This window comes from Cyprinodon variegatus, unplaced genomic scaffold (assembly GCF_000732505.1).
Source record: "Cyprinodon variegatus isolate N-32 unplaced genomic scaffold, C_variegatus-1.0 Scaffold52, whole genome shotgun sequence".
In the NCBI taxonomy this organism is placed as follows: domain Eukaryota; kingdom Metazoa; phylum Chordata; class Actinopteri; order Cyprinodontiformes; family Cyprinodontidae; genus Cyprinodon; species Cyprinodon variegatus.
The window spans coordinates 1,011,946-1,072,970 of record NW_015150505.1 but is presented as its reverse complement, the minus strand read 5'-3'; the positions used below and the strand labels follow the sequence as shown (position 1 = coordinate 1,072,970).

General features: G+C 38.6%; 3 protein-coding genes across 4 annotated transcripts in view; 2 read left to right on the top strand and 1 right to left on the bottom strand.

Annotated features, from left to right (window-relative positions):
• Nucleotides 1-5,233, top strand: part of vamp7 (vesicle associated membrane protein 7) — a 7,883-nt gene extending 2,650 nt beyond the window's left edge. The window contains exons 6-8 of the mRNA XM_015371026.1: nucleotides 848-915; nucleotides 3,599-3,691; nucleotides 3,861-5,233. Of these exons, the coding sequence (XP_015226512.1) occupies nucleotides 848-915; nucleotides 3,599-3,691; nucleotides 3,861-3,929 (230 nt within the window). The 3' untranslated portion in view covers nucleotides 3,930-5,233. The remainder of the gene's footprint in view (nucleotides 1-847; nucleotides 916-3,598; nucleotides 3,692-3,860) is intronic.
• Nucleotides 5,234-15,831: 10,598 nt separating this feature from the next.
• On the top strand, nucleotides 15,832-44,315 carry LOC107082394 (microtubule-associated tumor suppressor 1 homolog). Of its 2 annotated transcripts, XM_015371064.1 has the most exons (14): nucleotides 15,832-17,804; nucleotides 17,889-18,111; nucleotides 19,969-20,139; nucleotides 21,033-21,125; nucleotides 24,310-24,429; nucleotides 29,055-29,245; nucleotides 37,190-37,256; nucleotides 39,397-39,611; nucleotides 39,738-39,843; nucleotides 39,972-40,045; nucleotides 40,134-40,229; nucleotides 40,738-40,854; nucleotides 40,956-41,053; nucleotides 42,698-44,315. In XM_015371064.1, exons 1-14 carry the CDS (start codon nucleotides 15,855-15,857, stop codon nucleotides 42,924-42,926), a joined length of 3,750 nt encoding a protein of 1,249 aa, XP_015226550.1. In that variant the 5' UTR covers nucleotides 15,832-15,854; the 3' UTR covers nucleotides 42,927-44,315. The 2 variants fall into 2 exon arrangements, with proteins under 2 accessions (XP_015226550.1, XP_015226551.1); XM_015371065.1 differs by lacking the exon at nucleotides 40,134-40,229 and having other exon boundaries at nucleotides 42,698-44,314.
• A 206-nt stretch (nucleotides 44,316-44,521) lies between these two features.
• Nucleotides 44,522-51,710, bottom strand: pdgfrl (platelet-derived growth factor receptor-like). The gene is made up of 6 exons (XM_015371066.1): nucleotides 51,473-51,710; nucleotides 50,640-50,913; nucleotides 50,408-50,559; nucleotides 48,582-48,875; nucleotides 48,059-48,195; nucleotides 44,522-44,857 (listed from the first exon to the last, which is right to left on the bottom strand). Exons 1-6 carry the CDS (start codon nucleotides 51,525-51,527, stop codon nucleotides 44,669-44,671), a joined length of 1,101 nt encoding a protein of 366 aa, XP_015226552.1. The 5' UTR covers nucleotides 51,528-51,710; the 3' UTR covers nucleotides 44,522-44,668.
• Between the last annotated feature and the right edge of the window lie 9,315 nt (nucleotides 51,711-61,025).

Genomic DNA, 61,025 nt, shown 5'->3' with positions numbered 1-61,025 from the left:
ATGCCAGCATTTTTGCCAGATTTTTCGTACGTCAGGCATACGCTGGTCTAAATTGTCAAGGTGTGACAGGGGCTGTAGAAATTTAAATTGTCAGTCAGTGCAAGCTGATTGGATATTTGGCCACCAGTGTTTTTTGTTTTTTGAAAGACAAAAGGAAAAACATTGACGTGCATTCACACCAAACCAAGTGTCCGTGGAGATTCTATGCTGGCATTGAGTTTAACAGTGGGCATGCTTACCTTGTTTAATTGGTGGAATCATTGTTCCACATCTTTAGTAGTTCAGATCCTTCAATTTGGATCTGCCCCAGCATTCCCATAGCATTTCTTGTCAAAATCCTGCTGTCGGCGCTTCATAATAAAAGCACAGGTGAATTGAAACATTACACACTGCTGCAAAATTTTTCTTTATGCACAACTTTTGAATCTGCTTGGGAAGACTGAATTGTTGGAAAAGCCCCAGAAGCACCCAAGTAGTAGTCTGCCTTGGGTCATCCAGAGCTACATCTGGATGGCAGTCAGATTCAGAGGTATTTCCTCATGTCTGGCCGGGCAGAGAGCAGCAGTGCTGGGGAGAAGCAGCTGCTAGCTGGGGTCTGTGCTGCAGGTAAGGGAGGACGATCACAGTCATTCTAGGGCAGTTCTGTCAATCAGCACATGCTAAGGGCTCAGTAGTGAGCGCTCTCACCGCTTCACCTCTTTTTCGCGTGTGGTTTGCATAGTGATACTATGCAAATCCACCGCTCATGTTGCGGACACCGCGTTCAGTGTGAATGCACCTCTACATCTTTGTTTTGGTTCTGGTTGCCTGTTTTCCTTCACTCTTGGCTGTCCTTCTCTTTTTTCAGACTTGGTGGCTCAGAGAGGAGAGAAGCTGGAGTTGCTGATTGACAAGACAGAAAATCTGGTTGATTCAGTGAGTGTTAGTGATTAACCTGTGGTCACCCTACACAACTCTAATGCTACGTTCACACCTAAAGCACCAACGGCAGCAGGAGCAGCTAGTTTACATGCAAAGTCAGTGGTTGACCTGCAGCAAAGCGTCCCGCAGCGCATTTTGAGCAGCACGAGCAGCTGAAGCAGTGCGTCGTGAGTGTTTGAGCATATGACATGCACCACGCGCTGTTGGAAAAATTTTACTTTTGCTGCTTGTAGTGTGAACGTAGCATAAAACAGAATATCTAGTAGGACTCCGCTGGCCCATATTGGTGACTTGTTCTTTCCTGCTAATAGCCGATACGTGCATGTTTGCTGAATCATTGGTGCATTCAGCAGCCATGCCTTGAGATCACATGAGGCTTATGCATTGCTGCTCTATTTATCATTAATGTTGTTTTTGTTTGTATGTACATGAGAATTGTCCTCTCTTGGTGAAATCCTGGGCTGTTTTCAGTTTTATCATACTGTCTTTTTTTCCCCATTAGTTTCAAATGATTGGAACAGTGCTTAGTGAAATTATTCTAACTTCCTAAAATCATACTAAGGGTGTATTCACACCAGAGCATGTGAACGGAGCGCTGCGCAATTCCCATTCCCTGCTCAGGAGGATGTTCGCTCATTCTCTCCACCACTCAAAGTTATGTTGTCGACCAACCATTTTTCTACAGTGGTTCTTATAGCAGTGCCACTGCTGGCGAGGAGGTAAATGTGTGGGTCAGACGGTTTGTTTTGGTTTGACAAAGTACCTTCTGAAGCCAAACCATACCAGATGACAATAGGACCAATGTTGCAATTTTGGACCCCAATCGATCAGAGTTTACCCATGTAAATTAAATTGACTTTCCTATTTCATGTATTTATGCAAATGAGCAAGTTAATTTGTTAAAACTGTTTTTGCAGCATTACGCTCTAACATTCAGGGTATCGGCATATTTCCATTATAGTTTTGAATGTTTCAGCTTAACCAGCGTCTCTGCTGAAATGCACTTTTCTCTTTTTTTTTTTTTTTTTTTCTGATCGGCTTGGTTTTTTTTTCACGGCAAAGGCAGCTTTTTTTAGAGTAACTGTCCGCTATGTTGAAATCCCCTGGTCAGAACCCTGTGGCCAAAAGTCAGAAATGATGTTCTCAAAAAATATTTCAAATTTATCAAACTGTGTGTACGCACATAAACAAGTTTACTTGATAAACCACACAAGTTTGCGTCCAAGTCTCCACATCCAACCATAATGGTCCGCTCTAAAAACCGCATTAATCTCAATATGTATCCAAACTGTTACCAATGGCAACCACGAGAAAGAGAGAGAGAGAGAGTCCTGAAGAAAAGCTCAGTTTGACCAAGGCTGAAATAGATGGGTTGTTGAGTAAGGTCCAAGGATATCCAGGGAGATAGTACTGAAATATCTCACCATAATTATGGTACATATACAGGATTATTTGGCTCCTAAAAGCTGCTTCAGGCAGAGAATTAATTAATTGTAGATTATATTAAAGAGCTGGCTGCCAGGAGCTGCAGAATGGTTAACAGCTGCTGTTATTTATTAAGATAAAAAAGACAAAAAATCTGGATAAACTGCCCATAAAGTTATCAATTTATTAATGAAAAAATGTTTTTTAACATCAGATAATTAAATTATCAGTTTTCTAATCTCACTAGATAAGTTGCAACCTTTCAGAGCGCAAGGACACTGCTCTAAGCACTTGGTTAACACTCCCCTAAAGTATTATTTATTGTCATTACACCGTCGCAAGCACAGAGCAACGAAATGAACTCTCTGCATTTAACCCATCCCCTTGGATGACACAATGGCAGTACAATGGCAGCCCGCACAATGCTCCCGGGGAGCAGTGTGGGTTTAAGGGTCTTGCTCAGGGACCCAGAGTGTCAGTCTGTGGGAAGGGGGGCTTGAACTTAGAACCTCTGGATTTCAAGCGCAATGCCCTAACCACTATGCCACCACTTCCCTATACCATAGAATGCTGGTTATCCATAATTATTCTGTATTCCCTTCCCTTCTGTTCTGTATTATATTTAAGTAGTGAGCACTGATCGGCCTGTTCGATGCTGAACCCCGTTGAGAACATGGACACTAGAGCAACGCTTCGGGGACTCTGATCAGCTGATCAAACGGTCATCATTACGGGTCAGGAAGACCTGGCGATGCCTGAAAACATATTACCTCCTAATTTTGCCATTTTTACTTCCCTCCAGCAGAGCAATCATAACAGTGATGTCACAGCAGTATTAAAAACATTTTCAGCAATTAGTGGGACTGCTTGACAACTTGTGCAGTTCTCACCAGCTATGTCATAGTTTTCCTTTTTTCTCCAAGATATGTGTACCGTACAGAGTTCGCATGTTTCACTCTGTTTCTCATAAATTACAACCTTTGCATTGAAAGCAACATATGCTTGTCTCTGGCCTTATTTTGTGCCTATCCAAGCTTGATAAATTACACCACAGAACTGGACTTTATTCACTAAATGAGGGACTTTAGTGGGGAAAACTGGACTGGGTTGTATTTTGGGGTATCAGCAGGATGAATACAAGTGTGAACCGCTTTCATATTTTTGTTAGTGAAAGAAAAAAAAAATCTTGAGTAAACAAAGCACCTTTTCTCTCATGTTCATCTTGTTTTCTTTTCCTTTGCTGCTCCAACAGTCAGTCACATTTAAAACCACGAGTCGTAACCTCGCACGGGCCATGTGCATGAAGAACCTCAAGCTGACGGTGGTTGTTGTGCTGGTGTGTCTGGTGAGTATAGACAATCGTAACTATTGATTAAATGTTCTTCTTTAGAATCTACCCTTATTGGATTGATCTCTCCTAAGGCTCTTGTTTTGGAGAGGAATTTGTTTTGCGTAAGCGCTGTCACAGAGCTGCCCAGTCTTGTGACAGATCTAACTCTCTCCGCTCTCTTCAGGTGATCCTTTACATCATCGTGTCTGCTTCCTGTGGAGGCCTCAGCTGGCCGTCATGTGTCAAGAAATAAGACAGGAAGTGGGGATAAAAGAGGCAGAATGAGGAACTGGGGGAAAGATGGACTACTGCAACTCTCTTTTCTAAACCCCCTCTCTTAAACACCGCTGGAAGACGCATGCTTCATCTGCCCCTCCCCCACTCTAAAAACCTGCACATTTATTTGCCTTCAGGACCAGGAGTCCCAACGTTATGCCCGCATTTATAAGCAGAGTGGCCTAAATCCGACGTGGAAGAATATATGTGGTCCTGTTGTCCGTCTGGTACATTCATCCCATTTCATGCACTTGTGGGCCTGACTTGTCAGGTTGTGATCCTGTCTGTGTAAATAGTCCATTCAGAGTGATGAACCACAAAGTTTAACTTGTTGATGTCCAGAGAAATTATAATACCTGCAGCATCGGTAGCTGCCATCATTTGCTTGGGATCCGTCAGATTTCCATGCTCAAGAGTTTGAGCGTCCACTAACTGAAATAGCTTGGCCTAATCTGATGCAGACTGTTTAATCACATCAATATTAACCTCTAAAATAGGTCATAAAATAGCAGATATGATCAGAAGATGCATATTGTACATCAATTTAATATCAGTGATTGTCAGTGGTTGGTTTGAAGGATAATTTTCCTCTTGGTTGTGAACCTGATCTAAAGCTTGTTTCTTTTCCTTCCTACGGGATGCTCAATGTGCCCACCATGTTTGTTGGTTTACACAGTGCACTTTTGATAATGTACATACATGTTTGTTCTCTGGCATCATATGGCTTTTGAACATGTAATTTAACTACTGTACATCCAGATTTAAATAAATGAAATAATCTGATGGCTTTAAAAGAAGGATCTCTGCACATAGAGTGAGAGAAAGATGAATGGCTTGTTAATTTAAAGGTCATTACAATGAGAGAACTGCCCTTCAGTATTGGGGGGAGGGATCGTTTAGACGGTTAGAAAAGAGTAGAGTATTTACTCGGAATGAAATGTTATTTTTAAGTAAATGATGAGATCTCTAAAAGAAATGTTAAATGTATTGCTTTAAAAAATAACCTGAAATTCTTTCATAGTTTGAATTAACTTGCAAACTCAATGACTTTAGAAAAGATTGACTGTATTCACTGGTTATTTTCCTACACTTCAATAAAGAAGTAATGAGACCTTTCTGTCATCTGTGTTTCCAATCAGCTAAAAACAATGTTTTCTCATTATACTTGGATTATAAGGCTGAAACCGTAATGGAAAAGAAAAATTCAGAAAAAGTGTTTTATGTAAACATGTTTCAAATTTATAAAAGTTATACACTTAAAGCAACACAAAAAATAGCTTAGTTGCCATAGTACATTGGTAATGCACATTTAGAGGAAGGCTACTGTATATAGATTGACAAGAAGGTGAATTATTTGTATTAATGATTTCTATTGCTGTATTGTACCACAGAGAGACATACAGAATCAAGGGGTGCAAATATAATTTTTAAAACATTTGTTTTAATGCTGCTATATTTGCATCCCATATAGATCGTGTTAGAAATCAGGACTGAAGGAAGTCTCAGTTTGAAGCACTGTTTTCTTGCAGCAAGAAGGTTTTTATGCATAAAGTTAGCATGTTCTCCCCATTTTCTCCGGCTTCCTCTCACAGACCAAAAACATGACTGTTAGATTGATAGACGTCTCTTAATTGCACATGCATGTACATGCACGGTTGTCTGTATGTTGGATTGTCTAACCAACAGACTCCTGTGACCCTGATGGGTAACTGGCAGAAGATGGATGTTTAAATAAATGAAATGATAATTAAAGAAAAAGCATCTTGATCGATAAAATTAAATTTCTTCTTGTGCTGCAAAGTGCATTTATTTCCCAAACACTCAGATGGAACAGCCTTCTAAACAATGTGATAGAAATGTAAGCAGAAGTGAGAAATAACATTTTGAAAGTATTACGCAAAGCCCACTGAACAGTTTAGGAGAAATTCCCTCTAATGAAAATGAGGCAACCACACCACCACACATGCGTAGAGATCTTCTGCATCCTCTCTGTTGGTGAAACTACTGTGTTTTGTTTACAAATCGTCCCAGAAGCAGAAGAGCGGAGAAGCTCATAATTAAGTAGCTTGGAGTCCAGTGGAAAGTTCATTTTCTCTTTCATCCAGTCCAAAGTCAGAGGAAACATTTAGGGATTCATTGGATTCATTGTGATTAATAATGTAATGAAAGTATCAATTAATTTGGTATTGAAATCTAATTGAATGTTTTCTGAGAGTATTCATACACAGACCCACAAAAATTAAATATGCTGAAAAAGTGACCTACTTATAACAGCAATTAATGAAACAAAAGTTTTCCATTTACAATTAAATAACATTTTTATATACAGGTTTTTTTTCCCTAAATTCCAAAGTTGTTGTTTTTTTAAATCCAGGAATGTTGATTTACTAAAAGAATATATTTTTAAATGAATCTATTAATAGAATCAATAGATTAATCAGTAACTAAAATGATCTATAGCTGCAGCCTTGAAACATTTGAGATTTTAGGGTATTTCATGCTTTCCAGAAAGGATTATTTAATTTTCAGGCAGGAGTGCATACCTGTTCTTCTCTGTCAAAAGCACAAATACCTCCCTTACCTTCAGAGTGTTCTTAAAAATAAGAAGACGTATTAAAGCTAAATAGTTTGTCACTAAACTATTAAACCAAAGTCCATGCAAATAAATCAGCCTCAGAGGGCTTTACCTACATTCCTTTCAAGGCTACTGATATTTCTTTTGCTTGTGCGACATTTAAGAAGCTCCTTTTCCTTTTATTTTTTGCAAATCTACAAGAAACTTAAAAATGCACTTAAGATGAAATGCAATGTAAAAAGCATCTGAGGTATACTAGAGAACAATGAATAATAATTAAGACTAAAGAACCCATTTAGAAAGGTCATAATAAGGGCGGTGGAGACGTTTAATGCACACCATTTAAAAAAAATAATATATAGATTTCTATAGAGTTCATCATTGTAAAAAGGAAAGGATATGGCACAACTAGAAATTTACCAGACAACGACTGTCCAGCTATAAAGAAAGAACCAGGGAAGCATGTCAAGATGTTCACTATAACTCTGGAGGAGCTGCAGCAATCAACAGCTCAGGTAAAAGAACCTTGTTGCAATCAACAATTAGCATGATCAATGACTTTATACCCAACTGTTGAAAGACAGACCAGGGAAAATAAGTATTGTATACAGCACAAGCAATGTTGAGGAAAAAGCCGATTTATTTAACTACAAATCCACTCATCTTCTATCAAGGTGACCTTTAATCCTCTAGCTTAGGATATGATTGGCAGTCTGCTGGTCAGTTTTTACTCAGGCAATGAGGAGAAAACATTTTTGCTTGGGGGGAAATTTGTTTACTTTCATCAGAAATGTCTGATTTTATAGATTTCTGAAAAATAAAGTTACACACATTAAAAGTTCTACAAATAAACATGTATGTAGAATGCTTGTTTTTAGATGAAATTCAAATATATTTTACAAGGGAGTCAATGCTCTGCTTTTTCCTGTTTTTTTTGTTTTTGTTTTTTTTTTCCCCAGGCAGTGACTTGCATTATGAATAAACTCCTGTTTTGAACCAGGAACAGTCTGTTTTTATATATTACGGGAAAATTTTATCAAACTGAATTGTTTACAGTTTATTGATTAGAATAGGGCTACAGAGGCGTAGCCAGAACATTATTATAAGGGTGGCCAGGCAATAACCATCGTACGCTGAGGGGTGGCCGAAAGTAGATAGGCGCCAGAACCTCAGGGTCAATCTACACTGTTCCAACAGGAAAATTAACGAGTACAACATGCATATTTTCTAAATAAAGACAAACTATACTTTCCTACAGCCCTTGCTAACAGGTAGATGCATATATTTAAACATCGGTGTTTCCTAAATACAAGGTATAGCGGATAAAATTCTTTCAGTTTTGAGATCTGGGGTGTAAATCTTTTCCATCGTCATTACTTACCTACTTGTATCAATAAACAGCCTGCATAAAATTGATATTTACAAGCACTAATATCTACAAAAATTAATTATTTGATGATTCAATTTAATTCAGTTTATTTATATAGCGCCAATTCACAACACGTCTCAAGGCACTTTACAGTTCATACAGTCAAATTGATTCAAAGTTTTCTATCTTAGGAGAACCAGTTGATTGCATCGACTCATTGACTCGCATGCAATCCCTCACACTAAGGAAAAACTCCCCTTTAACAGGACGAAACCTCCAGCAAAACCAGGCTCAGTGTGAGCAGCCATCTGCCGAGGCCAACTGGGTTTCAAGGAGACAGAAGCAGAGATACAAAAAGCAGCTGTAAAACACGGCCCCATCCAAGAAACACACAGCCAGGCAGACGAGCTCTCATGTCAGAGGAGGAAGAGAGCACATCCAGCCAGTCACAGTCAGAGAAACAGGACTACACTGGAAAACAGGCCGATCTCCAACATCTATAAACAGAGGTGTTGATGGCAGCAGCACAGCTCATATTTCTTTCCAGGGTGGTGTCACAGCCAAATAGGAACAGATGAAGGGAAGTTACTATGAGAAAAAGCAGAGAGAACATAATGTTAGAGATTGAACTTACAGATTCTACAGAGTGGGAGAATAGAGATAGAATGAAGCAGAATGATAAAATAGGGGTCCCTATGTCCTCCAGCAGTCTAAGCCTATAGCAGCATAACTATAGAGATAGGTCAGCATAACCTGAGCCACTCTAACTATAAGCTTTATCAAAAAGGAAAGTTTTAAGCCTACCCTTAAAAGTAGTTCTGAAAAGAGCATGAAATCTGTATTTATCATCTTTGATGTGTATAATTAACCCAAAAAAATGTAAATGTTTTGAATATTCCACTTGAGAGTATTACTGCTGCCACCATCTGTATTAGAGGGAATAAATTGTAGGGGTCTTGTCTTGTCATGTCTTGTTGCGTTTAATGGCGGTTGGCAAAAAACTTTTCGGTGTGCATTACCGCCACCAACTGGTGAGGAGTGTGGATCAGAATGGCCCTATTCATAAAGATACTTATATTTATCTATATATCTATAATGTTACTTTACAATACTAAATCATCCTAATTACTCCTGTTATTATTAAATATTTAAATAAATATTGATAAAATTTTTTTTTTGACTTTTTCTGCAGAATATCTATTAAATTAAATTTAACTTTCTCCTTATTTAGGTCTCTAACCAAATTCTTTCTTCTTCATACAATACATCGCTACTGTTTCGTCTTGTCCACAAAATTCACATATGCCTGACATATTTTTCCCTATTTTGAATAGTGTATTATTTAATCCTTTATGCCCAAATCTAAGTCTTGAAATAACTGTTTCCTTTATTCTGCTTCCTTATGCTATCCTCATTTCTCTAACTTTCCGTTGAATACTATTAAACCATCTTCCTGTCCTTTCTTCTTCCCATTGTTTTTGCCACCTTTCCTTCATCCTTTGTTTAATGATACTTTTAATTTGGGTCTTACTTAAGTTAATCATCAAAATGGTAGGGGTGGCCACAGGGGTGGCCAATGATCAGGTAAGGGTGGCCTGTTCCCCCTTCTAGCTCCGCCCCTGCACTGTGTGAGAGGATTCAGGTAATATACAGATTTTTGGAGCTGATTATTAGCCTGCTTTGGACTCTAAACCCACCGCCTCTGTTTCTGTCAGGAGTCAAAGTTCGTCCAAAAAACTCTTTCATCACTTCTGGCTGATAGCCGCAGTGTGGAAAGCAGCGGAATGTGGGTTTAAATAGCGGACCAGGTGGGACTAATTGGTTTCCAGGGTGACAGGCAGCCAGCCGTCGACATTAAATACATTTTCTAATCTTTATATTTAACCTACATACAGAAACGTGCTAAATGCTGCGCAAGTGGTAAGATATTTTGTTTATTCAAAGGATTTTAAAGTTTCTTTAGGTTTAAAAGCAAAAATAAGCAGAAATTGTGTAAAAAAAACTAGCAAAAATAGCATGCAGTTAGCACCGTTGGTGTTTTCTCCGACCGATGGAATGAATTCTGTTTGCTAGTAGCTAGCATGTAGTATCCAATTAATATGTATTTAAAGTGTTAAGCATAATATGTTTCAGGTCTATAACCAGTATAAGGAGTTTAAACGGTGTTTAACCCAGCAGCTGAGCCTGCAGGTGCAGATAACCAAAGTTTACAGACTTCCAGAGAGAGTTAGGTCCACCATTAAAAAAAATCTAAGTTCTGATATTTTTGTGACTTAATAACAGAAGCTTTGAACAAGATGGTGTCTTTTTTTTCAAAGTGGGGGCTCATACACAGGGGATTATTTGTCATTAGACAAATTCTGTAACTTTGCTGGTTAATAAATGGTGAGTCCAGTGTTTAGTAATCAAATTAAATCTTCCTTTAGCATAAATACAAGCTGGAGAGGCACCAGAGCTCTACCTTAGCTTAAATTTATCTGTGTTTGCAGCATTTATTATTGGCTGATGTATAAGTTTTGGATTTATTTTATAACTGAGACCTTCCTCTGAGGTATGTCATTTTTCAGTAAAAATGGGTCTTGTTTGTGTAAACTCTAGGGTTCATATATTATGCTATGATCATGCAGGCTATAATGGGGCATAAGTGGAAAATATTCCACAGGTCCTTCTCAAAACATTAGCATATTGTGATAACATTCATTATTTTTCATAATGTAATGATAAAACTTGAACATTCATATATTTTAGATTCATTGCACACTAACTCAATTATTTCAGGTCTTTTATTGTCTTAATACGGATGATTTTGGCATACAGCTCATGAAAACCCCAAATTAGCATATTTCATCCGACCAATGAAAGAAAAGTGTTCTTAATACAAAAAACAGTCAACCTTCAAATAATTATGTACAGTTATGCACTCAATACTTGGTGGGGATTCCTTTTGCAGAAATGACTGCTTCAATATGGCGTGGCATCGAGGCAATCAGCCTGTGGCACTGCTGAGGTCTTATGGAGGCCCAGGATGCTTCGATAGCGGCCTTTAGCTCATCCACAGTGTTGGGTCTTGAGTCTATCAACATTCTCCTTACAATATCCCACAGATTCTCTATGGGGTTTAGGTCAGGAGGGTTGGCAGGCCAGTTGAGCACAGTGATACCGAGCAGGTGCCAGGTCGTGCTAAAAAATGAAATCTTCATCTCCATAAAGCTTTTCAGCAGATGGAAGCATGAAGTGCTCCAAAATCTCCTGCTAGCTAGCTGCATTGACCCTGCCCTTGATAAAACAAAGTGGACCAACACCAGCAGCTGACATGGCACCCCAGACCATCACTGACTGTGGGTACTTGACACTGGACTTCTGGCATTTTGGATTTTCATGAGCTGTATGCCAAAATAATCCGTATTAAGACCATAAAATACCTAAAATATTTTAGTTAGTGTGCAATAAATCTAAAATATATGAATGTTGAAATTTTATCATTACATTATGTAAAATAATGAACTTTATCACAATATGCTAATATTTTTGAGAAGGACCTGTAGACCAGAAGTGTTGGGAGACACCAATTAGGGGATCTTGGATTTTGTTTTTTATAATCATGATGCGGTTTCTAAGGTATATGGAGGGCCAAAATATGTATGTAATATTTTAATACATGATACAAATATTAAATATACCATTGAAATGCACATTTAACTAATTAGAAATACATTTAAAATGATTAATGGAAAAAGTAAAATGTCCTTTAAAGAAAGGCATTAATCTAAAAATGAAAATGATTACTTCACTTTATATGTATAAATAAAAAGTGAAGTATTTAAATGTATGTATTAGGGGTTGTTATTGTTGGTCACTGGCTGAAATGTTTGGGAATCCCCATCTCAGACGGTCATTAGGATTTTAACTTAAATTTGTCTTGCTTTTGATTGTTTGCATCTTAAAACTGGTTCTCTAATGTATATCTTTTTGTGGTTCTTTTGACTGAGTTTTTAGATATATTTTGTCTACCTTTACTTTTAATCTTCTGATTTTTTAATATATATATGTATAAAAAACAAGAATTATAATTATGATGGTTACGTGCATTTCCACATTTACCGTTGAGTTCAGTCATGCTGCTGTAATGCTTGAAATAGCCAATTCTGCTTTCTTGTGGTCATGTTTTACCACTGCTGTCCTTTAATCCAATAAGTTGACCTATTACATAATGTAAAGTGGACTATCTGTGTGCTTGACCTATTGACGGAGTCTTATAGAAAGTGTTACATTCTCACAGGGCTGGGTGATAGTGCTTTAAAATCGAATCTCCCTTTTTATTTATTTCTCTCCTATAAAATCAGAAGGTTTTTTTCCTCCCTTAATTTTAAACTAGACAAGTAAACTTACATTGCTTTCAAAATCCTTTTTATTTCAATCATCCTCTTTGGGAGGTGACCTTATTTTTAAGTGCAACAAATTCAAACTGTAAAATGCTGATTAAACTATTTAACAACAAACAAAGAAAATATAACAAAATAAATGTGTGCAACTAGTGGTGTTACAGCTAGTTTATCAGTTATAGGTACACATCTATGAACAAAAAGGGATGAACTAATGCCAGTGGAGTCTTTTCCTGTGATGAACTGGGGGGGAAAAAATCCAGATTTTCAAAAAGAATGTTTATAAACAGAAAATTTGATTAATCAATTGTATTATTAATCCGCCCTAGCCCCACATTGTTGGTTCTTTATAGAAAAGTGGCTTAAACTGTTGACTGGTTTCACCTGATTTTATTGATCAGCCTTTGGAACTTCTGTTACAAGCAAATTTCATTTTAATTAATCGGAGATATGTTGGAAGTAAACATAAATGTATTTAACAAGGCAGGAAGGGTCAATTCCCACTGTGAATACTGACTTTACATCACTGGGTTCTCCTTTAAACTGCCTTATGCGATTAACATTGCTGAACGGCTTCAATTACATAACACTCATTTGATAAGATTTCACAGGAAGCACAACTGCCCAGCTCTGTGGAGTACAACTGTCCAGTGATTTACGTTTCATCTCCGCTCATGATTGGAGTGTGGTTCTCAGGGTCGTCCGCCTTTATATAGATTAAGCAGAAATAGCGAGGGTCTTAGGGGGTCTTATGGACTGGTGTTACAGCTCAGGATCAAATGACGGGTCGTTTGCATCGTCGAACGTTGAAGCTGTCAGCCAGGGCTTTGGGAAACCTGTCAGCTGTACTGATTCTGGGCAGTTTGTGTGATGCAATGTTAAAAAGGTGAGTTTTAGAACAGATTTCTGCACTTGACCCATTAGGAACGGGTCACATACTAGATTTTTTTTTGTTTTGTTTTGTTTTTTAACCAGGGCTGATTGCCTCTCTGCTCCCTTCATTTGTTCAACACTGAAAAGCTGTGTGATCCTTTTCTTCATAGCAGACTGACTTTGGCTGCTTAGCAACGGTGAAGGCCAACTCGGTCTCTCTGTCCATAGCCACTCCCCTTTCAATAGGATAAGGTGACATGTCGCCTTGCTCCTTTTGTAAACTTGCAACCCAACCAGGAGCGCAGTTTGTGGCTGGACCTTGACACGTGTTTACAATCGGAGCTGCAAACTTCCCAGTGATTTCTTTCAAAGGAGCTGTTAGGAGAGCCTGCTGATCAAAGCCTTCGTGGAGAAAGTGACTTTGCAGAGGAGGAAGGGGGGGGGGGACCCTAACCCCTGCACAGGGGGCACGCTCATCCAGCCTTCCGTTACTGATGCACGGCTGGTTTTGAACACAAGGAAAGAGGAATGGTGGGATGGAGACTGAGCTGAACTAAAGTCTGTTGAGTTTGCTGGCTCTCATGTATAATGGGGATGGTTGGGACTCCTGAAACACAATGAAATAAAGTTTGAGGATATTTCATCTTCAATCTATCACTGGAAGGAGGGAGGACTTCAGCAGGTTTGTTTATACTACACTTCAACACAATCACTGAAAAGTTGGTGCTACAAACATTTATTTTAGCACCATTTTTGTTTGTGTTCTGTAGCTTTGATCCCCTCGGCTCTATTTTTCTATAAACACTGTCAGGACATGGAGTCTCTCAGGTGTTGGTTCTTGCATAACCCTAAATGCTTATTGACATTGTTAACCAGCTTAATCACTGCTCCTTATCTGCCTTTTACTTGGTGATTTTATATTGCCTTGGAGGGTAGCTCATGCCAAAGTTCAGTGAACAGAAATTCCTCAAGGCTCCATAAACTCTGATTGTGTTGTAGAGCCTGTAATGTACAACAGTGTGTGTTCTGGGGACAGTAAACAAGCATGGTATTTACTCTTATACGGGATGGGGGCCATGTTTCTTTTAACTTTTCTTTTTCACTACCGCACTACTACTTTTGCAAAGAACAGCGTTGATGTAATATTTTGGTGGCCATAATTTTTACAGTTAAGACGTTCATACTGTGCTAGCAGGTAATACATCCTGCCAGTTGGATGGACTCCCTCTGCCTTGCATACCTACACATTCAGTTGCTAAGAGGCTAAAGAACACCCATCCGTTGTCTCATCAGGTTTATCTTTGGAGAATGTATTTGTGGGCTGGGTGATGGGTGTATGTCTCCAGTGGTCACAGGCCACTTTAGGATGCGAAAGAGTATACAACAACAAATAGAAAGGGAAAAGGAAACAAATATTGGTTGATTTCAAACATGGTCTGCCTGTTAGTGTTATATAATATTTGTACGTTGCTCTAGATTTGGAGGGCTATGAATTTTTTGTTTGGTTTGTAATATAGATATATCAGACATCTGTCCAATATGGCCAAAAAATGAATATCAGAATATATCTGAAAGAAATCTAAGATATAAGCAAGTTGGTAGAAACGGCACCTTTCTATCAGTGTCTGTTTAAAGTTCCTGAAACCTATTGGTTATAGTGGTAACCAGTCAGTTGATCTCATAGCTAGTGTAGATGAAAGTTGGTCTGTGTTTTAATAATATCTCCTGATCTGATCAAGCCTCAACATTCCCCAATACAAAATGAGTAATAAAAGTGATCTTGACTTCCTATCTGGTCAGTATTGGTATCTGCCAATACTCAAAGCCAAAGTTATCAGAACATCCTTATAGGGATTCACTGATATGCTGTGATGATGATATTAATGCAAACTGTATGGTGCTTCCCTAGATGTTAACTTTTTTGTGCTTAGAAGGGTTTTTATTTCATTGCCATATCAGTATATCCTTCTGTGTTTCATGTTCAAGCAGTTTGCAACAAAAACTATCAGTCTAATTAAAAGCAGAGGGTTAGCAGAACATCTTAGAAAAATCGGACATCATAAAGTATTGCAAAAGGATTTTTGGCAATCCATGTTGGCTGTATTTTATTATTTTTACACTATGATCATCACATAGGCCCTGTGATCTTGACTAAGCCTATTTATAATCCAAAGCATAATGATTATTTTGGGTGGAGACTTTGACATGTAGAGGGTACATGTTGTTCGGGAAAAATGTATTTGAGTTTTAAGGCTTCGTTTAAAATCTGAAAGAATACCCTCACCCTTAATACATGGACACATGCAAGCTGTTTGTGATCTGATATCCTTTATTTTGTGCAACAGTGGAGTCTTTGTTGTAGTAGCTGGCAAGCTCTGTTGTCCAACCTGCCCTAAACAAACACGATAGTGCCACAACAAAGCTATTAAGTAATCAGCTTCTTAGACTGAATGGCTGCTCGATTAATAGTTTAAGATCAGACTTGTTAATGATTTACATTTGTTGCCTTATTATAGGTTTTAATCTAAAGAGGAATGTGAAGTATTTGTTATAAAATAATATAAAGTTGAATCAAACATAAGTGCTTTTTTATTAATGCATTTTCAGGATATCCCTTTGTCTTGTAAAATTATTAAATTTTAAAAAAAAATAAATAACATTTGCTTCATTTTCACAGATGTTCCGACCTGCTCTACAAGTGTGATGAATTGCAGTGCGCTCAGCAAAGAGAGATTTCACTCTGAACTTGATTCCCATCCTACATCCAAAATGAACCAGACTTTTAATTTATCAAGTGACCCCTTTAAGAGCTCAGTTCCAGCCCCACAGAGAGATGGGCAGATTTCTGCATCACCCGACCCCGACGGTATTTCCAGCCTGAGTGAAAGAGAAGCCAGAGGCTCGCCTTACATCAACACAGACTGCCGCCTAAATGAACAGTCCTCTGTGGGTAAAAGCCGCACTGCCACCTCACAAGAGGATCCTCTCTCTGTTGTTACTTCAAACATGACTGAAGGATTCATTGTGACTCCTGGAAATCAAAATGGACCAACTGTAGCCGAGACATGTAAGAGTTTTATTAAGCATGAAGATCACAATGCAATAGATGAAAAGATCCCTTTGGAGATTGCCGGAATAGAGGGCAAGCTCAGTTTGTGTGGCGCTTCCTGTAGAAGATCTAGAAATGATTGCATCTCCCTAAGCTCTGGGGAAATAATATTAAGAAATCCCAGCTTTTGTCTGGAGGATCAGTCTCTTTTAGTTTTCTCTTCAATGGAGGATTCCAGCTTTTCTCCAGCTGCAAGCTGCATGCCTGCACCATACGAGTCCAGCTTGTCAGCTTTTCTTCCAGATGTCTGCAGAACATCAGCAGAGATGGGGACCAAGGAGAATGTGGCGCACTCTAGCCTTGGTATGACTTTCATTCAGGAAAAAAGTACAGAGAATCCCACTGGGGAAAATGATATGGCACCATCCAGCTCTGATGTACCTCTGCCAAGTGAAAGTGGAGGTAGTCTCTTCACAACCTTCATTTGTGAAACTCCTACAGACACTATAGAAGGGGTCAGGCAGTCCGGTGCTGATGTGGATTTGCAGCCTCAGGTTTCAGAAGAGTTTACCCCAGAAGTTGGCAAAACCTTTGGGTCTGTTTCATCAGGAATGCTGGAAAGCGATGATGATGTTCACACATCTACTCCTGTGCAAGTCTTTGGGACCAAGACACCTAACCTCTCCTACCGCTCTCCTTGCATTGAACACATCAACGGCCCAGGTTTCCAGCTGGAGAAAAGGCATCATATCTCCGTCACTTCTAAAGGCCGTCCGGTTGCAAGCGTTACTCCTTCAATATGCAAAGCTAAGAAAACAGAATTACAGAGGGTTCCCAAGTCTGATGTTAGTGCTGTGAAATCTAAAGTCTTCAGTAGATTGCAGCAGCAGGCAGCTGTGTCCGGCACCCCTAAACTGCAAAGGTCCCAGCAGGTTGATAAACAGGAGATTAATAGAAAAACAGCTTTCAGGATTACTGCTGCTAAGGTAATGAGCAGAACTCCAGGTGTCTCTACCATCTTTAAAACCTCTGATCCTAATGGACAGGTTCACAAAAGAGCTGCTATGACAGGAGCATCTGTTAAACCGCTATCTAGACTTGCTGCAGCTTCTTCAGCAGACTCCATCCCAGCTGTCAAAGAACATGTTTCTGAGGTTCAGGGCACAGAAAGCAGCTTTAAGGAGATGCAGGCATCAGAAAGCCAGTTATCAGAGGCATCAGCACAACATGCCACCAGCCTGAGCTGTGCTTCAAATGAAAATAAATCCACAGCTGGAAATGGCCCAGTGGAGCCCAAACCCACTACAAAGAAGGATGTTTCAAATCAAATTGGGGTCCGTTCTGGATCGGTTTCAGGTCAGGACAGGCCTACCGTTGGGATGACGCAGCCTCGCTCGTCCTCTGAGAGTTCAGCAACATCTAGGCCACTTAAAGAGAATAAAGCACCTCAAGGAGTTACGGCGAGTTTGCCTGTTTCTCAAGAGGACAGCGTGAAGAGCTCAGCTAAAGCAAGCAACGTGAAGGGCCCTCCCCAACAGAAACCCGTTGAGAGGACAAACCGTTCTGTTGAAAACTCCAGAGGTGTAAAGAAGATCAGTCTGGTGGTAAGCAGATGCCTGATCCTAGAAACTTCAATACATGATGTGTTAGATTTTTATTCCATCCATATATTTGTTTTGTTTTCCCAGGCAGAGCCCAGCAGATCAACCATAGCAAGACCCCAGCTGAATGAAAGCAAAAGTAGATCTCAAGGCCAACCTTCCCCCAGACGAGCGAGAGGAGCTTCACTTTCCCAGCCTCCAGCCGCTGGTTCCAGAGCAGCTCCTCTGTCAGCCAGACTCAGACTGGGAGTGCTGGGGAGGCCTGAGGACAGGAACTCAAGAACTGCTGGGAAAGCCCAAAGTAGTGAAAGTAAGTTTACCTTTGATTTAATTGGAGTTTCCAGAAAAATGTCTGACACCACCAAGCTGGTATTTTGGTCAAAATGTGTGAAATTAGCTATTTGGTATAATTTAATATTATCTCTCTTTTTCTCTCTTGATTGGCCTATTAAAGGGCACAGAGGTCCACCATAATTACAGCCAAGAGGTGGAGTATTAGTCAAACCTTTTTTTTGGTTTGAAAATGAACTTGAAACTAACTCTTAAACTGAACTCTGAAATGTTTAGAGGGCTCGCTCGATGTGTATGCTGGATGCATGGTTGGCCTGTAAATGATGCAAGGACAACAGCATGGACATCTTCCCCTCCTGAACCAAAGCTAAGCTATTGGCCATTCTTAAATAAAAAATTTACTATGAACATCTTCACAAAAACAAACCAATGCATAATCAGGGCCCTCACCAGGTGGCACTAAAGAGATATGATGTAGTCCTGGGAAAAATCTATTTTTAATAACTGTTATATTTTTTTCTCCTGTATTTTTAGCCTATTTGCCAACTCAGCCCATTCTTGCTTCTGTTAATAATTTATTTTTTTTATTGTGCTTTTAAAGGTTGTGCTCTCTGTCAGCGCATTTGTTAAGCTGTGACTGCATTTTAGTCAAAGGGATTGTAAAGAGTGAGGAGTGGGTGTGTGGTCTTATGTCCTCCAGAAACCCCGACCAGTTTCTCATGTATATTTACTAATAAAGAGGTAAATGTGTTAAACGCATTTTTTCGCTGCTGTTATGCTCTGAAGTTCAGAGTAACGTCATCTTTCAGAGAAATTTGACAAATTTCAATTATTCATGTCAGTTTTAGAGGAATTTCATCTGCTTCTATATTCAGGGCTCACTAAGCAGAGTTTAACACAGGACAACCTTTTGAACCAGGATATCTAGAAATAAAGTCATCGCCTCAATCCACTGCAGCAGAGAGGAATTTATCTGTCTGACTTTAACAGTTAAATTCTCATTGTGACTTGGCAGTCGTTCACAGTCTACAAAGAGAAGTAGGTAAGAAAAGCTCATTTCTAAATAAGCTGGGTGTTTTTCGAGTGCTGGGTCGAAGACCAGCCTTAGGAGGATTGTAAAGCAAAGTCCATTCAAGAATAGGAGATTCAGAAGGTGTGGTCTACAGCTGGGTTCAGAGTTTCAACAGCCCAAACACAAGGAATTATGCCAAGAGATGTTCAGCTTTCATTCCTCATATTAAGATGATTCAAAACCAGAGCTGATGTCAGAAATGTCTTAGTAGTTCAAAAATCAAAAGAACTGGATTGTTGCTCCAAGTACTCTGTTCAAATGAAAGTAAAGTTTGCATTTTGTTGGTACATGGTGTCTCCTTTGCAAACATTGCTGTTTTTAAAAACATATTTTTTATTCGTCTTAAGTAAATATTATTACATTTTAGTTTTCAAAATTAGAACAAAATCACTTAAATTGTTTGTAGAAATTTTCTTCATATTGAATCTAATTCTTCATATTAATTCACCTTATTATGTTATAATTCTTTTGTGAGATGAAGCTCCTAGTTTGGATGGAAACTGTACTGGTTTAATGTTTTAACGCTGCCCCTCCATCAGAGGGTGACAATGAGCGTTTTCTGACATGCAGGTGGCTCCACTGCTCCGTTTCTGTAGCACATCTGAGAAGTGGGATTGTTAATCTCATGGTTTTTCATCCCCCCCTTTTATGCCCTTTAATATGCAATCGTAGCTGGAGAGTTTTCATTTCTGAAATACTACTTTAGAAAAAGAAATGTTTTTGAAGGAAATGAAAAGGAAAAGTTTAATCAAAAAGTTTTTATTATATTTTGTTTTGGTAAATTTTTCCTCAACTCCATACCAGGCAGTCAACGAGCCCAGGCTGCAGAGGAGCCATTCGTAGGCACCAAGCGCCAGCAAAATGCATCCAAGCCTCCTCAAACTCCTAGTCGACCTTCATCTATGGGCCCTCCTGCTACTCCTGCAGTTAGACCACCAAGGAAGATGCTGGGACAGGAATCTAAGAGAACAACAGGTGAGGCTCATAAGAATGCAGAAATGCTGCTCTTAAATATTAACCCATTTCAGGCCTTGATCTAGATAAATGTTTCCCTAGTATAGGCTTTTTGTTGTTTTATTTACCTGAATTAATATTTATATACTTTGATAGATAGTATATAACTTTAAATAAAAATAATTCATCTAAAGCCAGTGAAGTAAAACTAACTGATTAACAGCAGAGCTGGACAGATGAGCCGCTCTTGCATCCAGAACATTCAACAGCCTGCGTCCTGCTGTTATTGGCTTAGAGGACCTTTTCAACAAACTAGGGACCCCGCCTTTTGTTGTCATGGCAACCTCCTCTTCCACTCTACTTAACAATGAAAGTAGCCTGGAGGAGTAAAAGCAGACCTATTCAAACTGATGCTGTCTGAGGTGGATGGGGAGAGAAATCACTCTTTATTTCATTTCTAACTAACAACCCATGGCTGGCTACACTGGACTCCGGAGCTGCACTTGGACTGAAATCCCAACTCATGTTTTCTATAACTCTTCTTTTTTTGCACAAAGCGATTCAGAATCCAGCTGTGATTTGACCCTGCTGACATGCCTGCTCATCGGATCTTATCGCTTTTGTATCATCCCTTTGTTGGCGGCGTTTCATGGAAATGGTAGAAAGCTTTTAGAGACATGGTTAGGTTTTAGGGCTGCTACCATTTACTGGTAACACATTTAGCACAAACAGTTTGTGAAATACTGCTTAGAAATGTGAAATGTAAATTTTTGTTCACCTGTTTTATTATATTATATTATAAATAAAAGTATGATTTAGGAACTATAAGTACTGTGGCTAAAATGATTTATACCCAGAGTTTAAATGCGTGCTTTGATGTATTTAGCCCACACATCTCTGCATTTGCCCCACAGTTTCTGGAGGAGCAGCAAACAAGCAAACACCATTTAAACCTGTTTTGCTGAGACCAAGACTCATTTCAACCCCTGCAAAAAACACTGGATCAGGTAAGAAATGTCTCCTTATGTCTCTGAGAGGAATTTTTACTCATTTTAGCAAAATGTGAGGATTTCTAAGAGTGATATTTCTTATGTTATGTCATGTCTTCCCTGCAGTAGATAAATCCTTTGGGGTCTGCACTTATTATAAATCCAAGTTATTTCATCCCAGATGATAGTGAAATGCTCTGATCTTCTAAACCAGAGGTAACCAATTTAAAAAATCAGCAGGGTCCGATTAAAGAAAATCATCAACCAGTAAAGGTCCGGAGACATTTTTAATTATAATCTGTTACTTTAAACAGAATTTAACGCTGAAACAAAATGAGGTGTTCATGCATCCATGTTATACATTGAATTTTGAAATAAATATATATAAATATAAATATATATAAATATAACTATATATATATATATAGAAAGAAAAAACAAATTCCCATTTTAAAATCTAGTGTTTTTTGAAGTAGAGAACAACAATCGTTCAGTTTGGTATATAATTACCTGATTCACATATTTTTTTAAAACACCTGAACGGACTGTTTATTTTATTATTTTTTGGCTTGATGAGAGCAGAGGCCCTTACACTGCCCTGCAAGGCTTTAACCCTGGGTTTGGTTGCCAACAAACACATTCTCAAGCACATATCAAGGTGCTCATTCATGAAACCTGAATCAATATTTATTTTTGATTCTGTTTATGGTGGAGAATCCTGCTTCACAGCAGCATGTTGAGCCAAACATACTCTAAATGTTCAGGCTCAGCTCCGGCCAGGTCAAGATCCGCTATTGCAATCGCACCAAAGAAGAAAAAGAATGGTGAGAAGATCTGGTTTGTAAAATTAAAATATAGCAACAAGAGATCGGTAACTACAAATTAGAGCATAGTTCTTTTATATTTAAGAAAACTAACAGTTTATTTAAAAGATTGGATGCAAACTATTGGTTCTTCAACAGACCAGGAAGCAGACTTCTCATCTCCATCAGAAACCACACATATGCTGGATGCTGATGGGGATTTTTTTCAATGTCATATTAAATTAAGCCTTCATTTCTGCATTTTTTTCCTCCTACATGCACACATTAGAATAAAGGTGAGCAGTTTTCCACACAATGGTAACAAAGTTCTGCTACAATGGACTCTGGACAAGCAAGCTTTCAAAGTCATGCAAACAGCAAAACCTTGGAGGGGAACAGCTACAAGATTTTAGTTGGTGTAAAGGAAAATCCAATTAATATTACATTTTAGATGTTTTAGAATGTTTCATACATGCAGCCCCAGTTTGCATGTAGAAAAGCATTCTAGATTGCAGACAAAGCTGATCTACTAACCAGCCACAGTGAGAATGGTCTTTCACTTTAACAATACTGTGGACGCACTCGATATAGCATGTTTACCTTTATGAATATGCTTAACATTCTGATTGTTGGAACGTGCAGTAGACAAATGTAGTTGGATACCACCTGCAATGCAGTTTTCAAATCTGCAACACAGGTGCTGTTATTACTATCATGAACTAAAACTAACAAACTAATTAACAAGAGTACATTTTTTTACTGAAATAAAAATAAAAACTAGACCTTGCAAAAATAAAAACTAACTAAAACTGAATTTTAAGAGACTGTGTTTGGTTGTCGTTTGTGCCTTTATCATAACGCATTAATATAAGAGGTAGTTACTGGTTGTTGTTTTTGCTTTTGTTCACTGTAAAAAAAAATAAAAAAAAAATAAAACACCATCTGCATTAGTTTAGCAGATGGCAGGTATAGCAGTCAGCTCATTTGTGTTGCTGTAGGAGTCGGTCCTTATGTTTTAAGTTTTTTAAAAGTCTTACCCCTGGTATATAAGTCGTATTGCATAACAGACTAAAACTATAACCAAAACGGATAAATACTAAGCTAAAACTAAGAATAAAAACAAAAAACAACTAAACTAGCTAACAAATGGTAAAAACTAATTAAAACTTAAATGGAATGAGTCAAATGAAACAAAAACTAATAAAAATGTCAAAGCTATTTAAACCTTGGTACTGTGACAAAGGATGGAGGGGGAATATTTGAGCACAAGTCAACATATTTGGACATTTGGAATTAAAAATAGTAGAGCCACATTTTTTTTTGCATCTGGATGCATCATTCCAGAACAGCATTCCAGTTTGTGGCGGCTCCCTGAGCTGCCGCAAATTGGTGTTTTGTCCAGCACCACCAGACTCCCTCCATAGGTTGGAAGAAAGAGCGTCTTCATGTTCATTAGTGCTGCTATTCCCTCAGTGGAAATTCATTATTTCATTGGTGGATCTGTTTTGTTTTCTGTATTGCCATCTTATGGGCTCTGTCCATGCATCTGTGGTGAAGAAAACACACAATCTGCAGTGGCTTCTTTCACCATCTTCTTTTTGGTTAACTTATAGGTTGGGATCATTTTCCTTCCTTTTTTTTAAATAAAGAATTTATGGGACATTTCTTTAGAACCTGAAATGATGACCATGACTGGTTATCAGAGTTGCTCCAAAGTCAGCTGACCATTTTCTTAATTTTAAACAAACTGAAGATCCTTTTTTCCCCTCTGTCTTCATCCTCTTCAAAATGTGATCATATCTGCTACCTGTAGGCATTGCTGTAGCAAATTGAGGCTGCCTTTGAGCCGCTCAAAATAAATCTACTTTGTTCTCAGTCTCCATAGGCACCGCCAGTAACGTACGAATCCAACGGCATTAGCTAATGAGATGTTTTGGAGACAAAAGGTTTCATTAGGTGTTTAAAGTTGGCAGATAAAGAGTTATTTATTACAGGTAACATATTTACTGATTAGAGCTTTTTAATCAAACCTGAACTTGCAGCATCCAAAACCTTCTCTTAAACAGTCACATTTTACACCAATCACCTTTCTCACAGTGATTGTTTTGTCCCCTTATGTTAACTTCGTTAGTCATATCTTTTATGCTAGCCTTATCAAACAATGCTGTGGTATCCTCTGATACTCTATGGTAATGCTTAATGATGAAGACCCTTTAATCATGATTTGATTGCATCACTCCAACATCTATTTAACTCCAGCCCTTCACCTTTTGGTTCAGCTTTAAAACTGCTCGCTAGCATCATTATTTCATAGTGTTTCTAGTTACTAGCATTCTGCCTCATCATGGGTTGGATTAACTGCAGCATTTTCTCCCACTTGGATCTTCTTCTTCTAACAGCTGTGACTACAGTCTGCCGGTCTGCAACTTCCACAAGCAAGGGAGCATCAAGTTCTGCCACCAGTCCGCAAAAAAAGACAAATTATGGAAGACCTGCCGAGCAAATTTCAGTTGGAACTGGTGAGATTCATTTCTTTGTCTCCTCAAAATGTAGATCATCTCCTACTCTTTATGTTAATACTACTTACGAAACAAGAACTGATGATCATCTGGGTTCTTAAGCAGTCTTGAAAGTCTGAAAAAAGTATGAAGGGGCATCATTTTCATGTACTGGATAATATTCGGAAAAAAGAAAAGGAGATACTCTTATTCAAAAGCTAAAAATCTATATTTTTTTTTCTGAAATCCAAATAAATTATACTGTGATTTATGTTTAAAAGACATGTTTTTATCCTTAATTTGTCATACTGCACAGTCAGTTTTATTCAAACTTATAGATTCTTGGAAACCTGCAAAAATTTATCTAAAATTAGGTAAAATATTCAAAATAAATGTTGCCCATTGACTAGAGCAAATAAATCAGATTCTGTTAAAAGTAATAATTAAATATTATGAACTTGAAATGAGTTAATTTAAGTTGAAATTAGTTAATAGGTTTTTCTTATTTTCAGTTTAAATCAAGTTGTTATATTGGCAAATTGTCTTACCTGCCTAAATCAAGGGAATATACACTTATTTCAGGAAAAATAACTTCCTTTCATTTCAGTTTTTGCAGTGTGAATCCATTTGGCTCCCTGAATGCGTTCTGTGTTCAATAAGAGACGTCCAAAAAAGCTTTTTATTGAAAACTTATTTTCATAGAGACTTTATTCAGTTTTCTGCTCATCCTGAGAGGAGAGGGAGTCTGAATAAAGTAGAGGAACTTTCCCTCAGCCAGAGAACTAGATTAGAATCTCATTGGCTGCAGCTTTTGATTGCTCCGCCCACATTAAGCACTGTTTGTGTATCCTCGCTCTACTTCAGCACCAGTACTGTTATCATGTTTAGAAATGCTGCTCTGGCAGACTGAAGCTTAGTTTCCCAACAGGATTAAAGGATAGTTTTTGTTTTTTGTTTCTTTACATGAAATCTAAGATCTGAGCAACATCGAATGGACTTTTCCTTTACTCTCAGCTGGGAATCTGTTTTGTTTTCTAACTTGGGAGTTTTGCCATGCTGAAGCAGGTGCCATAATTTTTTAATTATTTTATTTTATTAAAGGCTTCTTTAGTTTATTTATTCATATATTTTCCCAGTCCACGTCCGTCATCTAAGGATGCAGTACCAAAGCTGCAGGTGTGGGCATCACGGATGAGGCGTCTATATTAGGACACAGATTTCTATTTCTATATTTTTTCCATCCCGATTTATTACTGGCTTCAAACATTGAGTAGTTTTCTGCTTTCAAGCCATGCTATGGTCCCCGAAGCTCTCCCTATCAAACATCCATGTGCGTCTGACGGCCAAAGGTTTACTGCGAAACATTCAGCTGCTGTCAGGATGCAGGAAAAGCCCTGTGGTTTTCAAAGCAGGTCTGTCCATTTCATCCATGTTTAATCCTGCTGCTGTTTGGTTGTATTTCTGGAGTTTTTCTGCCTTTCTGTTTGGTAATAGAAGAGCCAAACCTGTTTTTGTTTTTGTTCCTTTTTAAAATCCAGATCTGCTGTTGGCTGTTCATACAAGCTATTTTTAGTTAAACATATAAGTAGCTAAAAAGGCAAATGGCTCAGGTTTCATTTACCCATCTAAGTCAACCGAAACTTCAACTCTGTTAAAGTATATTTAGATGTGGCGATTTTAGCAGCTGTAAACAACCATAAATCTGACATTATTGGAGACCTGCTTTGGTTGATTGTCACCTTTTTAAGGCTCAGGTCTATGGAACTGTCAAAGAGTGTCTGCTCTTCCACTCTGAGACACCCACTCATCTGTGATACTCTGTTCATAATGCTGCTGTGAATCATTAAGATGCTGTTTTTATAAACACTGTTGATGGTATTGAAAAAGCTTAATAATGCAAAAGTCAAGTTTAAATTATTATTAGTTTCTATTAACACTTAATGTTAGAACATTGTTTAAGAAAAAACATGATCTTGTCTACATATGAGGACCTTTTGCTGTACTAGTAAAGGATAATATGCTTTTAACAGCATGATGTGGCTTCTAATTGAGAATCCACTTTTTCAGATTGAGAACCTCTGTTTGATTCTTTCTATTCAGAGAATAGATGACACCAAGCACCATGACAAACATCTAATTGTCAGGGGTCTCCTCACCCATCATGCTTTGCTCTGCGATGTCTCTGAGCAGAACAGTGTCTGTCTTTTTGCTTGGTGTTTTTTTTTTTTTTAAGTTGGATGTTTGACTTTGTGCAGCGTCTCTGACATGAAGGAGGGCAACATTTATGTCTGTTTGGTGGGTTCACAAAGACGGCCCACTGGCCTCCTTGTGCCTCCATTGGTTAAAGAGACCAGGTCTGATTGGTTTGATCAAATGCAGGTTTGTGTGTTATGGAAAGCAGAAGGATGGAGCCGATGATGCTTTTCAAAGTTTCAAAATGTTAATGGAAATACACCTGTTGAAAGACACTAATGTAGATAATCCTTCACATCTCTGATCAGAACCAGACCACTTCTCTGGCTCACATTTCAATGGTTTAACTGGTGACTGCATAAATTATTCAAATTTAGCAGCGTTTCATTTAGACCACCTGTGGTCCTGGATCTGTAGAATGGCTTCATGAATATGCAGACGATGTACTTTACTTCTGTTTGGGTTTCATTTTCTTAAAGATAAGATGACCTGAACATTGAATATATTACAGAATAATGGATCATATCACATATTTAATATCAGCCACAGGACATATCACACAGAAAGATCAGATTATTTACTGTATTTGTTCCTCTCTCTGCAAAGCCACCAGAGGGCAGTGTTATTTAAAGACCTACAGATATCAGTTTCTTGAATCATTGTTTGACAAACTTTTTAGTACAACTATCCAACCTGCTAATGAAAAAACTCTACTTAAGGAAGTAAGACATTATTATACCGTGGGAGCAAAATCTAAATGTTTGAAAACTTTGTTTTTATGACGCTTACAGAATTATTGGCTTGTTTTAGTCAGATTTCAAAGGGTTTCCACTGGAAGCATTTTCAATAAACGAGTAGTTTATTTGTGTGCGAGTGTACATGTAAGAATATTAAGTTAGGAATGAGACTCAGTTTAGATTTAAAGAGTCTGCACTCCACGTTAAGGAACCTACTTCCTCATGTTGCATAATAACTGTCTGCAAAAGTTCAGACTTGGGGAATCTCTTCTTACAGTTTCCTTGGTCATTTCTCAAGTAAAAAAAGATTGAGTCTTTCTAAAACATGGGTGAGCTTTACCATACAGACTTAGCATCTTAACAAAATGCTTAATTTTATTTATTTAAACAATGATTAAAGTCGCAATAAAAAAGAACAGTTTTGGGTCAATCCATAAGCTAGAACAGCTGTTTTAATTATATTAGGCTAATATAAATAAGATTTGTTAAATTTAATAAATGAAACAAATCTTAATTTTGAGCTGCTTTACTAGATTGAAGGTATGCACATTAAATGAATGAAAGCTTTTTCTCAGTTCATATTCCTAAATACTTATAGGAAGAGACCCTTTGAAACTTCATACCATCAGAATTAATTACCTTAATTACCTTACCTTACTCATTAACTGCCCCAGAACAGTTAAAATAATCAAAGATCCAGATTTTCTTTTTATATATATATATATATATATATATATATATATGGTATTTTTATAATGTGGTCAAGGTGTTAAAATTTGTTCTAGAAACCAGCAGCTTTTTACTGTTGTTTTTATTGTATAATAAATTCATTTCCTTTTTGTTTGATTTTTTTAAAGAAATCAAAAACAAACCCTAATCAATTAAAGCTAGAATCTGCAGGTCAGACATCAAAGAGAAGCATAAACTGATGTCAGCATAGAAAAGCAAAGATTTGTGGATCTTTTATTTGAAGATGCTGATTATATCTTTATTCTCCAACACATCAGGTAGCTCAGCTAAACTTTAAATCTCATCTTCTCTTTTGAGTTGATTTTATTCCCGTTTCCTCAGCAGCTCGTGGTGAATTCAGGAAAGGGCCTTCTCCATATTGGCTTTACAATGAATACTGATTCTCTATAGAAGCTCCTGTTAAGAAAACCCTCTCTAGCTTTCCAATGATGTGTTATGTAATAATTTTTTAAGCTCATCAAGTTGTGGATTCCTACCACCCCAAATTGGTGCAGCAGGCCCTACTTGTTAAATTGCCCTTTCAGTTATTTTTCATGTTATCCTTAATGCTCTGTGTCCATTACATTTTCTATTTTCTTCAAATAAAGAAAATAGAAAATTCATTCTGCTCATTGGTTGGAGGTATGTCTTCTGATAATTTAACCCTGTGCTCTGGTGACAAACTTCTTTTCATTAGTCAAAGTAATGGTGCCTATCAGATGTCACTGATGTATTTATAAAGCAGATGTAAATCAAACCTGCTGCAGAATGACCTTGAGAGAATAAGCTGTCCTTGGCTACTGGTTTGTACTGGATTGGATTTGAGGAGCAGCTCTGTACTCATCAGGCTGATGATTAGGAAGTACTCTTCAGGCGTGCAGTAACCCAATCTTTCTTTTCAAACATGACGGACAGATTGGTTGGGTGGCAATCAGCAGGGTTATGGAGGGGAGGATGCTAATGGTCATTGTTATGTTTTTTTTATAGTGAACAAGTGCAAGACCAGCGCCAGGCTACCTCAACAGCAGCATTCCAATACAACCAGGAGGACTGGGTCCCAGAAAGTGGTACAGGATGAAGGCCGACAGCAGAAGATCCAGCAGCTTGAAAAACCCCTTGCATCCAGCGACCGCAGGTTTCAGGCCCTCGTCATCGTTCTACAGCAAACTTTGGCTGAGGTAAGAAAATATATAATATTTTGTTCTTCTCAAAATATGCTGCCCCTTTTTTTTTTTTTTTTTTTTTCAGCTTCCGGGATTAATGTCAAAGGATAATTTATAAAAGATATTTAATAACATATAAGTAATGAGTTTTATCATTGTTTTCAGTGTGCAGCCCTTTTATTATACGACCTGGTGTATACCTGCTGTTGTCAGGAAACGCTTAAGCATCAGGCACATTTCTATTTATAGCTAAAGTCTGTCCAAGCCTTTGAGTGATATGCTAGTTTTTCTCTTAACCAATCAAAACCATGCAATAAACTGTAGAACTTGAAGTTTACACATGTACTCACTATCTGACGGTGAAAACAACAGTGCGGAAGATTTCCAGTGTCTGGTTTATGTTGGTTTCTGAACCATTGATACAGAATTTAAAAAACAATCCACTGGACTGTGTTTCCAAGTTTGAAGATGTTTTGCTATCCCAACCAGGAAGCTTTTTTTTTATTTTTTTTTATATCTTTTTAATTTAGTTATAAACATATGAATTGCACTCTTTACAAATATCAAGTTTTCTAGTCCCCCCCTTTTTTTTATATATGTGGGGGGAGGGCAAATTGACATTTTTCTCCCATCTTTTTTTTTTTTTTTCTCCCACTAGTTCTTTTCATTCTTCTGTCACATTTGCAATTTGATAACAGAACATAACAAACAAGTGCAAACAAAACTATACCAAACAATAAAAAAATATGTTTACATAGAAGAAATATAAATGAAGAAAAACATGAACAGCAACAAAGCCTGTAGGGGGTAGATTAATAAAAAATAATAAAGAGATCAAAATTAGCAATAAGCTCTTTTTGTTGTATATAATAACCATTTTTCCCAGTCCTTTACAAAAGCCTCTTCTTTCATTTTCAATTTATACGCAAGTCGTTCCATTGTTTGGATGTCTTCTACAATACGGATCCATTGTTCATTCAGTATGTTGGGGTTTCAGTATTAAGCCAGTTCTTAGATATTGTTTTCTTTGCAGCCACAAGGAGAATCTTTAGCAGATATTGGTCTTTTACATGTACAGTATTGTCCAAATATCCCAAGTACAACACAAGACAAGATCGGGGTATCACATGCGTCAAAATCTCACAGATAGCTGAGTGAATGGCATCCCAGAATGACTATTTTTTCACATTTCCAGAAAATGTGTGAATGGTCAGAATCCACGTGGTTACAAAGCCTCCAGCATGTTTTTTGAGTTTTCATTTGTTTACTTTTAATTTGGGGTGTTATGAAGTATCTGATCTGGTTCTTCCAAGCAAAATCTCGCCACTGCTGTGATTGTGTTGTAGTTAGGTGAACTTCCCACATGTCATTCCACATTTCCTCTGGGATGCCCTCACCCAGCTCACGTTCCCACCTTGCCCTGACGTATAGAGTTGATTCTTCACCAGGAAGCTTTTTTTAATTCAAAATGTCAGAAATAGAGTTGAGTTCCAGGCTTTATAGAGTGGACCAACAACAAAGCCTTGTGTTGGCTCAATTTGCATGTTTTCTAAGGCATTGTTGACCTGAATGACTGAGAATCTTCACCAGATACAGAATTTTGTTGAATTTTAATTACTTAAAAAAAAACAAAAACTGAAACAATTTCAAGATATTTTAATTCCAGCTTTCTGATGAGATTAGAAGAGCAGACTCGTAAAACAGTGATTTAATCATCTAAAACCGATACATTTACATCCTTAACAGCTTAATTGAATTTCAGCTATTTCAACATAAAATGTAATATCTTTACTATTATCATTAATATTATTATTACTATTAAATATAACTTCTATTAAGAAAAAACATGTGGAGTTAAAGGGGAACACCGTTTTTTTTACATTTATATTTTTCTAAAACAAAGCGGCGCGTGTGTGACATCATTCATGCTCGCCAGCTACCGTTCATTCATCCTGTCTACTGAACTGCTGCTAGTTTTATTTACATGCCTGGAAGATGTCTAGTGCTACTACCACAGATGATCTCGCTCCCCAAATGGAATTGAACGATTCAGATTAGCTCCCCGAATGAATGGAAGGGGTAGAGTGTAGCCGCCTGTGGCCCGGGCAGCCTGTCACTAATCCAATGCGGTGCACGGATGACGTCATACACACTCTGCTTTGTTTAAAAAAATATAAATATAAAAAATATAACCGCGGATGTCTGGGGACAGTGATGCGCCTACATGTTATGAATGCTGGTGTACCATAAATTATCAATTTATAAACAGTTTAAACATAAACAGTTTAGTTTGTGCCTTCAACTCGTTGCCCATAGGAAGACGTTACTTGGATTACAAAACCGAATATCTTCAGAACAGCTCCAAATGACACAAAACTCATATGGGTGGGTAGAACATGATGTAATTACGTAAAACCAAGGGCCAAATGTAAAAAAAAAAAACGGTGTCCCCCTTTAAATCTAAATTTTGAAGCCAACTATGTAAGAAAAGACTATCCTACCTTGGCTGATGGGACTGAAAGGCCTTTTCCCTTTTTAGGACATACCTAAGCAAGGCTTTTTTTTTCTTTTTTTTTAACCTTAAGTTACCTAAAATAAAACATGGAGCACGTGTACAACTGGACAGCGATAGTCCTGCATTGCTAACAGGACCCCCCTACTACACACACTTGATCCTAGTTTGATTTCTTTTTTTATCACACTTTGTTGAAGATTTAATTTTTTGGGGGAAAATAAAAGTTAATACTTGGAATAATAATTCTCCTTTTAATTAAACCTGTAACATCTCTTTTGTTTTAAATAGCATGTCTGTGCTTCTTAAGTTTATTTCTAGTTCATTTTGTTTGCTGTAAATAGTTGTTCCAGTGAGCGGTCTTACCTAGTTGTCTAATGTGAGCGTGTGCTCTGAGATGTTTGCATGTACCCGGTTCGATCCCCACAGACTGCCACTCTGGGTTCCTGAGCAAAACCCTTAACCCCCACCTACACTGCTCCTTGGTCGCCGCACAATGGCAGTCCACTGCTCCCCCAAGGTGATGGTTTAATAAACGGATTTACATTTACATTTTAATAAACAGGTGATGCTAGTCACCAGCTGATATCTGATATCTTGCATATTAATTAATTAATTTAAACTTTACTAAATACTCCTCAGTTCCAGCACACCACTCTGAAGAAGATTAAACTTCATTTGCTTTGTATGTAGTCTGAGAGCCTAAGTGTGTATTTTCTTTGGAGACTAACAAAAAAACAAATTTTAATAATTCAGACACCTCTTTTTCTGCAGGGTCTAATTCTTTCCTCAGAAGTGACGGAGCTAACAGGTTAACCATATAAACATCTAGATTGTAGCGCTGAATGACATTGTGTTCTTGGATAGTGTGGTTGTTCATTATTCATGTGTTTGAGGCAGCCGAGGAACAGGAGGCTCCCGACACCCGGATCGGTTCCTTCAACGAATGACTGTTATTGGGAGTCACCCTTGTGCTTCATTTTCTTTTAGCCTACATCTCTAGAGATTCCTTGTAATCACAGTTTCAGTTGGTGTAATAGAGTTTAGATCATTTTCTTTCAGATCAGATTTAGTGTTTGCAACATTTTGTCATAAATAGATGTAAGATCCATAGAGGACATGGAGAAATGTTTTATTTTAAGTTACAGAGCAGATCCTGGAGGATTAGCCTTTCTCAGCGCTGTTTTCTACATATCATCACAGTTGACCAAATTCAGAGTAGGATCAGTTTAATGAGCATGTCGCCTCTGAAATGTGGCAGCTATGTGGAAGGCACACAGCGTGACCTTTAATCACTGATGTTTGACTCATGCCCTTCTGTTTGGGCAGCAGGGTTGTGAAACCAGAGGCATTACCAAATCTTAAAAACACATTTGTTCCTCTGGCAGAAAAACAGCTGTCGCTGCTCCTCCCTCTGACTCAATATAATTCTTACAGTTTAAACCACTTTATGTTTGACTTTAGAGCTGTTAAACCCCAATACATCTCATTTACAACAAGTAGATTAATCAGTGATTTGACACGCACATATTTACTAACAGGTCTTATCCTTTTTATTGATATCACTGATGGTGAATTGGGGAATGGAATCTGGTGGCTGATCTTAATGCCATTAATAGGAGGCACCAGCCTGCCTTGCTAGTGTGAGAATGTCCCAGCTGTTGACTTGATATGGTTATAAAGTGGGTGCTGCGTCTTATCTGTCTGGATAAGGACTGAGTGCTGGTTCTGCCTTCTATCCTATTATCTCCTCTCACTTCATTTGAAGCTTTAGAAAACTCAACAGCTTAATTGATATAAAAATAGTTTTCATATCATTGAAACTTTACCCATTTTGTCAAAGTATAATTTATTTAAGGATACGGTTTCTTAGGCCAGACATTTTTTTTCCGTTTAAATGAATAATATTTAGAAAAGTAGAAAGGGATTTTTATTTTTTTCAATTAATTCCCTTTGATCTCATACCTCTAGGATGAATCGGTTGCCAGTTGTTAAGAGACTGTCCACAGCTCACAGGTTGTCCCAGCAAGAAACTAGGGATTTCAATTTTAGTCTGGTGCATTGCGGTCTCTAACAAATATTGCTGCACTGTGTCACATGTGTGACCATTGTTTATTTACTTGGCCATACGACATAATACAAATCTTCTAGTAACGTATTACTGTGGGATGGTTTAAAAAGCCTCTCCTTTGTATGGTATTATTTTTAAAAATGATGTGTAGATTTTTTATTTTTTGTAAATACCCTGCTACTCGATTTCATCTCCAGGTTAATGTTTTAATCCAGATGCTCCAGACGACTCTACTATTGATGAACAATGATCCCACCAGGAAGGTCTGGAGCAGAGATGACGGGAAGCTTTAAAACAGGATCTCAATCTCTGAACTTCTGTAGGGTCATGGAGGCAGTTGAGCTAAACGCAAAGCCTGGAGAAAAAAAAAAAGAACTCTCAAAAAACCTAAAAACTAAACCGCTTAGTATTTTAATAGAAATAAAATCCAAAATATTTAACCAGAACGACATAGAATGGTTTAGACCACTGGTGTCTGAAGTGCGGCCAAGGGGCCATTTGCAGTCCCCAAACCAATTTTCTTCGGCTCCCCCAACTACAATTCTTGAATGATTGTTTCGCAAAGTACAGGTAGTTAATGGGCAGATGGTGACCTTTTATTCTTAATTAAGGCAGAATTATTTACATTGCAAGTGCGAAGAATTGTTGCGAGATTTATGAATTCACAAACCTGTTGAAAATAAATCTTACCAAAGGCCAATAGATCCATTAGCCTTGAATATTGAAATTGTACAGATGGATACTGTGTGGAAGTCAAATTGAACTTAGCAGTGCAATCCGACATAATCCAGATTGATCCGCTATTACTACAGTCAAGTTTTTACTGAAATGCAGATTAATTTATTAAAATGGTCTAAATACAGCAATCATTTTCAAAAATGATCCCAACTCTGTTCTTGATGCTGAAAAGTGATAATTTTCTTTTCCTTTTTAGATCCAGACCCAAAATAATTTGCAATCTTTATGGCCATCTTTTAGTATGGCAAGGACACACATCTCTATCATTTCAGAAAATCTGGCCATATCCTCATATTTTTTGGAAAATGTACAAAAAACTCCTTAACTTTGATGTTTAAAAATTTAACAAGAATAATATTGTATTATTTTCACCTCACGTATATTTGACATGTTTTAGCCCATAGCATACTCAGGTTTTAGGGTGGTCCTTTTAAAGTATAGACCCGAGTTCTCCAGAAAACTAAATGATCTTTTGTAGATGCTTTCCATCAGCTTTAGTTCATTTTTTTTCTTATTTTTTTTTTTCAAACAAAGGTTTTTTCAGTCTCTAGATGTTTGAACAAAGAAGCACATGATGCTTATCACCATGTTCTTATTATATAGACTACACCACTGTGTGATCTGTATAATGTTCACTTATTTATATGGTCAGTACATCTCTGCATTGCAAGTGTAATAACCCAAGTGAACTACTATGTAGTCTTCCCATAGCTCTCTTCAGTGCAAATTTTTTTTTATAGAAGGGAAACCTATTCCAGGACATTACAACTTTTTCTTTTTTAATCCTTTTTTTTGTACTATATACAGTCTTTTTATATTGTCTGCTCTATTTCTATCTTTAATTGCAACTTGCTTTAACTCTTTGTTCTCTATATAAGCTACTGGAACTGGAATTTCCCTGAAGGAATAATCCCAAAGGATAAATAAAGTTGAGTCTAAGTCTTTCACAGAAACATCTGCACTGTAAATACAGCTGAAGGTTGCTCTACAAACTGTTGACTGAAAGGGACTAATGCATGTATGCCTTAGTTTTTAGATCGTTTGTGAAACACTTTTATAAGCTTTATAAACACTTCCATGAGCGTGGGACTTCCCCCCCCCCCACGCTCATACAATCAGAATAACAGGAATATTGAATAACAATTTTTCTTTCTACGTCATGCATCTGTTGCTGTTTTCCAATAAATCAATGTTACTGGAACACGACCTGCAGCCGTTTGCCTCTTATCTCGGCCCACATTGTGACACTACTCTAAACCAAGAATATCTTCTTTATGCTCTCATGGGACATTTATAGCATCATGAAGCCGTAATGAAAAGGAAGGTATTATGACCCCCTAAATTTGAACTGTTTTCACTCCATTGTAGGATCCACCAGATCATTGGTGTGATTCATTTAAATGTGCTACACAAATCCTGGAAAAGTTGAACAGCGAAAAATAAATGCCAACTGTGACAGTTTTTGTGTAACCTTTCAATAGTTATCAATAGCTTCTGAGTGTAGTAATCTTTTTTCTTGTACTTCATATTGATTGGGCATTGACTGTAAGAAGTCTTGTTCATGGAGAAGATGGTAAATTGATCTGTCATGGCATTAAATCATCTCCTAATGGAGAGGCTGTGTCAATGCAGCCTGGAGTTGGGGGATGGTAACAAGGAGGACATGGCTGTGATTAACCTGGGTGGGTCACTCCACTGAAGTGGTCCTCTCCCTTCAGCCTGATGTCAGCCAGCGCTGTGCAGTTCATCTGTTTACTCCCCTCTGACTGCCTTTAGAGCTGTGGGGGTGGTCCTTTAGCGAACTGCCCCTGTTTCCTTTTTAGATGCAGTACGGTAAAGCCCTCTGCAGCCAGTGGAGCAGCTTTTTCAGTCATGCCTTTAGATGTAGTGAGCTCAGTCTGAGAAGGGAGTCCATGTGGAGGTGGTACATCCACCTGGACCACTGTCCGTCCTGGATTACCAGGTCTCCATAGCTACCAGAGGGGACTCCAGCACCCGAGCCTCAGGCTGAGGCTGGATAATGGGCTGTGCTGGCAGCAAAGCTTGTATTAGTGCTCGCTGCGCTGCAGAGAGGGTAACCGGCTTCCACTTTGTTTTCCTCCGCTGTGAGACAGAGAGGCAGTTCAAAGTGATGAGTTTATATTAGCATATAGCTTGCCATCCTGTCTCGTGTTTCTCTCTGATGTTTATCTGGTACTGTTGGCTTTTTCATGTGCATTTGCATGATTTAATGAAGTGTCACCCACAATGTGACATGTGGAGCGTCAGGTTGCAGATGTAACTCATTACTATAAGAGGGAGGATGGTAAACTGGACGGTCTCTGCGTCTGTTTGAGGGTAGCTGTAGCACTGCAGCACAACCTGCAGCTGCAAAACTGACTCATAAAGACTAAGGAAGTTAGGGTGACACGAGAAGTGTTTGAAACTGGAAACATGAGCTGAGTGCCGAAGGGTTTTTACTTCTCCTCCCAGTATCAGGCTCTGTTTAGCAGCATCTGTGTTGGTATCTTTTAGTTAGCTGTTTTCCAGAAAGCTGTCCAGAAAACTGGGATTTACTAGATTCCAGTGCTTATGGTCAGTAAAGTCTTTGCTTCTTTCTCTGTCTGTATCTCTGACGTTTGTATGTTTTTCTCTGCAGCGTGATGAAGCCACCAGGCAGAGCAGACAGCTGTCTCAGGAACTGGCCAACCTCAAAGGAGAACTGGGTACGTTGCAATATAACGGCGTTCTTCAGTGGTCATTGCTTCAGTTTATGCCCCCAGTCTCTATTCAGCTCCTTTTTATTTGTATGATTAAACAGTGTTGTCATTGACCAGTTGGATTGAACCTAAATTAGCTTCTGCTGATTTTTCCATTGGTCATTAGATCTATCGTTTCCTATTGAAGAGATGTCTGTTATTCCAACCGCTTTGCCAGCTGTGTAGTTTATATTTATATATTGACCATTGCTGATTATAGTAGTGTTGGTCCACACCCCCTGAGTGGCTCCCACTGGTGGAACGCCACACCACTGCTGGCCTTCAGGGTGCTGAGGAACAATAGATCTTTTATGTCCTGTTTAGGGGTTGTCACTCTGAGTAGCCTTGCACATACATGCATGCTTCAACTCCTGTCTTCACACCAGTATTTATACATCTCCCCTAAGGCGTGGAGGCGTTTAGACACCCCCATCCTCCCCCACAGACGCCTAAGAACTCCCACATGACTACTTTTACATGCGGAGTGCCGTTTATATTTGCTCTTTAACACAATCTTCTGTTCAGACCAGCTTGGAGACCCACAGGAACATCAGTCTTTTTGGACCATTATGGGTCTCAGCCTGTTTACAGTATAATAATCCCAGTTTAGATATAGAAAGCATAAATACCTAGCCTAGTAGCAGGCTAGAAAAGCCCATCTTCCTGCTAACTTGACTGTTTTTTCAAATCAATTTCCACTCATTTGGTCATTTCTTCAACTGTCACAAGTTTTTTTCTTTGTGGGTTAACCAGTTAGCTGTTACCGCTTCATCCAAATAGTCTGGTTGTAATTCCAATAAAAAGGAAAAAAACGACAAATGTTTCACAATTGTTTCAAATTGCAGTAATAATTTTCTGTCTTCATTTTTATTTCTTTAATAATGTTTTCTGTTTTCTATCTTCATCCTCCTGATTGTTTTTTCAAAATAACCAAGTAAGAGTTTAACTTGGTTACAGCAGTAAATTCAATACTAATCGCCTCTTTAGTCTTTCCTTATTCAAAAACATCAATATTAGCATTTCATCATCATCAGACAAAACAGATCTGTAATTTTTAACCCTTGACTGTATCTCTCTGCAGCAAAGTACATTTTAAATTTTTGCATTATTACTCAAAGTAAACTTCATATATTTGGTGGGTAAATTGGTGACATAGTAGAGTGTATTGCTAATTAGATCTCGGCATGTATGAGCAATCAGGTGGACAAACATTTGGTTTCATGATAAAACATAAAGGTCAGGATGTCTTTATTTTTAACCATAGGTGTATATAAGGTTGCATTACAAAAGAGATTCATCAGTAAAAGTCAAGATACAAATATAATGAATACGAAAATTAGGAAAATTGTTTAAGATCATATTTACCAGCAAAAGGTTAATATTCTGCCTGATTAAAGATTTTTAAAAAAAGTTATGTCTTAAGTGTAAACTAGTCTAAATGTATTTAATAATTTCCATACATGGCTGTAAGTTTTGTTAGCATGAGCCAAAGGGAATCAGAAAGGAGCTAAATGTTGGCTCAGATGGGTGGTATAAACTGACCAGGAGCCAGAAGGGTAGAGCAGAGGGAACTTTCTACACAGCATGAACTGAACACATCTATTTTTAGTTTGATTCTTAAGTCCTTCACTAAACATGCCAGCCTTTTAATGGCTGACAAGTTCAGTTTAACATGGAACACCCTGATAGTTTATCTCTTAAATATGACAGCCGTTTGTTCACAGAAGCTTCAATTGTTTAACAGTCTCCCACCTAAAGTCAAAAGCAAACTCTAACTCAGTGGCAACAGTAACTATAAATGTTAGATTACGATATAAATGTAACTATTTGTAGCTTGGAATAGGTTTTGAGTCACCATTAAAGCGCTATAACAAGTGATTTGTCACTTGTTATAAAATATTTCTTTGTACTTTTCAGTAAGTCAGCTGTAGTTTGCTGGGCAACCTCCGCACTGTAAAGTCAGATTTTTCCATTCCTTTTTGGACACCATTTGATGCTAGTGTGGGCTAAATCAGGATCCCCTGGAAATGTTTAGTGACTCACTACAGCAATCTACCCCATCACTCTTTTGATAAATGCTAAACTCTGCCTTTTGTTTTTATGACAGCTTCTTCTGTCCACTCGTCTGAGTGCCTGGAGAGGGAGAAGGAAGAGCTGCATGCTGCTCTGCACCATGCAACACAGAAACTACAGGAAGAGCACAGAAAGGAGCTTGCTGAGCTGGAGCAGCGGCTACAGGCTGCTCACAGGGCTGAATGGGACCATGTTCAGCTCACCTATCAGGAGGAAGCAAACAAATACAAGACCCTCATGCAGCAGCAGGTCAACCCAGATTTTAACTTTTAATTTACCCTTTCGAGTTTAAAGGCAACAAGAAGTGACACAATTTGAACATATTTAATGTTAATTTTATTTTGGAGGTTTAAAGAAATCATATTTTTTTTTTAGATGGAGGAACTGAAAGCCAACCATGAAGCCATGAAGATGCAACTAGAGAGCTGCCATGCAGAGCAACTGCAGTCAGTCAGGCAGCAGTATGAAACCTCTATGGAAGGTGAGGACAGAGCAATGGATCCCCTTTTTTGACTAATGAAATGCTATTTTTAATAAGATTAAGTAAATGTTTGTCTCATTATCTTCCCTGATGTATAATAATTTTTCTGAACTTTGCAAACCTCTCAGAACTCAGGAAGGTCCACGCACAGGAACTCCAATCTATTGAGAAGGCTCTAAAAGATACAAAAACCTCTCTGTCTGTAAGTTTTTCTGTTTATTTACACCTTAGAGTTTGTGTCTGTGTATTCCAGCTTGTCCACTGGTTTTATTCACTATCTGCATCCACAGGCACAGATTCAGGAGCTGACAGTAGAGAATAATGTCCTGTTAGAGAAGCTAGCTGCAGAGGAGAGCAGGAGGAGAGAGCTGGGTGAAAACACTCAGGTACCTTTTGTCTGCGATGCAGAAAGGACTCAGTGTTGAAACCCCTCATGACTCTGGTGCCGTTTGCCTGCGGGTATCCAGAGTGGGTTGGAGGGGGGGCAATAAAGCAAAAGACTTCCTAAAAGATATACTATCACTGAATAGAGATAAAACCAATATTTATTATGAAAGCATGAGTTCTTTGAAACACAATCATTTATCAATGCACAATAAAGAACTAATTGTTCTTCAGTTTATAAAAAGTTTTCTTGGAAGCATTAAAGTCTTATACCTTTATACAGACTATGACCAGCAGCTATATGGCTGCAGAAAGTAATAACTGAAACCTCTGCCTCTTTAACTCACATAAAGCCTTAGAGCAGAACAGACAAAATGACTAGTAGTCAGAGCTCAGTGGAGCCCTCTGCTGGTTGTTCTCACTCTATTTTCAGTTAGAAGATGTGCTGTATGGCTGCAGTGTTCCTATCCTGGTAGACTTTAATCATGTTGCTGCATCTTCTCCCTGCAGAAAGACTCTCACGCTCTGTATTTGGAGCAGGAGCTGGAGAGTCTCAAAGCAGTGCTGGATATAAAAAACGAACAGCTCCACCAGCAGGAGAAGATGATGATGGAGATCAGCAAACTGGTGAGAGCTGGATTGCATGCAGGTTTCCAAACAACGAGGAAGAAAATATAAAGGACAAAGAGCTGCCTGACCCCTAAAATATCTTCATCTGTCTCTAACAGAAGGAGAGAAATGTGAAGCTAAATGAGATCCTCATAAAGGTCCAGCAGGAGAATGAGGACCTGAAGGCTCGAATGGAAAGGCACGCCGCTCTGTCAAGGTACCAGATAAACTGAAAGTTTTAACTAGAAATAAACCTCCAATAAAGATTTAACATGATCATGCTAATTTTTCTAGAGTTCCCAACCTTAAGCATGTTATTATTCAGCAGGTCTGGTGATTGAAACTGCATTCGCTGTTTGTTTGTTGATCCTTTTTACCTGCTTTAGATTTTAAGCCTTTAATTTAATTTAAGACTATTGATAGTGATCAATCTTGAGGTTTTGGAGGGGCCCAGGCAGAGACCCTATTAGGTCCAACAGAGGGAGCTAAAGATTAGGGTGAAGGAAAGAAGGCTTCCAATCATGGAGACTTGGTGCTTATCAGTACTGAAGTTATGAGAAGAGCCGTGGCTTCGAGGCGTGTGTCGAGTAATGGAGGGGGCATTTCTGTGAGGCGTGTATCGAGGCTTGCTACATTTGGGGGAGGAGCCAAAATAGATGTAGTCCGAAGCCTCGCTGCCCGCCAGACTATGTGACCGCTTGGGGAAGTGGAACTTCGGCAGGCATTTACACAGCCTCAGTATTCAGTCAGATGTGGGAGTTTGTATAAGAGATGGATAAAGTTTGGATATATTCTACGAAAAGATTGGTGCTTTTTCCAACCAATCTAGTTGGTTAAAACTTGTTTGGTTAGACTAAACGATGTAATAGATAGATGTAATAGATTTTAAAATAGATTTTGTAAAAGATGGACTTCCAATCCAAGGGTTGTTGGTTCAAAGCCCCCCCTCAGTTTTTCAAAAGTGTTGATAAAACATATCTAGTATTTTGGCTAATGTGACTAATTTGCATTTGTTGCCCTAGTATAAATATAGATTGGTGGGTTTAACCAAAAGACTGGTTGAACACATAACTTCCAACCCGATTAAAACCACAAACTGTGCAAATTGGGCAATGAGGAGAAAATGAAAGGTCATTTTTATTTAAACATAATAGTTTTTCCACAAACACTTTCACTATCTGCTTGAGCTTATTTCACTAAAATGGCAGAAAACTATGTACCTAAAATTATTGTTCTCTTCTAAGACATTTTACACACACAAAAAAAAAATACTTAAGAGTTTATTATACAGACCTAACATTAACAATTTCAAATGAACTTATTTGGGGAAAAAATAAACAAGAAAATATTTAATATTGCAAAAAATTAGTTATATTACTAACTGTAGTTCTGCCTTCTACCAGTGGGTGGCGACATGTTTACATGAGGCTTCATGAACTGTGGAGATTGTTGAAGCAATTTGGCCAAACGGTTCAAGGCCTCATGAGGCTTCATCTCACCATCACTACTTATCAGGAAGGTAGAATCTTCAGAGAACCAGTAGACGTTAGGAAGATGTAGGTTTTAAAATCGGAAACAAACAAAAAGATGTATACTCCTGGCAGATTTAAATATATATATATCGTTATGAGCCAAACTGTCTGTTGGTGCTTTCAAAGATTAGAAATCATTGAAAGGTAAGGGTTGAGTATCCAACCAGCACTGATTAATCTAATATTTGTAGATTTTGGTCATTGAGAGGATTTCTCTCTTTACATTAAAACTAGTTTGTTAAAAGTTTGATGGACCAAAATAATTAATGGAAAATGGGGACTTGCTGATGCCTCAAATGTTTAGTAAATATTTTTCTGCCGCCCCACAGACAGCTGTCCACAGAGCAGGCCGTGCTGCAGGAGTCCCTTCAGAAGGAGTCAAAGGTCAACAAGCGGCTTTCTATGGAGAACGAGGAGCTGCTCTGGAAGCTCCATAACGGAGACTTGAGTAGCCCCCGCAAGCTGTCCCCCAGCCCTACCTCACCCTCCCACCCCTTCAAGCTGCAGTCCCCTCGCAGCTCCGGCTTCTTCTCCAGCTCCCCCGTCTCCCCCAGATAACAGTGGGCCCCTGCTTCCAGGAAGCAGACCGCTGTGTTTGGTTATTCCTCTGGAACAAAAGCTGTGATTGGATCCTGTCGATGGAACGGACCGAGACCCGGATCAACTCAATCACCTCCTGTACAAACATGCAAAATACTGTATAAAAAAAATATGTTGCACAGAAGCACTTAAAGCCACCTTGTTCTTTGCCTTTGACACCTGATCGGATTGATAAAGATGGAGGAAAAAAAGAATCTCAGGACTTTTATGTACTGAAATACTATTTTTGTTGTTTGCTATCAGAGGTTTGTTTTCCCGAAGCTCAGCACACGCTAACAAACGGTACATGCATGCACCGTTAGCCTTTCCCTGTTAAAGATGGCTGACTTTCTGTGATCCAGGACTCCACAGCCAGAATCTGACTACAGGATAGTTTGGGTTGTATATATTTATTCAGAATATCTAAGAAGCTGGAATTGTTTTGTTTGGACTTTTGCACCTTTTCTCACAATGCTAACAGTCAGTTTTACTTTCATACACTGGCCTTCTACACCCAGTTCCTTAAAGTTGTTTTAGTGTGGATGGTGTGTGTTCCTATTATTCCCAGTCAGCTTAGAGATCTCCTGTGGTCTGTGGTTTTCTTTAAGCAGGATATCATTCCAAGTCTTGCTTCTTGTGTTTGAGTTTTGTTTGTGAGGAAGGAATATTCCTCACACAGCTTTAAATGTACGATTCTGTTTTCAGGTTTGCTTGTATATATCAGGAACATCAGATTTTTGAAAGGTAGGAATATGTCGTGTGGAAATGTATACCAGATATGCTGAGCCTGTTTGAAATATGCAATTAATAAAGACTTGTATTAAACGTGAAGGGAAATTATTGACTACAGATTAAATGCTAAAGAGACAGCATTTAATCTAGTAGAGGGCATACAGCCTGAATGTGAGCTCTTTAATCCGTTATTGGATGTAATCCAGCACACATCTCAAATCTGTAATCATTGTTTTTGCAGTGCAGGAGTCATTGCACCAGTCCAAACTGGGCTCGGTCGCTGCAGAACACATTCCACATAAGGAGCACATTAGCAAAAAATCCAACTTTAAACCAGATTCCAATGTCTAGCAGTGCAAAAAAAGTCAGACTGCTGTTTTGTTTTGAGTTTTTATTTGTTTGTTTTTTTGCATACATTTTCAGTTTAATTTGGAAGGAGGAGAAGGTTTCCCTGGATCTTTACTGTTCTTTTTCACCAAGAAATTCTCCTTTAATGGTTTACCTCATCTTAACATCTGTATGTGAAACAACTTTTTTTTTTTCCCCTGTGAGGTTTTTAATTGGCTGCCTTTGCTGCTCTTGGCACTTCAGTTTAGGTGACAGTTTTTGTTTTTTATTCTCTCCTGCTTTGTGGAAAAAGGGGAGGTCTGAAAGGTCTGAAAGCATGACTCAGTTTGTTCAGGCTGTTTCTTCATGACTCCCTCCGCAATGACTCTGCTGACTTTAAACTCTGTTCTCTGCAGCATTAATAAGTATAGGCAGGTTGATGTCATCAAAGTACATTAAGGGTTTCCAAACCGCTTAATAAATTGTTATTTAAATGACATGTAAACATCAGCAGCGCAATTAAAAAAATCTTTATTTGTTGAATATCATTTTGTGAGCAGACTCGTTTTATCTGGACCTGCAGATGGTTCTTTGTTAAAAGCTTTACTTATGGAAAAAAAAATCCATCCTAATAAATCTGAATCCTTTGCTTCTTGGTGGGATTATGAAGCCAGGATTTTGGTTGCTACGCTCGTCTCCCCATGCTTGTTCTTAGCTCTACAGATGTAGTTGCCATAGTCGATGGTTTCTACATCCTCCACAGCCAAGGTGCTCTGGGAGATCCTCGTGGTGTGGCCCATCCCTCTGTTAACCAGCCTCCACAGTGTATGGATGTTAACGGGACGCTGACCCTGCAGTAGAAGCACAAACACTTTATTATGAAAGAGGATGAAATGCTGTTAGAGCTGTCGCTGCTTCAGGACGCAGCAAGACGTAAGGAGGGTTAGGATAGTGCATTTCTGTTGCACTTTTCAGTACTTTATATAGGTTACTTTCAGTAACAATATTTAAGTATAATGTTGACTTTATTTTGACTCAGACAGATTTATTTTGTCACTTTGTATACACAAGTATAAACGAAAAGAAATTTCGTTAAGTACAGCTCTCTAGACAATTTCATTTTTTTTTTAAAGTGCAGCCTTTAAAACAGTAAAAAAAGATACATAAAAACAGTAATATAAACATAACTATATTTACAGTTCTAACATTTGTTTTTTCTTTTTTAAATAATAAAATATAAAAAGTACATAAAATAATATAAATAAAATAAAATAACTCAATCTCCAAATGAAAATTACATTAAACCAATGAAGCTTTAGTAGAAAAACACTAACTTGAGCATAAACTGTGGACGTATGTCTCTGAATTTTTATTTAAAACAAGTTAAAGCGATTCACTCTATAGGTTTAGTATCCTGAAAGAACAGCAATAATTAGTTATATTTATCAAAGTAAACGTAAAAAAACAATATGGAAAAGCTACTTTTTTTTTCTTTAAAAAATAAAAAACTACAGTAAATGTATCTGGGTAAATATAACTAGTATAATATAATAGTTCCTAACCACCCCTGTGGTTTATGACGGCCCTAGCTTTCGACATGCACACAGCTGAAGACACATCTGTTTACAGCGCAGCTGGATGATTTGTTTGTTTGCTTTATGATCATATAGCGTCGTCACAGGCCATCCCCAAATCAGACACATTTTTTTGTTTTTGCAGGGCAGCCAGAGCACCGTTCATAACCTGTGGAGCCTTTTTGCTTTAAGTTTTTATGGTTCAGCATTCCAAAATATTCCCATATTGGATAAATGGAGCAGTAATTTTATACAATATTGTATTCATTTTACAAAATATAATCCTAATATTTTTCATGTTAGTAAACAGTTAAAGTTGGCTGTGACATTAGATGTTAGGCTACTTATCTATTAGGTGTTTGCTGTTGTAATAATCATTGGTGTGATTTCTCAGAAAAAAACATCTGCAAAACTTTCCAAATTGGTACTGAATGTTTGTTTTTACTGGAGCTCTTCTGATTCTCCTCTCCTTTTACTTACCGCTTCTGTTTTATAAAGCTATTGTTACTTCAGAACCCAAAAGAAAGCTGGAAAAAATGAATTTATATGCTCATTATTCATCCATTTTCATATTTGATTTTGTAGAAAATTGTAAAATAATAAAAAAAAAGACCTGCTCTTCTTTTTTTCTGAAATATCTTCTGAAACGAAATAAAGTTTGTCGTATTTTCAATGGTTGTTTCAGTTTGTAAAAACGATGGACGAATTTTAATGTGTTATAGATAATGAAATCCCTCGATTCAGTTTCTCAGATCATTAGAATCAGACGGTAGTCGGCTAATAAACTCTGCAAAAATTTCCTGAGTCTTTGTCTATAGGTGTCAAGACTGCACTGTGTCCACAAGACTCCAGATACCCTTGCTTAAGAAAGTTGTTTGGAGAACTGCAGGTTCATAGAAAGTTAAGTGGAGGAAAATAAATGTAGGAAACATGCACAATCCATTCAATAATTTGGGAGAGCTTTACACAAGATGGACTGAGCTTGGAGTCGGTTCATCAGAAGCCTTTACATGCAGAACCACAAGCATCCTACCTGCACTAGGGATGAAAAGAATTGGAGTTTTTCTTAGTGACCCAAAGTCATTTCTTCAGATCAAAGCAAAGTTTCCATTTTAAAGGGTGAGCAGGATTCCAGAGTCTGGAGACACAGAATCCACATCGATTAACTCCAGTGGGAAGTTTTCAGTCAGTAATGAATTGGAGTGACCTGTCAACTACTGGAGTCGGTCGATGCAGCTTGGAAAATGTTACTGTAGATACTTCATGCTTCCTTCTGCTGCCAAGCTTTATGGAGACGCTGACTTTATACTCTTTCAGGACTTGGTTTATACCCAGAACCAACAATGGAGATGAGCTTAAAGCTGCTATTAAAGCAAAGTGGACTTCCATTCTAAGTTCTGTTGAAACGTTACAGGAACTTTATATCTTCTCCGCAGCAAAAGGAAGCTAACCCCCAGTCTATAAAAGGCTTCCACTGTCTTAACCTTGAGGTTTTGAATATTATTGTGTTTTATTAAGTTTTAAACCATTATTTTTGTTGGGAGGATTATTTAGGGATGAAAACAGGTTTAAATGGTGTTTGCCATCACTATTCTCCCTGTGTGGATCAAAAATACTCGTCCCTGAATGTGTTCAGAAGTACAAAAAATAATGTTTTTTCCTCTGATTCTAGTGTTTGAAGGCAGTTTCAGCTTGACCAACTTGGCACTACAAGAAGAATACCATAGGAAGATTTAAATTAGGTTTATCTGTCTCTTTCTTTCCGTTTTCTTAAGTCCGGATGAGTCGGTTGCTCTGATGACCACAACTGGGAGGGACTGCAGTATCACGACTGACAGGCTCTGAGGTATTGGGGAGTTGTCCAAATCAAAACCTGAAGTATTTGTTCATATTAATGTTTTAAGAAAAGTCCTTGGGTATGTCCTGCGCAAAACAAAGCTGGTGCCACCAGTGCTGAATATAGAATATGTTACTTTTTCTCATTTCAAATGAAACTCTAGCATGATTTACAGAGAGATGATTGGTAACGTGTCACCTCCTGCAACTGTTTCCTATGAATATTGATTAGCATCTTTGTAAAAAAACCACTTGGCATTAAACAACAACAGTTTAAACTTTAAAGTTTTGTTGTGCTGTGATGCATTTCGTGCCCTGATGTTTTTATGAGTAAGTATTGTTGAAAACAGTTAGTCAACTCATCCTGCAGACAATATAGGAAGCAAACCTCTCTATAGACATTTCCGCAAATCAAAGAATGTTTTGGGTTCAATCTAAGCAGGTTTCATGCAAACTACAGCTCACAGGTCTTTGAAAGACTAAACCATCCTGTTGTAGTGAAACAGTGAACGCAATTCAGAGGAAAGGTTGTCTAAAATTTCTTTCCCTGACTAGAAACCTACTAACAGATTTTATAGGTGGTATTTATTCTTTAAATACCTGCTCCTTCTAAATTATGCTGTTTTGACTTTGTTCCCTTACCTGTCCAGGATAAGCCCAGCTGAAGCTCACGTCCACCTCGGGTTCTCCCAGTACAGTGCAGGTCAGGTTAACATTGTCTCCTCCTCTCACCGTCTCAGGAGAGGCTCCAAGGTTCACAAATGGTGGCCCACTGGGAACTGTCAGCAGGAGATTTAGATTAGACACTTTTAAAACCCACACCTCAAATAGGTTCCCTCTTGTGAAGCAAAAATATCCCTATGATGTTCAGTAACATGGAATTATGTTAATACCCTTTTTCACTTATAATTTTTGTCTTTTAAACAGCATAATGAGGACAAATCCATCTAATGCTCACCTATGGCTACACTTTGTTACATAAACCCAGAAAGAAAGATTTTTAAAAACATTGCAATATTTGGAAGCGTATTGAATGAAAATAAAAAGTTTGTTAATAGTGCAAAATTCTTACGCTGCAATACGGAGGTTTAACAGGAACAAAAGGCTGAAAAAAAAAACAAAGGGTGTGAATACTTTTAACGCCTTTAAAGCGCTGAATCCTCACCTTCCACATACAACAGCTGATATTTGTTGGAGATTTGAGGGTTGTCCTTGGATACAGCCTTGCAGTAGAAGACGCCCTGAAGATCTGCGCTGGGATTTTGAAGGATGAACCCCCTGGTGGGGTCATAGGTCAGACGAGTATCGTTTGCTGTGATCTCCACAGGAGGGACCTCTCTGTGCAGCGAAGCCATGGCCCGGGGGTCGGTCACACGGCAGGGCACGACGGCAGGGCTGTCGGGGCGCAGGTAGACGATCTCAAAGTGGATGGCAGACGGGACAAAGAGGCTCTCCTTGTCTGGATTAAAGTTGGGTGACATTAAATGATCTGAAACACTTACAGACCCAAACCAATGGAAACTTCTTTACTGCCTAAAATCAGTGATTTCATTTCAATCACAGAGAATAGAACAATTTAAAGTATATCAGGGATCAGTTAGACTGATGTCAAAATAATCTGTATCGGTATCTGTCTTTAAAAAAACATCTCTACCTGGGACTATAGTTATTTCTCTTTTTTTCCTGTCCACAGCTTTGCCCCCTGACTCAGCTCCTTCTTCACCATGACAGTCCGATACGGAGACCGCATCACTGCTGACGCTGCACCGATCCGTCTATCGATCTCATGCTCCATCCGTCCCTCACTTATGAACAAGACCCTGAGATATTTTAACTCCTCCGTTGGAGCAAGCACTATCCATCAACCTGAAGAGGGGAGTCCACCTTTCTGGAGATGATTATTACATTTGTTCAGCATAAGATAATCAACGTTCTTTCAACTCTGTATTATGTTTTCACTCAATTAACTTCCTAAGAAGTTGTTCATAATAAGAATAGAACAAAAAGAAATCAAACCTCGAGCACCTTTAAAGGTGAAAAAAACTCTGCCTCAATCAAAAGGCCTTTCCTTTGCTGTCAGCCAAAATAGGACAATCATTTCCTTTATAGATAGACAGAGCTTCCAAATCCCCTGAGTTTCGCCATCTTAACAGAGTATATTTATACAAGTTAATGAGAATATTTACGTCACATTTTTGATAAAACAGTAAAGACAGTTGTTTCTGAATTTGTTTTCCTTCATTTTCTTAAGACTTTCTCACTTTGGAGGACTAATCCTATTAAAAATATTGCTTGACATGCAAATCAGTGTCTCATTAAAGTGCAACAGAATAATAAATAAGAGATTTATTTAAACCAGTTAATAAGATATGTATGCTTCTATTTTATTCTCAACTGTTGTAACTTATTGTTGCACTGTTATGCTTATTTTCTATTTAAACAACCTATATTCATATATTTTTCCTCAGTTTATTTATTTCCAGTACATTTCTGGACGTTTATTTTTTTCCTAACATCTCATTGCTTTCTCCTTTATGACCATCCTATATTTAAAAGAAATTTGCGTGTTATTTTTATGCCCAAAAGTCTATTTTTCATCTAATGTAAATATTAATCATAATGTAGTATTATCCTACCAAACAGATCTCCCTCTGCTCATTTACTTCCACCTCCCGTTTTCCCCATTTCTATGGAAGACCATTCCTGTCATTATTGAGAACCCATTATTAATGCGCTGAAACCTGAGATGCTTTGATTAAAGATTAAAAACCTATTTATTTAGCCTGGCTTTTGTGTGTAATACCAAGGCATTATTACTTCTTATCAATTATTGTATCTATATTTTTGTTGAATTAGTATTCAATTATAACACTTCCAGTCGTCTTGCTGCTAAAGGCTGCTTTATAAACAAATGATTGCCTTGCCTTACATTATTGGAATAAATAAATGACATGGCTCTCCATGTCCTAAAAGCATTGCCCTAAAGATCACCTGTGAAGTAGATGTATGAAGCGTAGGTGCGATCGTGATCCTTCTGACATTCTGTCCCATCACACACTACGACCCAGCAGCTGTAGGAGCCTGTGTCAGCAGCAGAGGGCGAGCTCAGGATCAGCTGGCTGTATTTGTCACTATGCTTGATGCTGCAGGCAAGAAGCAAAAAGATAAGGCAAACCAGTCTGCCAACTCCATGCCTTAAACAGCAGGTGTCTCTCTACAGCACCTGAGGCGCGAGTCATTGAAGGTGTCCAGGTAGGTGGGGTAGGACCATCCGATCTTGCTCCCCTTGCAGCGCAGCTCCATGTTTTTCCCTGGGGTCAAAGAGGCACTCTGGCCTAGGCGCAGGAAGCGGCCCTTATCCAACACCTGGGTAAGGAGGGACTGGTTTTTCCCTCTTCTGCTGCTCAGAGCTGGCTGGCGAATTCTCCCCCTCTTCCCATCGGAGCGGGTGTTCCTTTCTCCTGCGTCTTTTTTTCTCTTGATTGCCTGGCAGGATCCTGCATGCAGATAGACACAGAGGAAAGGAGGAGGGTGAGCCGCCCAGCTGTGACAACAGGAAGGCTGAAAATCCCTATCATTGGTTCCAAATATCCCCATCTCAGTCTCTTTCTTATGTTTTGATTTGATCTCAGCAGGAACAGAATGCAAAATATTCTGTAGTGTTAAATGTGTTCTAACATATGGTGCAGAAGTAAGAGGCAGATAATTGGAAACGTCTGCTGCATTCCTTCACATTCAGTAAGCGGGTCTGCAGAAACACTTTGGGAAAAATTCCCCAGTTTACTGTAGGGAACGCCTTCACAAATTGCACATATTATTACACTTACAACAAATCACCTAATGAATTCCTTAGAGAGAGATGAAAAACCTTTGCTTTAAAATACTGCTCATATCTGCAGCTTATAGAGAAAAGCTTCCTGCAGGTTAGACATGCACCAAATGGTTCCCCTCTGGCCAGTATTCAGTCAGTCCCATCTTTCAAATCCATGAGGATATAACCAGGTTTTTCCATCCAGCAATCTCCTCAACAGTTGTAAGAATGCAGTCTTCACTCACCATTTTGGAGCTCAATGCAGAGCAGCGCCAGACAAAGTACAGCCCAGAGCTTCATGGTCAAAGATCTGGGAGTTCTGCTCGACTACACAGAATGGGAGAAGAGATGAAGAGCTCCGAGAAAGAAAAAAATGTTAAGCTCTGCGATTTACTGGACCAGCGCCGGTCCCAGCTGGCCTGTTCACAATCCCAGCTCCATCCTCCTCATAGACTGGAAGTGGAAAGAAAAATAACTGAAGAGCTTCTTTTTGGTCCTGCCTCTCAGGCCTGAGGATGTGTTAGTCTGAAGCCCTCTGCTGGACCTCAGGATAAATTAAAATAAATAAGTCATCTGCCCAAGGATGTGTTCCCAATTTTTCACAAAACAATTGATTGGTTGATTGATGGATTTGGTTTCTGATTAAATAACATCCCTGAAAACTGTTCAACTTTTTCAGATTTTGTCACAATGCATACAGACCTCAGTAGAAAAGTAGAAAAACAAAAAGAAAATAAAAATAATAAACTGTTTCAAAACTTTTTTGCTGTTAAATTTTTGCAATAAAAGTGCAGGGTGCATTTTTACTCTGCCCTTTTCTGCTGCACATTTGTTGAAATCCTGTTTTGTCTCTCAACTTCTTTGGCGCCCTCCATGGATTAAAAAGAGTTACTGCATCTTATTTTTGATAAAGTCTTAGCCTGGGATGTGATGTCATAAAGGAGAATTGATGACAGCATCTTCAGCCTGGGCCACAGTGGTTTGCTTAGGGACTGACAATAAATTAAATAACTTTTCTATAATAAAAAAAACCGATAAGAATTATTTTTTTTCTCCATTTTATATGTTAAAAAAATAGAAAATGCACAAAAAACGGATTTGAAAGCCTTCATCATCTGTCCAGACCAGTATAATAATTTGATATTATGGTCAACCAGTCACATGAACTAAAAGCTATTGGAAAAAAAAAAACAATTAAAAGAGAAAAATAAAATGTACCAAAACTGGTAAAAAATAAAAATAAAAAAAGAAGAGATTTTGCATCCAAAATAATGGTTTGGCTTTCATTTTGTGTCAATGGCTGACATTACATTTTTGTTCATCAGGACTGTTTGGTCCCTATAAAGACCACTGTATGAGGTACAGGCCACGCAGAAGGTCTCAGCCAGACTGTGGAGAAAGATCCTACAACTCTGCCGCCGCAAAATAATCCTCACTGGGATTACTCAGTCAGCATGAGGCTGACATGCCTCTTCAACATCACATTCGTAACTTATCATGAGCTTAAGTTACATGAAATTATCCAAAAATATGCAACATGTAGACCAAACAGTATGTCTACTTACACATACATCAGTAGCGGCTGCTGCTCTTTGAAACAGGGGGGGCTCAATGGTGTTAATTCAATCCAAATGTTACAAATTGCATAAAAAAAATTGAAACAGATAAATCACATCACTAAAACGGGTGTAAACAGCTGTTGTGAAGCTATCTGAAATAATAAACTCCAGAAACCACAGCAAGAGTTCAGCACAAGATGACTGTTCTGATTGAATGATCACTTTATCCTCTCAACTCATGAGAGGGAAAACCTTCTTCAGAAGCACCATAGAGAGCGTTCTGACCAGCTGTCTCTCTGTCTGGTGTGGAGGCTGCAGCGCCTCAGACTGGAAGAAGGTGAGAAGAGTCGTGAGAACAGCAGAGAAGATCGTTGTGGCTCCTCTTCCCTCCATTAAATACATTATCAGTGACCCCTCACACCCTCAACATCGACTGTTCCCAATGCTGTCCTCTGGGAAGAGGCTTTGCAGCATTCGATGCAGGACCAGCAGATTCCGAAACAGCTTCTTCCCCTCTGCCATTAGACTGAACTGTTGAGAAAACTCTAATACATGTCAAAGGCTCTGCATCAAACTGATAACACCAAACCAAAACACTGCATAATTGCGCCACATATATTTAATGCTCTAAACTTTCATTTCAATGCTTTTTAATTAACCATGCTTTTTCTCCCGCACTGTTTAAATTTGATCTCTGCTGCACTGTAAGGTAGGGAGATGCAATGAAAGCTGTACATAACAACATTTCATTTTGTATACATTGTGTATACAAAAAGACAATAACAGTAGTCTAAGTCTCAACTCATGAGAAAAAGGCTCCTCACTGTCTTGCCCTTGTCAGTCAAAAATCCCAAAGCATGTTGGCCAATCATCATCGAGCAGCCAACTTCATGACCCGCCCCTGCTGTATAGACCCCCTGGCTGAATCTCTAAGCACACCCCCTTAACTATCGAGTGTCACTTCCAAAGAAGTCCCACTCACAGCTGTGGAGGCCACCTTGATTGAAGGTGGGGGAAAGCAGCCGTTGCTATGGCATAACGGTGAAGTGGCTAGCTCTGTGGTTCAGGTTGACATGCGATCAAATGTTTACCCCTTTTTAAAAAATGTATGCGGTCAAATAGAACTATATCAAATTGGACCTTCCTTTTCTTTTGTTTCCTGACTTGTGATTTTCTGTCAATGTGACGAAGATGCAGCAAACAAGTGGAACTTATATTTGGATCCATATATTTGTGTTTCCTCCATCATTAGGTCGCCTAAACACCTGCTGCCAAATTCCAGTGAGCCTGCACTGATGCAGACCCGTTATTTAAAGGCTCCTTAATATGGTGGACCCTCCGCGGGAATGTGCAAATAAAGTTTCAGTGCTTGGTAAAACCCAGCCTGGTCCCTAAGCACTAACCCTTAGCACTAACCCTCTTTTTTGCTCGTCCCCACAGAGGGTCCGCCACATTAAGTGCCGTCCCGAGGGCAGAATCTTCAGCCCTTAAAATGCGAGTCTGCATCAGTTGCCATAGCAATGACTGCCTTCCTTTTCTGTTAGAGGGTAGAGGCTGTCCCATTCTCGTTTATACCCACCACCTTCAATTAAGGTTCCCTCCACAGCTGCCAGTGAGAGTTCATTGGGAGTGACACTTGATAGTTAAGGTTTAGTGCTTAGGGGTTGGTTTGGGATTCAGCCTTAAGGCTGATTTACACTTCGAAACTAAGTCGTCTGAGTGTGTCACAGTGAACACAGAGACGTCCCCGCCCCCTCCGCAGACCCTTTGCTGCACCTCTCCCCAATGGGCTCTATGCACAGCTCCACTACTTCCTGAATTTAAGGCAGCTCCTTTGTTTCCTGTCTTTCATTACTGGACAAACTGATTAATCCAGGTGTGTCTGGCCAGTTACTTAGGTCATACACACCTGGATTAATCAGTGCATCCAATCATGAAAGACAGGAAACAAAGGAGCTGCCTTAAATTCAGGAAGTAGTGGAGCTGTGCATATAGCCTATTGTAGGTGACCACAGACAGTGCCGCAGACAGGAGGCCTCTGATTGGTCAAATCTACATCCTCTCCACAACATGCATATTTCCTGTTTGGTACCTTACCTTGTTTGGTTTGTATGACCGCCATTACGGAAAACATCTCACGAAGTTGGACCAGCTAGAAGAGTGTGGTGTGCTTTTTCCACCTGGATCCCCGCTCTTTTTCAAGCTCATGTCCCTCTGTCGTCGGACAAACGTGCCCCCACTTCCTCACCGCCTCGGCCATTTCTAGACCCACAGCTAGTTCACGATTGTCCCTCTTGCATCGTGACTGCAATAACATGGCGCAGAGCACGCTTCAATATTGAGCATAAATCGAAAATATCTATGACAAGCTCACGTTGACACACTGCTGTGGGAGCATTACCAGTCCTTTAGTGTTTGGGGGGCATTTGGGATCCCCAAAGAGGTTTTACCTCATTTGAAGTCACATTTTGGCATATTAGCTCTACTATTTTGCTCAAATCCCAACAGGGATTTGTCATATAGGCTGACCAGCAGTGTAGGTAGATATATATATAAATAAAAGATAAGTGCTTATCTGTTTAGACTTATGGGACCCAAAATAAGCTCTGCACAGAACAGAGCCATGCCTTAATATTACAAATATGATCTGTGTTGGGTTCAGTTTTTTTTCATAAGTGGTATGTTCCTGTATGCAGAAGGAAATGCTTAACTGTTTGCAGGAACATTAGAAGTGTATATTTAGCATTAAAGGATAGACACACATCTCTGTAACAATCCGCAGCCAGATAGACATTTATGCTACATAAACATTGAACTCAAAGGTTTTGGATGAATTGTTGAGAAGTTTTGTTTGAATTGAAATCTTTCATCTCTGTAGAGGCCACAATGATAGGTGTGCATGTGTTTGTATCATGTGGTGCGTAGTTGCTTATGTGACAGTATTACAAAAGCGTATTCCTTGATTCCGTGTGCATTCCTGATCATGACGGCAGTGTGTCAAATAGCTCAAATAGATATTGAGCTCAAACCCAATACCTTATTTGTTTAGTTATGTAAACTGTGAGTGACAGATGCAAATGTGAACACCTTAATGTTTTAGGTTTTATAAGGGAGAGCTTCAGCGGTCCACTTTTTTTTTGTAGTGTACTTTTTTCTGAAAAAGGCTCTTGTCCCAATTCATGTAATGACGGACGCACACATCTACTTTTAACTTTTAACCAAGGACTTCACAATCCTCTTTCATGGGATTAGTTGTCATTGTTTCAGCCTCATCTACTCATGTTTGGGTTTTCCAGGCTTAATTCAATCTCAGATTTTTTTATGTTGTATACCAAATTGTGATGTTTCAACAAGGGTTAATTTTGAAGCCACACTATGCTGCTGAACCTGTCATTTAATCCAAGTGTACCTTGATAAACACGTTCAAAATAATTTTCCTCTAGGTTTGGTTCCCCTTAATATAAAACCCTTTAAACATTTGCGATTCCTTGTTTTGCTGTTTAATTCTTACATTTTGTAGTTTGGTTACTTCTGGTTTGATTTGTGAACCTTTAAGCTCATTTATTGCTTTGCTTTTAATACACCTTATTTCCCCATTAGGGGACAGTAAAGGCAACATTTTATTTTAATCTGCATCAGATACAATAGTTGAAATTACAGCTAATAGCAGTTAAAAAGATTGTGATCCATATAATTAAAAATGTGAAAGCCAAGGAATGAGGGTCCCTGTATGATTCATACTTCATTAGTCTACAGTGTCAGCCCATAGATTTAATACATTGCCACATTTTAGATCCACCACTTCTAAAATAGTTTAACACCAAGATATTTCTTGGCATCTAATCCACGCTCTAGGATTTCAATGAGTTTTCTGCAGCTGTATTTTGAAGGGATGCCTTTAGTTACCCTTCCATGTAACAATATATAGCTCCCCCCCCCCCATATGGAGCTTTACCAACAGGAAATTTAATTTCCTGTGTTGCTGAAACCAAATTAACTTTTGCATTCATTCAACGTAGCCAGCAGATCCTGTGAAAAGTTGGACGTTACCAGATGTAACCATTTCGATATTTTAATATGGTGGGTTACACCTAGACATTTAACCCTATGCCCCAACTATTAGTTAAATACCTTCTGAGGACCAGCAAAATGTACTCACTTAACTGGTCCTCATTGTGATGGTGAAATTGGAAAAGTGGTCCTCCTAATACCTAGAGAGGTATACACATTAAATGGATGTAGTGGGGTACATACTTCAGTTAACAGAATGCAAGTTAGTTTTCAGTGGGACATTTTGGTTTAGCTTTGCTCTTTTACATGCATTCCTGTAACTGTGTGCACACCATAATCTGATGAAACCACAAATGAGCAATATTTGCTACAATCAGGCATTGACATTCATAACAGTCTGGGATTTTGAAAGTTTATTTTAAAACTGCCAAATCATCAATACTAGTGCACTTCATCTAGGGGGAGAAAAAAAACAAAAGTTAATGCAGTATTAGCCAAGATGTTCTTCATCTTCTAGTGTCAGTATTGATCTACCTTGGTGCCATTCAGGTTTCTACCCTGTTCTTTGGAACAACTTGTGCTGCCCAGATCCAGGATTCTGGGGGTTCTCTGGAGCATCAGGACCATGTTCCTTCAGATAATGAATGGACTGAGAGTAGTCTCTGCCCCTCTCATGATTTCTGCTGAAGGTAGAGTAGGTGCCAGGAGGGTACTGACCAAACAGGAGCCTATAGTCAAAAGCAGGGTAAGGAAGCCTGTAAGGAAGAGGGTAGGGAAAAGGATAAGGCAACAAGCCACCCAGGACAGGGTTTATAGGGACAGCTGGGTAGCCAGACTCCTCCGTCTCCCGCTGGTAATGGCCAAGCTCAGCTTCTTTAACGATGTTGGAAGTCTCCCCAGACTGAAGGATAGGTCCTACAGGCTGTGCAGGTGGGAGAACAGCACCAATGTCCTCAGCATCAGTGGATGCATCCTCAAAAGAAGGAGGAGCAACGACCCATTCTGCTAATGGAGGGAGATGGAAAGAAGAACTTCAATTTTCTTCAAACATGTAAAAGATATTTATGCCATATCACTGAATCTTTTCAGACTGGTTACCTGTGGGGGGAGACTGAGCAGCTCCAGCCTGTTGAGAGTCAACATAATATGCTGGCATCTGGGAGCCATAATAAACAGGAGCTGCTGGGTTGTACCAAGCCATGGGGTTCACGTTGACAAAGTCAGCTGGCGTTTGCACAAAGGTAGGGTGGCTTGGAGTTTTTACTGCAGGAGCGCTGAAGGACACATGGTCAGCTTGGAAAGGAGCCGCTACTCCCTGAGATGCTGCTTTGATGCCACTGCCTCCCTGGAGCTGTGGTCTTGGATCTAGACTCCAGAAAACATTTGTTAAACATCTACCTGTATTTACTGCAAGTAAATCAGAATACTACTTCACCTTTGACAGGAAAACCACAGACATCCAGAATCAGCAAGACAACAAGGGAAGCCCTGAAATCAAGAAAAAACAAATTAGGGAACAGATTTTAAAATAAATAGACTCCAATAGTAAAGACTCGTTGCCATACCCCAGGAGGATCTGAAAAGTCATCATACTGAAGACCAACAGTAAAACAATGAGGGCAGGAGGGTTTATAAATGGAACTCAGATCACTGCTACCAATCAGAGCTTAACAAGCTAACAACACACAGCTGGTGAAGAGAGACTTCCAATAGGAGAAGCTGAAATTGTAATGTTTAGGTTTCACAGCTTCTTCTCAGGCCTGCATTTATTGATTTTGAACTGGGGAAGTATGTTGTTTTAAGATTTCATAGTAGGTATCTTTATTTTCCCCAAAACTTCCGTAAAAACGTTAGTTTCCGTAAAACTTACAGCAAAATAACTAGCATGTCTTAAAGTACAAAGCTATGCAAAACAGCAGAAAGAATAAGGAAGGTGTTTGTAGCGACTCCATAGCAATCCTTGTGACTTGAGAGGTAGAGATATGGTCCTGTATGTGTATGACGTGCTGCCGTCTTGATCAGAAATGCGCACGGAATCCAGAAATACGCTTTGGTGTTTTAATCCTGTCCAGTGGCTTATACTGTATAGTCACTCGCAACAGATTGTAACATACATGATGTGATTTAGATGCTAAAGCAAAAGGGTCAACTAAAAACACCCCCCTCTCTCCTGCAGAGTGCAGGTAAACACACCCATTTAAGCAGTCATCTGTCACCATATGTGTCACCACAGCAACTACGCCCCACATGATACAAACACATGCACACCTATCGTTATGGCTCCTACACTATTTGAACAGGTGAAACGGCCAAATGTGAATTCCATTCAGTGTGAGCGGTCACCGCTTCACCCTCAACCGCGCTGCTTGACGTAACTGAGGTGTTTTCAAACAGTAGCACCGCATGAAGAGAGCGATGACGGCTGAAGTTGAAAACTCTGAGCTTTCCTGTGAAATAACAGCAACAGATCAGGAACTGGTTGTGGTTATGACACAGGGTAAAGAAGTGCACCAGAGAAAAAGCTTTTCAGTCAAAATCAAATATAGAAAAATATTGTGGAAAAATTGCTGAAAGAAGGGATGCTCTGTAGAGGTTCTTAGGGGGCTTTTAAAAAGGCGTTTAAATTTATCCATATAGAAGGACTACTTGTCATCTTCCCTGACCTACAGCACAGAACCAAGCCAGCAGATGCATCTCCCAAAGGGTCCGTTTCACACAGCAGGTTTTCTGAAAACTCTAAATTTTTAAAACCTGAACTCAGGCAAACTATGAGTTTTCCGTTTCACAAAGAGAGTTTCCTAAGCCTCTGTTACCCCTGTGACATTCTCCCCAGAGCTAATCTGGTCGGAAGCAGGTTTTCTTCAGTAAACTCAGAGTGTCCTCTATCTCCACCCTCCAAAACCAAAAAGTTGGTTTTGGAAAAAGACTCAAACTCACTGCAGATCCAGACATTTGAATTGAGAAAGTTTCCTGGAGAGGTGGCGAAACATCTTCAACTCTTTGAAACCAGGTCCAGTGGATTTTTTTGAACTTTTACGGTAAGTTGTTTTTGTAAATAATTCACAATATATTAGACACATTCGGTGTTAAAAATAAAAACAACTTCCTTTTGACGAGGATCCAATTAAAGAATGAACCGCATTAATTCACAGAGACCAAAATATTTATAGGGACAGGGTCCTCAAAGCACGTATAGATGTCCTTTCATATTCAGTTATCTTCATGAGCACTAGCGTTTCACTTCACAATCCATCACATACATCCATGACCTCATCTGTCCTCACATATGCAGCATTGACTTCTTCAACATGTATTTATAAGTAATTAATATCAGTGAAAACACGGTGATCTGTTATTGTAGCATCATTTAAAATGACCCAGTGAGATGATGCACGGGTCCTACCTGTTTGAACAACTTTTTTATACTTCATCTCCTCCTGCTGCCAGGTGACTGCACCTAAATAAATCCATTATCCACTACATTTTAAGCAATAGTTTCCCACTGTGATGTTATCATGATTAGAACAGGCTGTGGCAGGCAATTTAGATATGTACTATTGTGACTGAGAAGGTATAATTGATATCTGAAATAAATGTTTTCGTCGTCAAAATGAACTTTTCAAACAAAATGAAATTCTACATATCAAAAAAATAAACATTCTGGATGTCTAGAAACACATTTAACATCTCTATATTCCTACCGTTACAGTTCGTAATTTGTATTGTTTTCATCAGATAGAAACATATTTTAGATGTTATAAATACATATTCAGTCAAGCTAATGAATGTCACTGCCACTTAAAATTTGTAAACAAACTCCTAGATATCTTATTAGTATAATTTCATTTTTTTTACTATCTGAAAAGCAGTTCTTAGTGGCAAATATGTAATTTATAGAGTCTTTTATTTCTAGGAATGTGATTTTGACCAAGAAGAATTTTTTTTTTAATGATCTGAAAATGGAACAACAGAGAGTAAATGGCCTGCCTAAAAATTGACTCAAGCACCTGTCTTCTCCTACGAAATCCCACCGGCAGCCTTATGAAACGGACCCCAGGTCTCCAATTGGAAGTCTCTCTTCACCAGCTGTGTGTTGTTAGCTTGTTAAGCTCTGATTGGTAGCAGTGATCTGAGTTCCATTTATAAACCCTCCTGCCCTCATTGTTTTACTGTTGGTCTTCAGTATGATGACTTTTCAGATCCTCCTGGGGTATGGCAATGAGTCTTT

What these genes read in the sequence shown, in the direction of transcription:
- LOC107082394 (XM_015371064.1), top strand. Translation starts at nt 15,855, where the DNA reads ATGAATTGCAGTGCGCTCAGCAAAGAGAGATTTCACTCTGAACTTGAT. An exon ending in GCAAATTTCAGTTGGAACTG is followed by an intron (nt 24,430 to 29,054) that starts GTGAGATTCATT and finishes TTTTTTTTATAG; the next exon opens with TGAACAAGTGCAAGACCAGC. An exon ending in AGACCCTCATGCAGCAGCAG is followed by an intron (nt 39,612 to 39,737) that starts GTCAACCCAGAT and finishes TTTTTTTTTTAG; the next exon opens with ATGGAGGAACTGAAAGCCAA.
- pdgfrl (XM_015371066.1), bottom strand. Translation starts at nt 51,527, where the DNA reads ATGAAGCTCTGGGCTGTACTTTGTCTGGCGCTGCTCTGCATTGAGCTC. An exon ending in TTCATACATCTACTTCACAG is followed by an intron (nt 48,876 to 50,407) that starts GTGATCTTTAGG and finishes ACTTTAATCCAG; the next exon opens with ACAAGGAGAGCCTCTTTGTC. An exon ending in GCTGGGCTTATCCTGGACAG is followed by an intron (nt 44,858 to 48,058) that starts GTAAGGGAACAA and finishes CTTCTACTGCAG; the next exon opens with GGTCAGCGTCCCGTTAACAT.